The 72,089-nt window shown below is 42.3% G+C and overlaps 2 protein-coding genes across 2 annotated transcripts; one reads left to right on the top strand and one right to left on the bottom strand.

The window, feature by feature from the left end:
- Positions 1-14,032: 14,032 nt before the first annotated feature.
- LOC129729833 (tyrosine-protein phosphatase 69D) lies at positions 14,033-44,330 on the bottom strand. The gene is made up of 12 exons (XM_055688676.1): positions 43,884-44,330; positions 43,212-43,323; positions 32,983-34,871; positions 32,682-32,927; positions 32,354-32,615; positions 31,707-32,292; positions 31,323-31,643; positions 31,099-31,251; positions 30,734-31,024; positions 30,375-30,673; positions 15,669-15,804; positions 14,033-15,600 (listed from the first exon to the last, which is right to left on the bottom strand). Exons 1-12 carry the CDS (start codon positions 43,975-43,977, stop codon positions 15,517-15,519), a joined length of 4,473 nt encoding a protein of 1,490 aa, XP_055544651.1. The 5' UTR covers positions 43,978-44,330; the 3' UTR covers positions 14,033-15,516.
- Positions 44,331-54,529: 10,199 nt separating this feature from the next.
- Positions 54,530-58,621, top strand: LOC129729321 (uncharacterized). Its single transcript, XM_055687832.1, has 2 exons — positions 54,530-57,851; positions 57,897-58,621. Exons 1-2 carry the CDS (start codon positions 54,530-54,532, stop codon positions 58,619-58,621), a joined length of 4,047 nt encoding a protein of 1,348 aa, XP_055543807.1.
- Positions 58,622-72,089: the final 13,468 nt, after the last annotated feature.

The following is a 72,089-nucleotide window of genomic DNA, read 5'->3' as shown; positions in this document are numbered from 1 at the left end:
AATATGCGCGAAAACCCATTTTCCATCACCTATCAGTATTTTCAAACCTTTCTTATGCCCACAGGTTACTCAAAGATGCGTGAAAACCTATTTCTTATCACCTATCAGTATTTTTAAACCATTCTTATGCCCATTAGGACAATTTTCAACGAGCAAAAAAAAAATTTTTTTAATTGATGCAAGACTGTTGACGGTTAATCAAAGATGTGCGAAAACCTATTTCTCATCACCTATCAGTATTTTTAAACCTTTCTTATGCCCATTTAGAGAAAATTTCAACAAGCAAAAAAAATTTTTTTTTCTAATTGATGCAAGACTGTGAATTGTTACTGAAGGATGCGTGAAAACCTACTTTCCATCACCTATTAGTATTTTTAAACCTTTCTTATGCCCATTTGAAACAATTTTCGCATTAGTTTCATTAATTTTAAAACTTACTGCAAACATTTTTTTGAAGTAATTTATACCCCGAAAACAGTTGCTGCATCATTTATTTTCAATTTCAATACATTTTCAAAGTTACGTTATATAGAGGTAAAAGTTACGTTATATCGAGTTACGTTATATCGAGGTTGCCTTATATCGAGGTATGACTGTATTCACTGAAAATTACAAATTGACCTAGAATTTAATAAACATGTTAACATTCAATTCAGGTAAACTTAAACATTTTATCATTAAACAGAATCAGAAAAAAATGAATCAGTTTCAAAATACCACAAAACAACGAACATGCCATATTTGAAAGTCATATGTCTGTTATCTTCGAAAATAAACCGGGCTAGAAGGAAAAACAACAATAGCCTCAGCAATTAATGTTTGCATAGTGTTGTTCAATTACAAGTAAGGTTATGGAAAGTAATATTATCTTGAAGATGCTAATGTAAAAAAAAAATTAATCGAAAAATACATATACAAATGTGGGAACTCTAATATCAAGACGAAGTGAATTTGGTTTTCCTCTATACCGCCAAATCGGGATGCAACTAGGATTATTATATTGAACTAAATTCATTTTGCTAGCAGAATATAATTCATCAGTACAGCTCATTTAAATACCTTTTCAAGATCTGTATGAAGCATTTTGGTTCTCTATTGTCTGTTAAATACTCTATATTTAGTTATTTTAATAAATCTGAGAAAAAAAAGCAGAGTGTAGAGTTAAAAAATGAACAACGCATTTTATCTGTACAATGGACCAAATTTGGATGCTCTACCTCTACCGATCCGTACAAAATTTTGTTATCCCCGGTGGCGCAGCGTTTTTGCGGCGACCGAATAATTGAATACTGATATTTGCTACTATACGAAACAAGAAGAAGAAGAAGACAATTCAAACGGCAATCCGATTGTGTTCCAGATCGCAAAACGACACCTACGCGTTAACCCAACACGCCTCACTGTGCGTCGACAGCGGCAATGTAGTCTTTTGGCTTGGCTGCACACTTATGAATATCGAGTTCTTCTGCACTGCTGGATGACGTGTGACCAGCGCTCTATTTATACATTGCACGGTGCAGCACTGCCACCATGGTACCTGTGCCACCATGTTTTCCTTCAAGACATCAGTTTTAAAAACATTCTAACAGCAGAACGTAAAACTGTCTAATAGTGGAGGTGGTTAAGAACTTTCCGAAAAAGCTTCACCTTCAAGACATCAAAATAGTCTAGGCTCATGGAAGCAAACATTAGTTGACCTATTGGGACGGGGAGATTATGTCAAATTTTTTTTGCCACTGCTATGCAGGAAACACAGCAGGAAGTTGGTGTCTATTCATGAAGTCTGTGCCAGGCGTGCTTGCATGTGATTGCTACATTGTTCGTGAAAACTCGACCTTGAAACTTTTATGGAATTTTCACTGTTTAACAATGAAGTGATAAAAATAACTGAAAAATCACAAAATTGTCCATCATTTTATCAATCCAAAGACATATTTATTATTGTGATCCGTCCTGTGGTTACATCAGTATTACCGTTTAAAATCTTTCATTCCAACGTTACATCTTGGTTTCAGTTTCCGCAGAATGTATCTCAATATAGTGCGGTTAGACGTAGTCCTACGTCAAAATAGGAAAGTGGCTTGTGAGATTATCATGAATAATAATATTTTCATTATATTGTTATATTGTTGCACGAAACAATTGTCTTGTCGTCCTTATCGTCCTCACTTGTGCTTCCGTGTTGTTTTATTAAATTTTAAACCATTTTCACCAACAACAAGCACGATATAATTCACATCGCATGGATATTAGCCAAATTGCACTCCGATTTGTCAACTGACTATTCGTTTATAATTGAAAAAACGGCTACTGCGTTAAAAATACGTGGCGGATGAGACTTTCCTGCAGATTTCTCTGTATCAACTCAACGGCAAGGGTCCAGCATATATAAAGGGTGATATACTCATAAAAAGTTGTCATGGACAGTCAAAATATGTTGTACCGACAAAAAACTTTAAAATGCGTTTTTCTCGATTTGATGCCTATGGCATATTAGCCAATTTTTTAATTATGGGCAGCCAGAGTCTGGGGACTGCGTGTTTTACAGTTTAACTTTCATACAATTTAGAACTTAACATTTTTCAATGCTTACGAGACTTATACCGTTATTTCAGCAAATTTGTCACTAATTTCGTTATAAACTACGTTTGACGATAAAATCTGCAGAAAACATAAACAATATTCGTTAAGGGGGGACCCTACTCTAGAAGGTCGAAAAATCATGAAATTTCATACTTTTTTTTGGCTGTCTAGAGTAAAGTAAAGTGTTTGGCTATTTTGGCTATTGATTAAGGTATATTTGAAGATGTATTTTCCATGTCGTGAATGTAAATATAGTGAGTATTATACTGTTGGCAGCTAGGAACGTGGATGCTCTCTCTAAATCAGTACCTAACTGGTGGTAAGTTTTTCTCAGCTCCTAGTAGACCGATCGGGCTGAAATTTTTTTTCAGTATATAGTAACATATTATCTATTATAATTCCAAAAATTGCCAGAATGGCGGCCATTTTAGTGAAAAAATTGTTTTTTTTTCATGAAAGATCACTATTTAAAAAATCATAAAACATTGAAAAACTCAGATATCAAAAAACGGCTACGTAACAAGTTAGATAATCCATTTTTACATGTTAAAGAAAAATTCAGCGAAATCGGTTCAGTAGATGCTGAGAAAAATTTACCACCAGTTGAAAAAACATGGTTTCGAGAAAAACACTGCCAATAGCGTAATACTCACTATATTGGCACCCACGGTACACAAAATACATCTTCAAATATACCTTAATCCATAGCCGAAATGCCCGAACACCTCACCTTTCTCTAAACATCCGAAAAAAATATCACGAAAATTCATTATTTTTCAACTTTCCAGAGTAGGGTCCCCCCTTAACTTGACGTTTTTCAGGTCTTAGTGAAATGGTTTGACGAATGTAGGACGGTAAAAGGTTTTGCTTTATACTTTTTGATATTTCTAGCAATTAAAGATTGTTCCACCCGCTCTTTTGCCAAACAATGAAATAGTAATTTTGTTTATTGTTTAAATTGAGCTAGAAAATGAGTGAAAATCGCTTCTAAAGGCTAAAAAGGTAACAAATATCAGTAGTGTGAAATTACTGAAATTTTTTTACGTGGAACTACGTCTTTGTTTACTATACTGGGATGCATTCTGTAAAATTGGAAATGAAACTGGCAAATGTTACGTCAGATTTCAAACGATAATAACAGCATAACCACATGATGGATAACAATAACCAATATGTTGTTGGATAGATAAAATGTATAACAATTTTGTAATATGCTAGTTATCACTCTAATTTCATTGCTAAGCGGTAAAATTCATAAAAAGTTTCAATGACAAATTCACGAGAATAATGAACCATTTACATGCGTGCATTCCAAGCACAGACGACGTGAATGGACACCATCCGTTCCCTGTGATATTCTCTGTATAAATATCGAAATAAAAATTGACAGAGTCTCCCCGTCCCAATAGGTCAATTTATTTTTGCTTGAGCTTAGACTAATATGATGTCTCGAAGGTACAAGTTTTCCGAAAAGTTTGAAACAATCCCCATTCTTGAACAATTTCTAAACCTGCTCTTAGAACCAAAAAAAAAACTGATGTCTTGAAAGAAAACATGCCGATAGAAGCAACGGTACCAGTGGAGCAAAGAACCGCAGGTCTCTCGTCGTCTATGAATGTAGCGGTAATCTTCTATTCGTACATTTCAGCGGTACACTTCTATTCGTACTGCAGCGGTAATATTCGTAGTGCAGCGGTACTATTCGTACTGCAGTGGTACACTTTTGTTCGTACATTTCTATTCGTGTGCGATTGAGCAGAAACTGCAATGCTGCTGTTGATGGTGATTGAAAGTTTATCTCATAAATATGATTACCATATATTACTCAACAAGAATTGTACATTTTTGCAACGGATATCAATTTAGTTTTATCTTCGATATTCACTAAATAATCGTGACCGGATAGTATCAAAAGAGTAAATTCCCCAAATATACACATTCATAGAAGAGTAAGAGCCTGCGAATGCTTGTGAATTTTTGGTTTATTTACTAAGATAACATATCTTTTTATGTTTGCCAGTTAATGAACCTTTTAAGGGCTTCCATATTATTTTATAAAAGAAATTAAATTCCATATAAGACAAAACCATTCATTATGATAACGTAAGTATTATTGGATTTGGTCTTTGAGGGTATAGAGTTAATTCTGACTTTGATGCATTACGGGAAATTCTTGGTGCATCTTCAACAAGTACGATATGCTTACACAGGCATAGTATCGCCAAATATAAACGATATTCTTTTGAGTGTTGTTGAATATATTTCAAAAATAGATTTCCAGGGGAGGCTGAAAATAAAAATACGTACAAAATACATTGATTCTGTCGACAGACTCTGTATGTAAAAAATTCCCTAATTACAGTGTTTAGTCCCACGTCACCATTTCACATACCCTAGGGCTGTATAACTTGTAGTATTCAAATTACCAGCCGAAAACAAGAACTGATAATTGTAAACATGTAGCTTTGGAAATTATAGTAAACACAATTCACTCAGCTGTCGAGTTTTATTTACTTTTATTACGACTCCAAATTTATTTAACAATACAGTCGAAAATTGAATTTATTAACTCAACTTGTATGCTGCTCTTTTTTCGTTTCCTGAATTTCCAAAGTGCTCGCGAAAGCAATAAATACGAGAGGCGCTTCCCTCGGTTTCCCTTTCCACATCACAATCTGTCGAATGGCCAGCTGCCTTGAGTCGCCATTGGTCAAAGTTATTTTCATAATTATACCTGTAGTTGCCTACTGCGATGGCTCTCATGTTTTTATTTCTTTTTTCGCTCTGTTCCTACTGTTAAATGAACTAACGGACACTGATCAGTTGTTTTTGTTTCGTTTTAGTCCCAATTGTATAGAATGATCATACTACGAAGAGACTAGACTGCCGAGTGGTTGCACATCGATCGAATAACTTGCGCATGACATTTTTATTTTGGCTTATCGATACTTCTACATTCACTGACGAGGGGCGGAGCCTGTGAGTGCGTCAAATTTGGTCAGTTTCTTTTCATATTCTCTTCACTACCCTCTACACACACAGCAGCGGTAGTGTGGCGTGGGTTGTCTCAGTACAGTACAGGTACAGTTCGATGTAATCATTACTCATATGAGCAAAATTGATGGCAACCGCATCGGTACTTCCCTGTGGCCACTGTGATGTATTTCTTCAGTTTAATGGAGATTCAACGAAAAATTTATGCAGAAAACAAAAACCAATATAAGTTACCACACCAGCCTGGTGCGATCGCTGGAATTCGAACGGCCTGGTAGTTTTGGCCATCTTTTCCGTTAATGCAGAAAAAAATTAAAAGCATTGTTGAATAGAATACAGTCAAACCTGTTTTTGTGCGACGTTTTTTTTTGTGTGAATTTTATTTTGTGCGACTTTTTATATACTTTTTTTTATTTGTGCGAATTTTTTTTGCGGTACATGAAAAAGGACCACATCCGACGAGATTTGCAACAATTTAGTTTTTTCGATCCACGAAATGAATTTTAACGCATTACATAAGGGAACATCCATAAATGACGTAGCTTTTTTTTAGGTTTTTTTGACCCCCTCCTCCCCCATCGTAGCATTTCGTCACAAAGTCAGGACCCCCCTCTAGATAATTACGTAGCTTTATAACAACCCCTCCCCCCACATATTTTTTTTTGCAAATTTTATCATCCAAAACATACCTTGAGTCATTAATGAACAAGAAAAGACAAGGAAGAATAAAAATGACCCTAAGCAGACAAAACAGTGATAAAAAAGAACAATTAGAAATAATCCAAATGTTTTTCTTAGTTTCATGTTTGCTACGTAGCTTGGCTTGAACCCCCACCCCTGCTACGTCATTTATGAATGTTCCCTAAGGATTGCGTCAGCCAATTACTATTTGAGCCAGTTTACGTAGGATAAGTTACGTATTGCTAGCCTACGTAGGATAGCGGTTAAGAAGATTAGTATGTTTGAAAAAGTAACGTTTACCAATCAGATGTTCAAGGATGCTCTCATAGGTATCTTCTAAAATTCTCAAATGAGATTTTTTTTTATGCGGTCCGCATAAAAAAAAGATTTTTTCAATAATGTGGAAACATTGTTTTATAGCTACACTTGAAGTTTCAAATGATTTTTTTTTGTGTGCGATTTATTTTGTGCGGTCCCTATCCCTCGCACAAAAACAGGTTTGACTGTATTTGGGGAAGAGGTTTTGCTGCTGATGCAGCATTTTAAAATTGGAATATTTCACAGCTATAAATAAGTATTCGATCTAGTTTAAATCATTTACTGTAATCTGTCGTAAATTTTAATGAATATTAACGGAATTTTCTCCTCAAACGAATTCGAAGGTTGAATAAAATCCATTGAAAAGAAAAAACGAAAACCTCTTAAGTTTTCGAGAAATCGAAAAAAATAATGCATTATCTTAAAGTACAACTCTTGAGAATGTTTTCTCAAAATTTCATAAAGATCTGAGTAATAGGGAGAACGTTAGAGCAATTTGAATCGCGCCTCGTCACGACCGTAAAAGCTAAACTTTAAACTTTTTACGCTTTTACCACAAAAAATGAATTTGCCGTGGTTACGATTGCGGTAAAATTACTGAGCCGATTTTCTTCATCTTTTTATTTTAATGTTCCTCACTAAATGCCGAAAAAAAATTTTAAATGCAATTCTTAGCATTCAAAACATGCATTTTGCGGGAAAAACGTTCCCCTTTGCACTGAAAACAAAATAACCACCGCCTATGAATATTTTCGGAAACAGGATGCTGTCCAGAGACTTCGAAACAACACCAGACAAACCGAAAGTCACCACCTTAAATTTCAAAATGGCGTGTGAAATTAATTTCCGATCTTTAGGCTACAGGCAGAAATACCCATATTGGGACTAGGGATCGCAAATCTGCCGAAATAAAATTCAGTGTGTTACGTTCACTAATTTAATTCATTGAGGACAACTACTAAAACTGGTTAAATTCTGTTGGACTTACTGACTGCGGCTGAGTTGAATCCCACGGGTGGCAGATGGCAAGAGTTTGGAGGTAGCGGTGACGGTGGTGGAGAGCACGTGCGGTGGTGTGGGACACGTGGTTCTCTGGCACCAGCTTCACCAATCAACTATCGCAGGCGGAGTTACTCGGTACTATTGTGGCTATATTAGCAGTTTCAGGCCGAAAATCTAACAAGTAAGAATTCGTCGGTATAGCTTTTGTAAAATAGCAAAACTTGACCAATTGCCTTGATGGTAACGATCTCCCCGACTACACGTTGGGATCCTGCGTTTATAACCGTCGGAATGTTCTGGAATCTTATCCCGATCGGGTTCTCTCCAGTGCGGCCATCCGTCAGTTAACCGGAACAATCACAATGGCGGACGATAACATGTTTACGAGTTCTTTTTTCGTTTTATTCATCAAATACTTCCTTCTCAGTTTCCGCGACAAAATTGTTGGAATAGATCTTGCGCTTCAAGTTTGCCCAGAAATTCTCGATGGGACGCAGCTGGGGGACGTTGGGCGGATTCGCCGACTTCGGTACCACATCGATATTTAGCCGCTCCATCTCCTCCCACGATCGCTTCGAGTAGTGAGCCGACGCCAAATCTGGCCAGAACACCGTGTCTTCGCCCTTATGGTATTTCTTGATGAACGACGCAACTTCTGGCAGGCACTTTGTACTATAAATTTCCCCGTTCACAACCAGCCCGGAGCGAAAGAAGAGCAGCTTTGACCTTCTTCGCTGGTTGTCAGCCACAGCTGCACCTTCTTGGGGAACTTGGTCTGTGAAATAAACTTCACATCGGTGCTCACTTCCTTCGTGGGGGAGGTAAAATACGAAATGCCCTGCTAGTCGTTGCCATCCAGGGTGAGATAGGTTTCGTCTTCCATCACCACTGCCACGTCGCGATTCGCCGGGAAAATCGACTTGACCATCTTATTCAACCGCTGTCGCTGCGTCATTGCATGCAGCTCCAAGACCAGTGGATGGGACTGCCGCTTCCTGACATGTATGTCTATGTTCTCCAGATACTTTTTCACTGTTTTACCGCATGCACTAACCTTCCGGCCAAATGCACGCAGCGATTTAGATACTTTTCCCTCGGTCTTCCTTTTCAGCATCCTTTGAAGCTTCTTGTTGTAGATGCCGGAACGGGCATACCCGGCGTCCAAACAGTGCCGCACGATGTCCGTTTTCGTTTTTGACGCGGCGGGGTACCATTCTTTGAACGAGCACACTTCTGAACGAAATAGCTTCACTTTTTTCGCCATTACAGTTAGAGTTTGACTGATAGAGCTGTCAAATTTGTTTTGCTAACTCATGGGTTACTATGATTGATGATGCATGAGTAGTTTCGTCAGTGCGATTAAAAATAAACCCATGAAATACCGGCCATTTTTGTCCATTTTTTTACCGCAAACGTTAGCACTTATTTACAACTCAGAAAATGCAGAGAACTTTTCAGAATTCTTGGTTTGCTTTCGAACAACACGGAAGTTTTGAGTGCGTTGTCCGACAGTTCGGTTCCGTGCACTTCCGGAAAAACTTCGGATCGATATCGCACTAGATTTCCTAGGCTCACTGCCATCAGGAGAGTATTTACTGGTGGTGTCAGTCATCTCTAGTCCCTACCGCTGGAAGCATTCTACTTCGCGTGTTAGTTTTACTGTCATCCATTAAACGTTCTCACGATTTCCATCAGACAATTTCAATAACACTAAATCATTTCATCGAAAAACTGTGATTTAATTTGAAATCAACTCTGAATCTCTTGTACTTGCAGTGTGGTGTGACGAATTGAGTCAAGTGTACGAACACTCAATGTAAACAGTGACTGATTTAACAATGTGATGATGATTCATCTTGAACCTATCTATATATACTTGATTTTTTTCCTAAATCGAATAAATAATGCAATGAACAAGATAAATAAAGTGTGCAACGAAAAAAAATGAAGTGCTTTATCGCAATACGTAAACAGTCCGATTGAATGTTAAGTTTATTAGTTTTCGACCTGAGACTTGTTCAGTTGCAGCTCACAATGGGCTTAGCAGAAAAACTTATTTTCAAAGAGCACATTGAGAGTATACAAGCCAAGTGCATCAAATATACGAGATGTTTATATCCTCTCATTAACAGGAATTCTAAACTTTGTTTAAAGAACAAACTTTTGATTTACAAACAAATTTTTAGACCAGCAATGCTTTATGCTGTACCGATCTGGTCAAGTTGCTGTTCAACAAGGAAGAAAACGCTTCAAAGGATTCAGAATAAAATTCTGAAAATGATTTTGAAGCGTCCTCCTTGGTTTGGTACACTCGAATTACATAGACTTACTGGTGTTGAACCATTAGAAGCTATGTCAAATAAAATTATTAACAATTTTCGACAAAAATCGTTGCAATCCTCAATTGCTACGATAAGCTCTCTTTATAGCCAATAAGTTAGCAATTAAGTTAGTTGTAAGTTTACTTCCCCTTTTCTGACAAGTAGGTTTAAATCCCTACGAATGATAAGTCCTAATTGCGAAAGCAAACAAATCCTAACAATTAAAATTACAAATTTCTAACAGTGTTGAGAAGTCACCATTTGTGATTGGACACACATACTCATTATTTACTAATATTTATCATAAATACTTAAGCTACTAACAAATCCCCCTTAAAAAAAAAAAAAAAAAAATGGGCTTAGCAGAAGTCACGCGTCCGCTGTTTGTGGGATATTTATCATTAATAGTGTACCTGCTTTGGAAACGTTCCTCGTGGATGGTATATCAAATCACTGCATTGACCCTTTTAGTAGCTTGGATTTTACATCGTTTAGTTTCCTGTAACGATGAGTCTTCAGTGCTGAAGAGGTAATCTATGTATCGATTTTCAAGGATTATGTTTTATAATTTGACTTTGTTAAATCGAAATCAATTTAACAGAATAGAGGACCCGTCGCCGTTTCCATGCCTGTGTGCAGTTATTAGTGTGATCTATCTGATCAGGGAAAAACAGCGACAAATGCAATATCGAGTCATGGCATTGATCGCGATATTGAATTGGGGTTTGGTTTGCTTCGAAAGGGACAAGAGCGAGATCGTAATGCTAAATAGTAGAAGGGTGGTAACCAAGACACGACCGCATAGTTGACGTAGGACCACAATAATTTTATAATTTTATTTAGAAGCTATGTTTGATTTGAGCTCGTTTTACTTTTGTAGTTTGCTTGATTTGTTTTAACCAATTTAAGCTCAACATCTTCCAAAAGGAAGGTGTTTTGGTTCCGGTGGTAATATCAAGTATCTAGGTCGTCAGCCCAAATTCATCAAGCGACACCTCAAACGACTTGGAACTAAAACTAGTTCATTGGTGGCCGTTTCTACTGTTAGGGTCGTCTTTGACCATTTAAAAAGTCAAAAAAGTAATGAAAAAAACCGTTCATTATTGGCATGGTTCGATTTTGGCAACAGAAAAAATTCTGAGGTGTTGCCAAAATCGAACGGGGTCTGTATTTTGATTATTTATTTGCAGCACTCTATCTTAGAAGAAAAAATATTCTCTTTAACATTCAAAATGGTCCAGAAACCAAATTTAGGAGAAAATTTGAGTCTAGAGCTCTATAGCAATGTTTTAGAAAAAAACTTTATTTTACAAAGTTACTTAAAATTATTGGAGCTATAAAATTGTAAAACAAGGTTTTCTATCTACAAAAGTAAAAAAATTAGATACTTGGTTTTCCCCTAAATTTGGTTTCTGGACCATTGATGAATACCTTTCATTCTAATACAGCGAATTTTCTTCAATGCGCGAAAAGGCAACCTTCTATAAAATATTTAATTGATTACGATTTAGTAGAAATTAAACTTCCTTCTATATCTATTAGTCGTGTTGAAGTTGGCTCACTCACCGATCACAAAGCGGCAAAGATGTCACATAAATGTTTTTCCTGTAATTACAAGCTCGTGGAAAAAATATCGATAACGAATTACAGTTTTAGTAGAAAATGTATATTCACAGAAAATTTGAAATTGACATAGAATTTTATGAACATGTTAACATTCAATTCAGGTCAATTTAAACATTTTATCAGTATACAGAATCAATCAGAAAAAAATTTGATCAGTTTCAAGATACCAAAGAACAACGAAGATACCATATTTGAAAGTTATATGTCCGTTATCTTCGAAAATAAACTGGGCTAGAGTGATGCACAACATTAGCCTCAGCAATTAATGTTTGCATAGCGTTGTTCAATTAAAAGTAAGGTTATGGAAAGTAATATTTTCTTGCAAATGCTAATTCAAAAAAATTTCAATTGAAAAATACAAACACTAACGTCGGAACTCTAATATCAAGATGAAATGAATTTGGTTTTTCTCTAAACCGCCACCGCGTGATGCAACTAGTATTGTCATATTGGACTAAATTCATTTAGCTAGTAAAATATAATCATCAGTACAGCTCGTTTTACTACATATTCAAAGATCTGTACGGAGCATTTTGGTTTTCTATTGTCTTTTAAATACCTTATATTTAGTTATTTAAATAAATCTAAAAAAAGGCAGAGTGTAGAGTTCAAAAATAAACAACGCATTTTGTTGTCCCCGGCGGCGCAGCCTATTTTGCGACATCCGAAAAATCATATTGAATTCTGATATTTGCTGCTATACGAAACGAAGAAGAAGAAGAAGACAATTCAAACGGCAATTCGATTGTGTTCCACGCCCCACTGTGCGTCGTCAACAGCGGCAATGTAGTTTCCACTTGGCTTGACTGCACAAAAACGAATATCGAGTTTTTCTGCACTGATAGACGACGAGTAACCAGCGCTCTATTCATACATTGCTCGGTGCAGTACTGTTGCCTGTGCCATCATATTCTCCTTCAAGACATCAGTTTTATCAACATTAACATATTTGTTAATAGCAGAACGTAATACTGTCTGATAGTGGAGGTGGTTACGAACTCTCCGAAAAAGCTTCACCTTCAAGACATCAAAATAGTCTAGGCTCATGGAAGCTAACATTAGTTGACCTATTGGGACGGGGAGATTCTGTCAAATTTTTTTTGCCACTGCTATACGGATATCACAGCAGGCAGTTGGTGCCTGTTCATGAAGTCTGTGCTAGGCGTGCTCGCATATGATTGGTACATTGTTGGTGAACATTCGACCTTGAAACTTTTATTCAATTTTCACTGTTTAACAATGAAGTGATAATGAAAATTGAAGAATCACAAAATTGTCCATCATTTTATCAATCCAACGACATATCGATTATTGTGGTCCATCATGTGGTTACATCAGTATAACCGTTTGAAATCTTTCATTCCGTCGTTACATCTTGGTTTTAGTTTTCGCGGAATGTATCTCGGTATAGTGCGGTTAGACGTAGTCCTACGTCAAAAGGTATGCATGTTTTTGTTTGTTACACAGTTATTATACAAGTGGAAATTTCCACAATTGCTTTCACTAAATTAAAAGAAAACCGAATTTGGCATTTTGACGCTAATTTTAAAAATCAAGCGTGTAATACTCGTGATATTTCACAACTTTTACAAGTTCTCTTTAACAAAGAAGATCAAAAATTTGTTTCAATAATGTTTTTCTTATAGCTGTATTTCATTTCTCATTCTCAACAAATGCAAGGTGCTGCCAGATGCAATAGTTACTGTTCCCGAGCAGCAAGGAATCCCACATATTGTGTCAGCAGCAATGCGTGTCACACATTTCTTTAATTGAAGTAATAAACCATTATAGTAATAAATCATTCACCGAATGGTACAATAATCTATAATTTTGTTATTTTTCCATGTTAAATTGCAATTTTTGATTCGAAATCTAGCCTCCTACCCTTTTGAAACAGACTTCACAGCCAACCGTCGAAAAATCCACAAAAGAATAGGAGGCTAACATCACGATCCTGCTAACTCTTCAAACGTTCAATTTAATAATCCAATACATATATCGCATCACTGTTAAATAGTAGAGGAGGTTGTTTATAAGACACGACCGCAGATAACATCCCTGCTTAGCAATATGCTTTGATAGAGAAATTTAAATAGTCATTAGATTTGTTTCAGAACAACCTCATTTCAGGATTTGTAATCATATCTCATTCAGATTCATATTTTTGGACTCTTGTGTTTGAGTTTTTTAGAGCAAACCAAATGTCAATGTCTGCTTAATAAAGTGTTGAGTCACGAGTTAGTCTACAATAAGTGGTGAAGTATCACTTACCTCAGTTTGATTCAAATTAACTTGAAAATAGCTGCAGAAACCGAACTCGAGTAAATTTGAGTGCAGACGTCTCCTAATTTTAGCTAGTCCGGAAAATTTGTTCACTTCAATGACACACCAAAACGCAAAGCGTTTGTTTTTCTAGAAAATAAAATCAATACAATGTTGCCAATATGTCTAAAGAAACGAACCTACAAAATCGGCCGTCATCCAAAGAACGTTCACTCACAGCTCCGTTTCGGTTTTATACACAAGCTTTTATGCATCACTTATCAACTGTCTTGTAGTGTGTTTTTGTGTGTATATTTTCGTTTTAGCTGCTGCTGCTTTCTTGTTGTTGATAAATACAGACATTATGTTTAGTGTTAGTAAATTGTAGCGTTTCAGCATCCGGTTGGTTGGTTGTTTGTTGTTGATCTTTTGTTTCCTTTCGTTTTATTTGTTGTTTTGTTACTCATAGAAATATCATACTGGTACAGATACCTTAATAGTTATTGAATTTTACACACAGATAGAGGTATATTTTGCATCTTCTGCCTTAATGGTTTACGAGTGTCATATTGTTTCACTTCTCGTTCGCACGTTCGCTCGTTCATTCTTTTTTTTTTTTCATCTTTGAGATTGGGCTTGGCTTTCCTCTGGTTGCATTTTTCAACATGAAAAATAACTAGAATATTTTATTATTATTAATATTATTTTTTTTTTATTATATAGCTCCTAACATTCGCCACCGCTTTTTCTGCCCGTTTATTTTTCTCTTCCTACAATTTGATCACACGCTTTTGCTGTTGCTGTCGTCTGTTGTCTTGCTTTTCTAATTTTTTGCTAGGAGGATGTGGCGTTTTCCCATTCGCACTTCCTAGGGTAGTATAAAAAGTACCTGCTTTGACTTCCTAGTAGTGACTGTCGTTTTCAGTGTGTTTTTTGTTGCGAATGAAAATAACTATTTATCTGGTATGTTGTGGTAGTTTTGTTCATGTCTTCTTACGTTTCGTTTACAACTTTACAACTAAAAAATGGCAATTGTTCGTTACTTTGTCTGCGAAACAAGTTTGGGAGGAGGTATGTTATGCCATGTGCGGGCTAAAAGAATTTAGCGTTTTATAGTGGTGTGAATAGTTATAAAATTCATTATGGTTTAATATAACAAATCTCTCCATTTTGATGATTGCCCTCTCTCTCGCTTTCTATCTCTTTCTGCGTCCCTCGTTTCCGCTTTCACTATGTTAATAGAATAGACTAATCTCAGCGTCCTTTTCGACGTTTGATTTGTTTGTTTTGCGTAATGTCTTCTTACATTATTAGTCGCGGGGATCTAATATAACTCATGCACTAGAACTGTATTTCTTGTTTACTTAAAAAAAGCTAAAAATTATTACATATACATTGAAGCATACTTCGAAGCACAAGCGCGCTCTCGTCGCTTGTTTTGACCGCTCATCCTGCGTGGAGAGCGACACATTCGCTAGCAAAATTATCTGTGTGTAGAAGATGTAGTGTTTGTGTGTGTGTATGTGTGTGTATAATATGATAGGATTGAGTTTCTTCAGTTCTCCACATAAGAGGTGTGTCGATATTTTGTTTTTTTTTTGTTAGGATCACACAATTTACGTTTTTAGTTTTTTGTGTTTTTTTTCTGTTTTCGCTGTTCTACTGTTGATGATGTGGTGGTTGTTGCTGCGGTTTGTTGAGTTGATTTATCACTTTCAGTCGGAACTTATCAACAATCGGATGCTATGCCTAACGAGATTTTGTATAAGTCAGCAAAATTTACAATCGCCCTATGCAGAAACTCGTATTGTGCCTGCAGGAAAAAAAGAGGGGGTGAAATTAGGAAAAAAAATCGCTTACTATCACACGTAACACACTTACATATGTTTCAATCATTAAACTACGTTGTGCTCGAAGCTTTCTTACCACCGAGCAAATGTCGATGCGTTTCTCAGTTTTGAGTTGCATAACAAGTATGCACATGGCAACGAATAGGGAGCTTTTGTCCGTTCCCAAGCTGGAAGAAACAATAGGAATGGTAGTTAGAATGATGCGCGATTCTAAAAATTATAAAACCAAAATTTAATTTTTTTTTTCGCCAACATTTGTATCGTGTCGCAATACTCCGCAAATGCAGAATTGGAAGTGGAACCATAACCGGAGCTAGAAACTGACGACATATGATGCAAACAACTGCGAGTAGAAGTAACATCTACATATAACCCTAGAGTTTAAAATCATTCAGTTCTAATCATACAACCGTTGAATAAAGACACACTTTTAAATAGTTCTTCAAAATATTTTGAGTCCAGTCCAATTATTCCACTTGGCAGCCAATAGGTTATGGGCCCAAGGATTTCACTAACGTTATGGGACGGATTACGATGAAGCGTGGTTTCGTGAACCAGTGAGGATGAACGTCTTATTGATGCATTAGAGCGAAAACTTGCTACAAACTACCAAATCATCGAGTTTTACTTGGGCATTGAGCTCGAGCGAGATAATTGCGGAACTTTCCTTTCCAGTCAGCGAAAGTATATTCCTCTTTTTGATGCATTCTCCCGTTAACCACTTCTTCTCGACCAGAAAGACAAAATGTTGATTGAAAATTCCAATCCGAACAGTGCTGAATCATTTGAATATTTTCCTCAGTGTAGTTTGCCAATTCCTACCATTCTCTTATAATTTGGCAATCTCGTGTGGCTTGATTTTCTTGAAGAATACAATTTCCGGTTAGGCAAGCATTAGAAAAACCCTCATTGTTAAGAAGACATTGAATCGATACAGAATACAAAGGGATTATACCTACAGGCAATACAGTCCACATGTTTTTTATTGACCGCTTAAATTCCGAGAAACATTTTGGTCCTTTCGTTCCGGATAGAAATAGTACGGAAAAGTGGATAGATAAACCAATCGCGCGTTATTCGGGTGTGAAAATTGGGTTTTGCTCTGGAAGAAGCCGGGAAAAAACTGAAAAACCAATCAGTGGAAAGCAACTGGGACACGCGATTCCTGGTTTGAGTTCCACCGAATAGTGCGAAGAAAAAAGAAGAAGACGGCCTGTGCCGCTAGTGGAGTACAACTTGCAAACGGCTCCTCGGAGGAGATTATTTCGTGGTGTTCCGGTGCTTGAGTGCATTCGGCAGCCATTTTGAATAGGTCGATTGAAGATTTGGCATGCGTTGTCAAGAGAAGTGATTTTTCCGTGGGAAAAAGCAATCGAAAGCTTCAATTCGCGGTAAAACAATACGATTGTGATTGTGACGAGTGAGAAATATAAAAACTAGTGAGAAATTTTGAGGAGTTCTACGAATATGTCCGGATTTCGCTTTCGGAAATGATCCAGACGTACGAAGATGAGCAGAATTCGATTGCTAAGCTTGCAGCAGCGCAAGGACATGGCAAATTACTTGAGTTACCCTGCTTTACAACCCGGCACTAGTGTAAACACCGCACCGGTTCAAATATTGCCATCCCAGCTGCTCCAACAGACACCGTTGCCTACGTTTGATGTGAATTATGACAGTTGGTACAAATTCAGGGACCGGTTCAAAGACATCGTCGACAAATGTTCTGGAGACTCACCTGCCACAAAGCTACACTACCTTGATAAGGCCTTGGTGGGCAGAGCACAAGGTTCGATTGACCAACAAACGTTAAATGACAACAACTACGAGGGTGCATGGTGGATCTTAACGAAGAAGTACGAAAACCTTCGCATGGTAGTTCAAGGCCAAGGGTTCTCATGCTGAGCTGAGGTCGTTACTTGACGTTGTGGAAAAGCGCTTTGAATCCTTGGCGTTCCACAGTTCGAAGATGGAGGATAAGCTGTCAGAAGCTATTGTAGTGAACCTGATTACATCTAAACTAGACATCGATACTCGTAAGGCCTGGGAGACTACAGTCGAGCGCGGTAAGCTACCAGAGTTTAAAAAGACGGTGGAGTTTTTACGAGAACACCGCTACATGTTGGAGCGCTGTGAGCAGTCGATGTATGGAGGCAAACTGAAAAATGTTGCTCCAGTTACTCGAAGTGGCGGTTCAGCTCTTCCAAGCAAGATGCACACAGTTACCGTTCAGCAGCCTGACAGCTGCTCGATCTGTAGTAAAGAGCATAAGATCGAAAATTGCGATTCATTCAAGAAGATGAATATAACCAACCGATATAGAAAAGCAAGGAAATTCGGCCTCTGGAAACGTCGGAAGTGGCAACGGAGAAGACTGAGGCGAAACCGGTTGTTGAAGGTTCTGGATCGAAGAATGAGGCAACGAAGATAGTTGGCAAGTGTGAAGGAACAGTCATCCCCGTTTCAAACCGGGAGCAGGTACTGTTAGCGACTGCGGTCGTTGATGTGATCGACATACGTGGTATGGCGCACAAGTTTCGCGCTTTGCTGGACTCCGGCGCAATGACCAACTTTGTGTTGGAAAGCATGGGCGATCTCCTGACCTTGCCGAAGGAGTATGTGAATATTCCTATGGTAGGTGTGAATGGAGCTAAGTCTACAGTGAAGTTCAAAATCACTGCTACCGTGAAATCCAGGACGAGTGACTACTTCTTTGTTCAGGATTATTTGGTAGTGCCTCGAGTGACAGGTTCACTACCCTGCTGCAGGTTGGCCAATACCGACAAATTTACGACTGGCAGACCCGAAATTCTGTGATCCAAGTCGGGTTGATATGTTGATCGGCGCAGAAGTGTTCTACGACCTGATTCAAGCAAGGAAGATCCGCATGGCTGAAGACCTTACATTGTTGCAAGAGAGTTTGCTAGGGTGGTTGGTCGCTGGACCAGTGCACAATTCGGGGAAGGTTACTGAAGTTCAAGTTTGTCAAGCCACTGCCATAAAACGGAACGACGAAAGGCTTTACGATCTGATGAAACGTTTTTGGGATATGATGAGCAGACAAACGAGCCCTTGAAGAACAACGACTGCGAAAAATTCTTTAAGGCTACTTATGTCTGAGCTGAAGACGGGAGATACGTAGTGAGGCTACCGTTCCGTGAAGATGCCAGTCCTTTGAGAGGCCAGGCGGTGAAACAGTTCATGGCACTGGAGAAAAGGTTGAATAAGCACCCTGAGCAGAAGAAAATGTATAAGGATTCCGTACATAAGCTTCTGGACAGCGGCCACGCAAGAGTCTTGGACCCGACCGAGATTGACACCCACGGAGCTTATTATCTGCCGCACCACTGTGTAATGAAACCGGACAGCTCTACAACGAAATTACGAGTGGTGAATAACGCGTCGGCGAAGACGACTACGGACGTGATGTGTTAATGGAAGCACCAACTGTTCAATGCCCACTCTTCGACATAATCCTACGCTGGAGACTGCCCAGATACGTTTTCTCCGCAGATGGGCAACGGATGTATGAACAAGTGTTGGTCGATGGCGCCGACACCAAATACCAACAGATTGTGTGGAGAGACGATAGTTCGCAACAGTTAATTGATATTGAATTGCTTCGTGTAACGTACGGAATCGGTCCAGCAGGGTTTCTGGCGACTCGATCACTAGTACAGTTGGCGAACGATGAAAGAGATTCCTTTTCCGATGTTTCTAAGGAGGTACTCAGGTCGTTCAACGTCGATGACGCACTATCGGGAGCAGATACCATCGGAAAGGCTAAAGGGTTACGGAATGATCTACAAGGACTGCTGGAAAAGGGAGGATTCAAGCTGCACAAATGGTGAGCGAACGATCCGGAGATTCTTGAAGGTGTTCCGTCTCAAATCAAGAGATGCTGATGAGCTTTGAAGACAGTAAAGTAAACGGAGTCATAAAGGCCCTTGGGCTTTCGTGGGATCCAACCAACGATGACTTTCTCTTTCGCGTGAATCCGATAGCGGTTCTCTCGGGGCCGTTAACTAAACGGCAGGTGTTGTCCGAGATTGCAAAATTGTTCAACTCTTTGGGAGTCTTGGGTCCGATAGTAGTCTTGGCGAAGCTGGTTATGCAGCAGTTGCGGCGGAAGAAGATCGGTTGGGATGATGCGATCCCTGAAGAAGAGCTGCATTTATGGAAGAAACTAAGGTCCGAGTTGTGTAAGATGCTCCCCGCGGATCGTACGGGTGTTGCATATACATGAAAAAAGACACATATCTTATCGGGGAGCTGAGATATTGGCATTTATGTGATGGAAAACTACGCATTTAAACAAATATATTAAATAACTGATTCATTTCGGGAGATAAAAAATAATAATGTTCAGAAAACAAATGCATTTTTCATCGCTGATGACTTAGTAGAAGATTTAAAAATTCGGAAAAATATACGAAAAAGGTTAGAACGAAAATTGTGATTTTTAGTGCCCTCTAATAGAAAACTCAATGTTGCTCGGTATACGTAAGAGATAGAAACATGATGTCTTCGGTGAAGTTTCTTGTTTTGAGATAACCTAAAACTTTGTCGAAGATACCTTGCGTCTAGCTTATTCTGATTAAAAAGTAAATTTTTTATCTCACTCATTGGTGGATTGATCACCCATCTTTCTACATTAAAAAAAGCATTTTTGAATATCCTGAAATTTCTCCAAACATACCTTATGGCTATAATCAACATTTGAATCACATTCGTTATAGTACACTCGGAGAGTTCACACGTATAAATTTTCGCTCCTGCTTCTATATAGAACAAAGCAATTATTTCTTTATCCTTTGTTTGGCGCCTATATTGTTTTCTGTGAAAGTGGTTGAACATTGTCTACTGGATAATTGGATTTTGCCAAGATGAGTCCTCCTAAAGGGGGAGGAAACAAGAAGAAAAAAAGTGGTGACAAAGGCGGAGATGTCTTCCCACGGCTCGACGGCCACCGGGAGGGTCCCAAGTTCCTCGTTGTAAGGCGTATGGACATCAAAGATGCATCGTTCGAAAAAGTCAACCCCATCTTCATCCACAAGGGGATCAAGATTGCCTGCGGAGAACCTCTCAATACTGTGAAGCTTCGAGACGGAACCCTACTAGTGAAGACCAAGAACATTGCCCAAGCCAATCAACTGCTTCGCTGCAAAATGCTAGGCGATATGGCTGTACGAGTCGAAGAAAACGCGAAACTGAACCAGACCAGAGGAATAATTACAAATGCTGAACTTCGTTACGCTCTATGGAGGAGATCGCTGATGATCTATCCAACCAAGGTGTTTGCCACGTGGAACAGATGAAGCGAAAGCGGTCAGGTGTATTGGAGCCAACAAACAGTTTGATTCTTACATTCAACTCATCGGGGATTCCAGAGACGGTCAAGGTGGGTTACCTCGTGTTAACTGTGCGGATGTTCATCCCTAGGCCAATCCGGTGTTATAAGTGTCAATACTACGGTCATCCAGCAAAGTATTGCTCGAAGGAAGAAGTGTGCAGAAACTGCTGCGAAGAGGGACATAAATCCGATGTTTGCTCTGGACAAACCATCTGCCGAAACTGTAAATCATCTAGCCACTTTTCGTGGTCCACTGATTGTTCAGTTTTTAAGTCCGAACAGGAGATCGTACGCATTAAAGTAACTGAGGGTGTAAGTATGCGAGAGGCCAAAAACCGATACAAGGCTAGGAACTCATTGAACGTTAGCTACCGTGACGTGCTAAGGGGATCTCAAAGTAACTCAAATGTAGACAGACAAACTGTTACTGACAACAAAGAAAATGAACCATCAAACACGACACAGACAATACAGAAACACTCACTGTTAACGGGTACTCCTAATCCCGAAACATTCGACAGAACATTAGATACACTAAACACGACAACTACACATAACAAGATACCACAAACAAAATCTCAGAGGCCAGGTACAAGCTTTAACTCAGCACTCTATATGAACACGACTCTCAATTCGAACGACGATGATGAGAGCACAGATGATCACATGGAGGCTGAGCTACAAAAGCCGTATCGACCCCGCTCTGAAACAAGCGAGGAAGAAAAGCCCCCGAATCTCAAAAAAATCAAAAAGTAATTTAAAGCTATGAATAGAAAGGAAGCTAGCATTGAAATATTGAATTTCAAATGTTCTCCCCCTCTAAGTGATGGATTATAAAAATTCGATCATTCAATGGAATTGTAATGGATTTTTTAACAATTTCAATGAAATTAAGATGCTAGATTCCGATATGAAACCTATGATTATATGCTTGCAAGAGTCTCATTTGGAACTCCACCAAGCAGCAACTTTTAAAAACTACGAAGTCTATAGACATGACTTTTTAGCAGGTAACGACTATGCTCGTGGTGGTGTTGTCACCCTTGTCACAGCTCCAAGCAGTAGCTGTTCAAATACTTGTACCAACAAAATTTACAATCTGTAATATCTACTTACCACCGAATTGTTCGATTTCAAGTAATGATCTCACTGATTTAGTAAGCCAGTTACCGAAGCCTTTTATGATAGTTGGGGATTTCAATGCACACAATATTGTATGGGGATCTAAAACAGTCAATCCTTGAGGAAGAGTCATAGCCGATTTGATTGATAACTTAGAACTGATCTTACTGAATGATGGAACTGGAACTCATTTGAATTCAAACGGTACCGAATCTTGTATTGATTTGACAGTATGCTCACCTATGCTCTCTCAAATATTTTCTTGGAAAGTTCATAATCATACATGTAATAGCGACCACTATCCTATTATAATTACTCCACTAAGTGCTCGAACTACAGATGAACAGCGTCCACATTGGATTCTCAAATCTGCAGATTGGCTAAGGTATAACAATCTAGTTAATTTCCAAGAAAAGTATTTCCGAAACTCTATAAATGATCAAAACTCTCATATTGTCGATACAATAATTACAGCAGCGTTAAAAAACAATTAAAAAATCTTCGTCTAAAGTTGGTGATAAATCTGTTCCATGGTGGAACAACTCAATAGCAAACGCAATTAAGCTAAGGCAGAAACGCCTAAATGTATTCAAAAAACAACCAACAGAGGAAAATGAACAAAAGTACAAAATTGCAAAATCAAAAGCTCGAGCGTTGATCACATTTTATAAAACAAAGTGCTGGAGAGAAATGGTTTCATCCATTAACTCATCCGTTCCCCAATCCCAAGTTTGGAAAAAAGTCAGAAGTATAAATGGAAAACATTTGCATTTTTGCAAGGTTTTTTTCCGCTAGCAACAGCAATTGTAAAACATAAAATTCAACTAACCGCTTCTATTATAAAACTGCGAGGCACCAAAAGGTGCCAGTTGCCGATTTCTTGTTTACTGGTTTCCGTCCAGAATTCCAGCCATTTTAGTATTTTGCAGTAGCCACCAGCATCACGGGTCAAACCGGCACGAGATGACCGGTACTATTTTGTTTTTCCTCCTTTTAGCTGCTAACACCGAGTGTCCGTATGTATCCGGTACGGTTTAATAATGAAACTGATGGGGTGAAATGTTCGAACGATACATTTTATACCAAGGCTTCGTCAGATAATTAGAAAGAGGGAGGGGCTACATAGATGATGGAATGGTAGAGACAAATGTTTCTTGAAAGCTGCGCCGGCCGCTGTCATAATATTAACACCAACACAAACATGCATTTTTGCAAGGTTTTTTCCGCTAGCAGCAGCATTTGGTAAAACAGAAAATTCAAATTGCCGCTTCTGTAACAAAATTTAGAGGCACCAAAAGGTGCCAGTTGCCGATTACATTGTTGTTTTCTGGTTAATCTACTAAAAGCCACCAGCATAACGGGTGAAACCGGCACGAGATGACCGGTACTATTTTGTCTTTCCTCCTTTCAGCTGCTAACATCCTGGCGCTGTCGTGAAATTAACATCAACATAAACATGCATTTTTGCAAGGTTTTTTTTTCCGCTAGCAACAGCAATTGTAACACATAAAATTCAACGAACCGCTTCTATTATAAAACTGCGAGGCACCAAAAGGTGCCAGTTGCCGATTTCTTGTTTACTGGTTTCCGTCCAGAATTCCAGCCATTTTAGTACTTTGCAGTAGCCACCAGCATCACGGGTCAAACCGGCACGAGATGACCGGTACTATTTTGTTTTTCCTCCTTTTAGCTGCTTACACTGAGCGTCCGTATGTATCCGGTACGGTTTAATAATGAAACTGATGGGGTGAAATGTTCGAACGATACGTTTTATACCAAGGCTTCGTCAGATAAATAGAAAGAGGGAGGGGCTACATAGATGATGGAATGGTAGAGACAAATGTTTCTTGAAAGCTGCGCCGGCCGCTGTCATAATATTAACACCAACACAAACATGCATTTTTGCAAGGTTTTTTCCGCTAGCAGCAGCATTTGGTAAAACAGAAAATTCAATTTGCCGCTTCTGTAACAAAATTTAGAGGCACCAAAAGGTGCCAGTTGCCGATTATAGTTTCCTGGTTAGTCCGTCCAGAATTCCAGCCATTTAAGTGTTTTGCAGTAGCCATTTACTACTAAAGCCACCAGCATTACGGGTGAAACCGGCACGAGATGACCGGTACTATTTTGTATTTCCTCCTTTCAGCTGCTATCACCTAGCGTCCACATGTCACTGGTGCGGTTTTGGAATCAGAATGATGGGGCGCCGGCCGCTGTCGTAAAATTAACACCAACAAAAAGATGCATATTTGCAAGGTTTTTTCCGCTAGCAGCAGCATAAACATCGGAAACAGAAAGTGACAACAACAATAACAACAAAGTCAGATCGATTGTATCCGTTAGTGTCGACTGTGCTTGGGAAGAGAGGTAGTGATTGGCTGCGCGATATGATTTAGACAATCGATATTAATTAATTTTTCAATAGTGTATCTCAAACAATAGTTTGTTTTTGTTACATAAATTTAACCGTAAAAGAATTTCTGATCGATTGATGCCAAAACCTCGAAAACCTGATTATAGATGACTGCAAAATAAGCGCTCAAAACCTGATCACTTTTCTCTGGTTTTCCCTGGTTGAATTACTAGATTTTCAAATTCAGGGGCCTAACTTCGATATAGACGTTAGTCAACGTCAATAACATTATCTTTCAATTTAGGGCTGAGCACCTTGACTTTTTGGTTGGTAAATGGTTGGACACGTGTCACCTGAGACCCTATTGTGGTCATTCACCTCTGTCCAGCAACTCCTATCCCAACATCCACGTGGTGCCGACCGGAATACGAATAACCTTACCGGAGATCGGGTAACCAACCCCCGGTGGAAACTTTGGTCGTATGCTGACTGGGAAGGGGGAACGTACGCGGCTGTTTCCCCATGTTAGGGGCGGCGTACAACTGCGTACGACCCGGAGCGGGCGGCTGAATCATGAAACGCGGTGTCTCGCCAGCTAAATCTAAGACGGCAACCCCGTCGCGAGACTAGCCATCGCCACCCTAGTAAGGTAGCATGGCAAAAACACTTTACTACGAATAATCAAGAAGAAGAAACGGACCGGATCAATCGGCAACGACCTAGGCGACGAAAAAAGGACACTGATTGGAAACTCGGAACATGGAACTGTAGATCGCTGAGCATCCGGGACAGGATGGCGACAGGATCCTACTGGATCAGTTGGAACCCCGTCACTTCGACATCGTAGCGCTGCAGGAACTTTGTCGGAAAAGAGAAACTGTATGGAGGATGTGTGGCCGCAGGGCCGAGTACTACCAAAGCGGCGGCACAACAAATGAGCGGGGTACCGGCTTTATTGTGTTGGGCAAGATGCAGAGTCGTGTGATCAAGCGGCAGGCGATCAGCGACAGAATGTGTGTATTGAGAATTAAGGGCCGGTTCTACAATTACTCAATTCAATTCAATTTATTTATCACCTGGTAGTGTAAGGTTAAACCTTTTAAATTACTACCTCCGAGTTGCATAACGTTAAATGCATATACATAACTATCTAATTAATAATTTATAATCCTATTTACTACTTTAACTTTACAACAATAATATATAATTATGTTTGTCTAGAGTTCCAAGAGGCAGCCCCTCTTGAAATTTGCTTCCGAAGTCGAACGCTTAATCGTAGAAGGCATCAAATTCCAATTTACCACACCTCTGACGAACATCGTGTTAGCGTAGCCAGCCGTACTGTTTCGTGGAATTATGTAGTTTTGAGAACGGCGACTTTGGGTTGGGATCAGTTTTTGAAAAAGCACTGGGGGTGATTGTGTCTTAAAAAGTTTCCATAGAAGGATCGGTATGCGTATAAGTTCTGAATCGAGCATCCGACTAAATTGTGCTGGAGATGACTTACTCTTGCGTAGCGGTCCAGACCATAGACAAAACGGACGAGTGCAACTCGTAACCTGCGCATGGAGCTTGCGTTAGGCCGTACGTGCAGAAGGTCTCCGAACAAGAAATGCGGTAGTATCAGAGCCTTGAACAACTTCAGTCGAATATTCATAGGTGCGGAAGACGCAGTACTGAAGAGCGATCGCAAACAAGAATAAATGTTGCCGCATTGCTGGTTAATTAATCCGCCCCACTCCAAATCAGCTTGAAACACGTAACCAAGGTTCACAGCTTTTTCAACCCATTCGATAGTTTGTCCCTTCATAACGATAGCAGGCAGTGAACTACTAGAAATCGTGTTAAGTCGGCAGCCTTTAACAAAAATTGCCTTACTCTTTGTTTGGTTTATGTGCAGTTCAATACGGTCAGACCATTCGGCAACTCGTGTCAGATCTTCATTCACCATTCTTACTAACTCGTGAGCAGAAGGTCCAAAACGCCTAATGTATAGTTGCACATCATCTGCGTAGATTTGCATCGAGCACCATCTTAGCACCGTTGGGAGATCGTTGATGTAACAGCAAAATAATAAAGGACCAATCACGGAACCCTGTGGCACGCCAGAAGTTACCTCTCCAATTTCAGAGCAATGCTCACCGCAGAAAACTGTCTGTGTCCTTCCTAGGAGATACGACTCTATGAGATAAACTGCACTAGGCGAGAAGTTAAAGTTAGTTACCAGTTTTGAGCATAGCTTATGGTGCGAAATTGTATCGAAAGCCTTGGAGAAATCCAGAAGAAGCAGTATGACGGTGCCCTTTTTGTCGATTGCTGCTGCTAAATCATCATATACACGTAGGGTCGCTGTTTTGATGCTGTGACCTTTACGAAAGCCAGCTTGACAATCCGACAGTAAACGATTCGCAGTAATAAACGTTGTCATTTGCTTCTTCAATAGTTTTTCAAAAACTTTAGACATCGCGCACAAAATACTTATCGGTCTCAGATTTGCTAGAGCATGAACATGAGGTTTTTTTCCGAAGTGGAAGTATCTTTGCTTGCTTCCAGACTTCAGGAAAAGTTGCAGACTCAATGATAGCATTAAAAATATAGGTGAATTGTTGCAGGAGTAAAGGAAGGACGACCTGTTGCATTTGATTTAATGTCCCATATTGCGTTGACAATTTCCCAATCTTCGAATGCTCGGAACGAAAAACTGTGAGGGGAAGCGTTTTCAAAATAGCGTGGTCGCCGAGGCGAGTTATCCGTGTAGCTGGCAAAAAACATCCGGTGAATTTCATTGGGATCAAAATCACAGTCAACTGGCACCTGCTCCTTGCCTACACCAAGTTGCTTAATTCGCTTCCTCCATCATCAATGTGCCCTGCCCGCATGAAGGAAGACCCGATGGCGAAAAGGAAGCCTTCTACGCACAGCTGGAGGACGTCTACGACCGCTGCTCGCAGCGGAACATCAAGATCGGAATCAAATCGGAAGGGAAGACTTATATAAACCGGTGATCGGACACGAAAGTCTTCCACCGAAACGAACAACAACGGCCAAAGATGTATCAACTTTGCAGCTTCCCGAGGAATGGTAGTCCGAAGTACATTCTTCCCCCGCAAGGACATCCACAAAGCCACTTGGAAATCACCTGATCAACAAACAACGAACCAAATTGACCATGTGCTCATCGAAGGACGATTTTTCTCGGACATCACCCACATACGCACCTACCGAGGTGCGTACATTGACTCGGACCACTACTTAGTGGCGGTTTGTATGCGCTCAAAACTGTCGACTGTCTACCAGTCACGACAGAGCCGATCCCCGCGGCTCAACATCAAGCAGCTACGGGACCCGCAAGCTGCCGAAGTCTACGCACAACAGCTTGAAGCGGCACTACCCACGGCAGAGGAGCTCGGCGCAGGTTCCTCGAGGATGGCTGGACCATGATTCGCACGGCCATTAGGGAATCCGCGACAACGACACTAGGAACAGAGGCGCCGAGTGGCAGAAACGACTGGTATGATGGGGAATGCCAGGCAGCGGTGTCAGAGAAAAACCGGACCTGGGTGAATTACCTGAGGGTAAGGACGAGAGAGAACCTAGTCAAATACAGACGGGCAAGGAACGACATGACCACGATCCTGAGACGTAAAAAGCGCCAGCAAGAGGATCGTGACCATGAAGAGCTAGAAGAGCTGTTCACTGCCAATGAGACGCGAAAGTTCTACGAAAAGGTTAACCAATCCCGTAAAGGCTATGTGCCGCGAGCCGACTTTTGCAAGGATATGGAAGGTAACCTCATCACGAACGACAGCGAGGTAGTCGACAGGTGGAAGCAGCACTTCGATGAACATCTGAATGGCGATGCAACAAACGGAAGCGGAACTGGAACTGACCTGGGAGTGCCAGCAGTAGATGACCGGGTATAAGCCCCCGATCTCCACGAAATTCAGCGAGAGATTGGGAAACTGAAGAACAACAAAGCCACCGGCAAAGACGGCCTGCCGGGCGAGCTCAACAAACATGGTAAAGTAACGCTTGCTAGAGCACTACACTGGGTCATTTCCAAGATCTGGGAGGAGGAAAAACTGCCGGGAGAGTGGATGGAGGGAGTCGTCTGCCCCATCTATAAGAAGGCCGACAAGCTGGAGTGCTGCAATTATCGTGGCATTACGCTTGTCAACGCTGCATATAAAATACTCTCCCAAGTTCTATTCCAACGTCTAACACCTTTAACAAGGAGGTTCGTGGGGCAGTACCAGGCGGGTTTCATGGGAGCCCGCGCAACCACGGACCAAATTTTTTCAATCCGACAGATTTCGCAAAAATGGCGTGAGTACAACGTGTCCACGCATCACATTTTTATCGACTTCAAGGCAGCCTATGATACAGTTGATCGAGAACAGCTATGGCAGATCATGCACGACAACGAGGATATCTTCCCGGATAAACTGACGCGGCTGATCAAGGCTGCCATGAACCGTGTGATGTGTTACGTGCGTGTCTCGGGGATGCTCTCGAGTCCCTTCGAGTCATGCCGAGGATTGAGACAAGGTAATGGACTCTCTTGTTTGCTTTTTAACATCGCCCTCGAAGGTGTTACACGAAGAGCGGGCATCGACACGAGTGGTACGATTTTTACGAAACGGGTTCAGCTTAACGGCTTCGCTGATGACTTCGACATAATAGCACGAAACTTTGCGACGGTGGAGGAAGCCTACACCAGACTGAAAGCGGAAGCTAAGCGCATTGGACTGCTGATCAATGCGTCGAAAACTAAGTATATGAAGGGAAGAGGCTCCAAGGAGAGCAATGTCAGCCTCCCACCCCGGATCACCGTAGACGGCGATGAGCTTGAGGTCGTAGACGAGTTCGTGTACTTAGGATCGCTGGTGACTGCTGACAACAACACTAGCAAGGAGATCCGGAGACGCATTCAAGCGGGAAATCGTGCCTACTTTGCACTTCGTAAGACAATGAGATCCAATCGAGTGCGCCGCCGTACAAAGTTGAAACTGTACAAAACACTAGTTAGACCGGTAGTTCTCTATGGGCTAGAGACGACAACACTGCTCTCAGAGGACCTCAACGCCCTTGGAGTTTTCAAACGGAAGGTGCTGCGAACCATCTACGGTGGAGTACAGACTGAAGACGGAGAATGGCGTAGACGCATGAACCATGAGCTGCACGCGCTGCTAGAAGAGATCCCCATTGCACATCTGATCAAAGTTATGGGCCGGACACGTCGCAAGAATGCCGGACGACAACCCGGTTAAAACGACCCTTTTCAGTAACCCCTTCGGCACCAGAAACAGAGGAGCACAGCGTACACGATGGCTTGATCAAATTGAAAGTGACCTACGAGTGATAAGACGCCTGGGAGCATGGCGCCATACAGCCCAGAACCGAGTTGAATGGATACGACTTCTTGATACAGCACGAGCCACCCCGGCTCTAGCCTGCTAGGTAAGGTAAGTAACCTTGACTTTTTCAACATCGATTTTTTTTGGGACAGCCTAATGTAGAGCTTACTAATGTAGAAACATTAGAAGATTACAAGAAGATAAAATTACCAATGGGTTCCGACAAAAATCGTTCAATTACTACAAATAAGCTTACTCTGTAGTCAGTATGACAGTCTCTAGGTTTAGTTTTTCTTCAGCATGAAAAGTTAGTACGAACTTTTCGAAAAAGCTTCACCTTCAAGACATCAAATTAGTGTAGGCTCAAAACAGCAAACATTAGTTGATCAACTTCTTTTCGACACTAATATACGGGATATTGCAGTGGTTGGTGTCTACTCAAGGCAAGCGTCCTTGTATCCGATTGCGACCGATTTCATTTTCAGTTTTACAGAATGTACCCCAGTATAGAAAACAAAGACGTAGTCCTACATCGAAAAAACAACAGTCACTCACCTGCAGTGAACAGCAATCGTGAACATATCCTCCTGCTGGGAGCTGTGCTTCTGCGCCTGGTTGACTATCTCGATCATACCCCGAGTAACCTCGGGTACCTCGCCTTCCACCGTAGGCCATCCATTATACTGGAATTGTGTCACCTGAATGGTGTCCTTCGATTTACAATTCATCACCGTAAACTCTCGCTTCGTATAGTACGGCCCACTTTCGCTCTGGATGTACGTCACCAGCAGGTTCTCATACTGCATCTCCTCGTCCGCCCAGTACCGGGGACACTTGTTAGCCCCGTCACCGATCTACGAAGCAGATGGATAAATATATGTCTCTTAAATGCCAGTCCGTTTTCTTTCGCTCACCTCGGAAAACATCACAATCGTCTTTATCCGCTGCTCGAATATCATCCGCCAAAAGTCGAAAATGGTGTTCTCCATCGGATCTTGGGTGATGATGAAGTTATTCTCGTCGTCGTACCCATCGATGAACGACGCGTTGATGTAGGTGCAATTGTCATGGCCTGGAATCGGGGCCAGAATGACCCGGTTCTTGTCATACGGGACGCACGTTTCGGAGCGATTCTTTGCTCGGTTGTCTTCGCTACCCCCGATGGCGGTCGTCTTTCGTGTGTCCTCTTGGAAGGATTTTATTCGCTTGCGAAAAAAGAAAAAAAATAACAAGACAGTAAGTAGAAAGCTCAATTTTGTTTTAGTTCATAGAATCTCACCTGGAACTGTGCTTCCAGCTTACATATTTCCGCATTTTCGCTAGATGGCTGTTTCAGACTTTCCACCGTAGTGGCTAATGATTTTTGGTCAATTTCCGTATCGCCAAAGTACGCTAGTTCGGTGAGGGCTCGATATAAAAAGATATATTGTTTCTGGAAATCGCACAGACAGATTGTAGAAATTAATTCCAACATGTTTTGAATACTTAGAAATAAAAACGCACCAATGACTGCACGAGAAAATTTCTTTGATATCGCATATCACAAATCGTATTGAAGATGGACACTTGACCCTCCTCGTTCAGCTGCTGCGATAGTGAGTCCAGTGCCACAAAGGTCCCTGTTCGACCGACACCAGCGCTGCAGTGAACCAGAATCGGGCCACGCTGTAGTGAGTATTCGGAGTTGATGCGTTTGATGAATTTGGTGATCCCCTGCGGATGCTCCGGTGCCATGAAGTCCTTCCAGGTGAGATAGTGGTACTGGGAGATGTACCGCGTCTCTTCAGCCTCCTCGCCGGACGAATTGACGATACGTTTAGTAACCTGTTACAGGGAAAGTAGGCGGTTGTTCATTGTCTAACGTGTACAATCACGAAAGAAACTTACTTTTAAATTTCTTATAATATAATCGGCGTAATAATTGTCCGAAGCGAATGTAATCAGTAGATCCCCGTATTGTGTGGAATCGTTAATATTTTCCGGCCAATATTTAGCGCATTTTGTTTTATTGTACTCCTCTAAATTGGTCAACATGACGATGATTTCCAAATGCTGCTCCCAAATCATTCGCCAGAAGTCCACAATAGTGCTATCCATTGGTCCCTGTGCGCAGATAAATTTTTTCCGTTCCTTGTAGCCGATAACAAAGTTTGCGTTTATGTAATCCGACCCGGAGAGACCATTCAGCGTGGATAGTTTTACTCGTGTCTGATCGTACGATTTGATATCCGGATAACGATTTTTGTGAATATTTTCCTTCAGGTCAGAGTTCTTCGTCGTCCGATCGGCAAACTTATCCGGCAGTAGTTCGAACTCATGCTGAAAGCCATAATCGGAATCCTTGTGCTTATCAAAATATGACTTTGACAGGTCTTCCCGGGAGATTGGTGGAATCACCGGTGGTTTTGCGGTATTCGATCCCAGCAGATGCCGGTGGTGAGCATTATTGTTTCGGCTGTGACATAGAGCTCGACTGCAATGTATAAATGTATGATTATCATATAAAATGTTTATTTCGAACGATTGAAACTTACCGCAGTGAATCTCCCAAGCTGATAACTTCGCCCTCCTGGGCGATGTTCTTGCTGAAATGTTTGTGCAACAGGCACAGTGTGAGCAGCACTAGCAAAACAATCAAAATCAGTCCGCACAGAATTTGAATAACAATGTTAAGTATAAAGGACAGATCTCTTCCACTCAGATCACTCGCCAGCGGGGCGCCGGCATTCATTTCCTGAAAGTATTCGCTAAACGTTGAGATGTACTGAGCCTCACCCGGATCGCTGTCACTTTTTACTGTGAAAGAAAAAGAATGGCAATTAGAATTGTGTGACGAACTTGAGTAACCACACCAGATCGTACCTACGACTTCCACAAAACCCGTATAGTTGCTTGACGGGTCGAGAATTCCATCGTAAACTGTTTCGAACTGATTCGGGCCGCCACCCTCGTAGTAGTTGTACACATTTGTTTCCCGCTTATCGTGGCTGGATACTTTCAGCTGATCTGCAGCGGGGACGGCTTCGTTACCAGTCCGGGTTGGGTTTGGCGTTGTGACGGTTACGTTCTGCGCCGTTAAACTGTTATCATGCCCATCTTTGGCAATGGCTGAAATAAATATTTTTTTCAAAAAATGATTTTGTTATAGAATAAAAAAACTCACCACTGGGTGGCTTCTCATTATGAAGAAACTTCGTCCGCTGCAGGCACTGCGGACAGAAGGCGAGATCGCGGTATTCGTTGTTCTTTCCATCGCCCAGAAACACTTCCGAGCTGTAGTTCAGGCTGGAGAAAATCTCCGCCAGGTAAGTTCCTCCACGGGTGTTGTTAATTGCGTGCACATCAGCATAATTCGTCACCAGCAGATTCTCCGGCTCCGGAAGAGACTCGTTCCTGTGCGCTAGCCGTGTCAGATAGATTTTGTAGCAACAGATGGGACCGTTTCTCTCCGAAATCCGTGGCAGGAAAAGCTTAAAAATCCACTGGTTATCTTCGGTGCGCAGTTTGCCCCACATCAGACGTCCGATGTTGTCCGGAGTTGTAACCGGCATGGTACAGGTGGCACTGGCAACCACACCGGATCGCTTGGTGCGTGTTACGGCTGCAACTTTTACGGTATAATTTGTGTTTGGCGGAATTCCATCGTACTCGGTTTTAGTGAACTGCGGCTGGACATTTTTTATCTTCGGTCCCCAGGTTTCATTCTTCAAACTGCCATGTTCGCTGCGGTACTGCGAGAGACCTTCGAGGGTGACCTGGTAGGAAACAACCTTTCCATTCGGTTTCTTCGGTGGATCCCAGTGGATGCGAACCGTATTTCGACGGGATATGTTGAAATGTGAGCAAGTTATATTTAGATTCAAAGGTGCAGAGGATAGACCATCACTAGTAGTACCGTTCACTTCTTCCGACCAGTTTCCGCAAACTTTGGCCAGTTCGCTGCAGGCACGCACTCGAAAGCTATACTCGGTGGCAGTGTCCAGATTGTCAAACATGTACGGAAGATTGCGACTGTTTTGTGGATAGTAAGTTTCCCACTTGGAAGAATTTTCACCGGCCACCGAAACCGTCAAGTCATAGTACTGAATGTACTCGAGTAAATCTGCCGGAGGTGCGGCCCATCCGATCGTAATCGTTGAATGTGTATTGCCTTTTACTTCCACTACCGGTGTGAAGCTGGGATCACTATCCAGGGTACGAACCTTTACAGCCGGCGATGTTGGGCCACTACCCTGCCCATTCTGGGCAGTCAGTTTTATCTCATAATCCGTAGCAGGATCGAAATTTTCCAACACAAAAGAACTATTCCGGCCGTCAATTCGATTCGCATAGTACGTAAAAGTGGAATCACCTTTCTTCATGAATTGCGCCATGTAGTGCTTGACCGCATCGTTTCCATCGTTGACAGTCCAGTTTAGATAAATTTTATTGGCACCAACGGCCTTCACATAGTCAATCGTTACTTGGGGCTTATCGAGCACTAGCAGTGCCATCGACTCCCGATCGATAGCGGAATTCTCATCCAGCATTGCCGAAGGTCCAACATTACAGGAGTAGGTTCCGTTGTGTGTTTTGCTTACCCCAGCAATTGTGAGCGTTACGTTCACGTGTGTTCCATTCAACGCCCGCACAGTCGTGTTTCGCATAAAATTATTCTCGGTGGTATCGTCCTCTTTGAACCATTGTATCGAATTGTTAAAGTACTCCAGGGGGTACATTTGTATCACACAGTACAGTTGAACCCGTTGCCCTTGTTTGATTTTTGTGCGCTTCGGGCTCGAGGCGGTTATCTTTGGTAGGGTCACTTCCCGCACTGAGAAGCTTGCCAGCGGAGGGGCGCTCTTCGACTGACCATGGCAGGTGTAGTCACCGGTGTCTGTTTTCGTAAAATTGTGTATAGTCAGGGTGGAGATCGCCGTCGTTCCCACGTCGTCGGTTGTCGGAACCGTCGTCGTCGGCGGTGGATACTCTTCCAGCGGTTTGCCGTCGTCGCCATCTGCTAGCTTCACCACGTCAGCCTCGCTGTCGACAATCATGAAGGTGATTCGGGCGCTGGAAGAGGAATGGAATGAATGGTGAGCAAGATTGTTTAAGATGAGTTTTTTAGTGCTACAACGGGGATACCACAAGGAAGTCACTTGCGATCATGGAGCTGCGTAATGTAAAGGCAAATGATAATAAAATTTTCCCAATATAAAAATTTGATGATCCAAAAATTTTACCCAAAACAAGTACGATGTCCTGGCATATGTATTCCTACGGTTTGTTAATGATGATGTTTTGAGCCACAAAATAACTTGTTGCAAGGGGGTGGGGAAATCTGTTCACAGATATTCGTGAAGAGAACTCATGGAATGGGAATGAAGCTAAAATAACCGACGAACACAACTCCTATAGTGAACGTTATCTTCAACACTCCGTCATATATGACATTCCACATCACCGGGCCGGCGATGGAACCTTGTGGTACTCCTGCGGTGATTGGAACGCACTTCTGACTCTCTTCTGTGTTGTAAATTAGTACTCGATTCTGGAAGTCATTTTCCAAAATCTTGTACAATGACACCGGCACATGGATGCTTTGAAGCGCAAGCGCTATGGAGTCCTAGCTGACAAAATAAACGCATTCTTCACCCTAAGCGTGACGATAGCGCAATAGCTAATGGCGCTTCTTGTACGCTGGAATGATACCTCAGCCGTCTCGGTGACGGAGAGAATAACATCTAGCAACTCTTATAGACCTGCGTTATCGAGACCTGTGTTTCGCCAGTTCCCCAGGCGTCTTATCACCCGCAAGTCTCCTTCGATCTGAACGAGCCATCGTGAACGCTGCGCCCCTCTATTTCTAGTGCCGGCGGGGTTGCTGAAGAGAAGTGATTTCGCAGGATTGTCATCCGGCATCCTTACGACGTGACCGGCCCACCGCAACCTATTGACTTTCGCCAGGTGTGCAATGGGGTTCTCTCATGCGCCGTCGCCATTTTCCGTCGTCCGTCTGTACTCCACCGTAGATAGTCCGCCGCACCTTCTGTTCGAAAACTCCAAAGCCGTTAAGGTCCTCCGCGAGAAGCGTTGTTGTCTCGATTCCGTAGAGAACTACCGGTCTTGTCAAGGTTTGGTACAGCGTCAACTTGGCGATCGAAGTGTCTTCCGAAGTGAAAAGTAGACACGATTTCCAGCCTGGATCTCTTTGTTGGTGTTATTGTCGGCGGTCACCAGTGACCCCAAATACCCGAGCTCGTCGACCACCTCAAGCTTATCGCTGTCTACAGAGACTTGAGTTGGGAGCCTCTCGCTCGATGTATTTCGTTTTCGACGCATTTATTCGCAGCCCGAATCGTCCGGCTTCGGCTTTTAGTCGAGCGTAAGTTTCCTCCGTCAAAGTCATCCACGAAGCCCAGAAGCTGAACAGACCTTGTGAAAATCGTGCTCCTCGAGTCGATGCCCGCTCTTCTGATCACACCCTCAAGGGCGATGTTAAACAGCAAACAGGAAAGTCCATCACCTTGTCTTAACCCTCTGCGAGATTCAAAAGGACTCTAGAGTATCCACGAAACATGCACGTAGCACATCACTTGCGACATGGTGGCCTTGATCAGTTGAGTCAGTTTATCCGAAAATCCGTTGTCGTGCATGATGTGCCATAGCTGTTCTCGACCGACTGTATCATAGGCCGCCGTGAAGTCGATGAAGATGTGATGGGTAGGCACGTTGTATTCGCGACATTTCTGTAAGATCTTTCGGATCGGATTTCCATGAAACCCGCTTGGTACTGGGCCACGAACCTTCTCAGTAAAAAGTGATAGACGACGAAACAGGATCTGTGAGAGTAAAATTTCTCCAGCTGTAAGTAGAACGCTCTTTTTTCTACATCGGATCTTCCTTCGTGAGGGCAGTGTACATAGTGTACATTAACCCTCTAGTGCCCATGTTAATTTTCAGACGAGCTTCGGTAAAATCACTATGAATCTCTATAAACAATTTTAAGTATTTATTGAAGTTTTTTAGAAGTTTGACTGAAGCCCGCCTAAAGGCGGCACTGGGCACTAGAGGGTTAAGGATAGTGTAGTTGTAGAACTGGTCTTTTATTCTCAACAAACACAACCTGTCGATGGTCGCCTGCCACTTGATTACACGACTCTGTATTCTGCGCAACACTATAAAGCCGGTACCCAGTTCATTGATTGTGTCACCGCTCTGGTAGTACTGTGCCCTGAGGCCACAAATCACCCTACCTTCTTTCCTTTCCGGCAAAGCTCGTGGAGCGCAACGATGTCGAAGTGGCGGGGTTCTAGCGCTCTACAGTCCCATGTACTGAGCTTCCAATCGTCGTCCTTATTTCGTCACCTAGGTCGTGGTCGATTGTTCCGGTCCATATTCAATTCTTGATTGTTCGTAATATTTTTATTTCGGCATGCGGGGGCTGCCGTCTTGGGTGTCAACCGTCCGCTTCGGATCAGACGTTGTTTGAGCCGCCCCTAACATGGAGAACAGACGCTCAGGCAAGATTGCAAACAGTGGTCGAGTGTTCATGACTGTTCATTTAGAACAGTAGCCAATTCTTCGAATGATAACTTCACATTTCCTGCGACATGTTGCAGATAATTTTTACATTATTTAACGGCAGTCACCCATAGGCCTCCACGTGTAGTTTATGGTTGGAACCTCGGAAATTAGAAGCGGTCAATGCCAGTTACAGCAAATGGAGGTAAAGGTACAACTTTTGATATCGGCAGGTTACCTATTAACTGACTGGTGGCTATTGGATTAATCCGGAAACATCTTACACAGCGACGTGCTATCAGTCGAATAGTAGATCAAACATTCAGAGACCAACATCTTCGTCTCATGGCATTCATCAGATCAGTCTGTCCTACATGGAGCATCATGTTGCGCATTTGCCGAACGAACAATTGCACAATCAGCCTCCTACTAGAAGAAGTCCATTGATAAACACAACTACAACCCTGCAGAAAACTGAACGTCGTGGCCTTGAGTTCAGGCAGCTCGTCATCTGATATTCCTCCTGGAGAGTCCGCATCATAATTCTCTACTTGTAAGAACTTCGAGCCATTACACCAGAGTCTGCTATTCTTGAGGAAGTTGACCTCAGCAGACAACGTCGGCTAGGTTTTGCTGAGATCGAACGTGTTGCCACTGATGTTCGCCGGTTTGTTTTTGGATTACAGCAATTTTGGTTCACACAAATAGCTGTAACTGGTTGAGTGTCAAAAAAGTTCCTGAATGTATGACTCGTTTTATAGATGGTCGCGAAGCTGGTTGATTTGAATGTGCATCAATGCATAAAATATCGTTAGTTGGATTCCAAAGTAATCCCAACACTTTGATAGCTTCATCCACACCACCCTCTTTCAGGGTTATCCTTTTCTCTTGCTCTTCCACAGGGAAGGGTTCGAGAAACTCCTAGTAATTGGAGCACTACTTGGGTATGGGAAATCCTCCTTGCGAAAGTTTTTTACCCGCTGCTTCAGTTGTTGTGCGGTAATGGCCTCCTCTACTGCCGGGTCAGTATGAGAGGATATCATCCATGTGTGTATGTAATGATGCGAGCGGCAGCTTTACCAAGCGTCGAGGATGACGTGGGCTATCCAAAACAGCTTTCATCACTACCTTCATCGATTTTACCATGCATTCCCACGATCCCTCCATATGCATTGGTAAATGTGGCAACGCAGTATTGAACCATTTCCATCGCCATCACGTCATCTTCCTGGTCCAAGGCTTGCCATCGACTTTCTCTCTCTAGAGTTTGCCTTCAGATCCTGGCTGCCGGTGTACATGAGCCATTGTTCTAAGCAAATAATCCCAATTGGAAAAACGCTCGACACGAATTATTTCCTCGGCCGCTTGATGTACGCCCACTAAACGTAGTTCTTCGCATGCTACATCCCCTTCGTCCTCCACCGCTGACCGTCCAGGCTACCGCTCTTTTGGGTTTCGTAGGAACGGTGGTCCCTGGGTCAAACGATAGCCCCGAGTTCCACTTTGGGGCATCGTCCCCAACATTGAGCTTCGATAATACATAGCGCTATTCGTCCACGCTGGTGAGCGAAAAAATTCGCCAACCCGGTAAGAAATAGTTGGTGATATCGGCGTTGAGCGGAGCCATGCGAGCACAGTCGCCGAATTCGTCCACAGGAAGTGCCTCAAAATGTTGATGGCGCGGATTTGTTGGGCTTCCTGGGATTCGTTACCGCTCCTAACGGCAGGTACCACACACGCTCGTCACTTGCCCCAGTTCCTCCGGAGACACCTGACGAACGTAGTTTCTGCTCGTAGCTCCTAATCTGCTCATTAACTCTTCTACGAAGCACCGCACACTGTTTCCAAAGCTGCAAAAACGTGATCGAAATTGCTTCGAGCCAAAAAACTTGATTTTAGAGCCGCCGTGTCTTCTGTAAAGTTGTTTCATTTATTATTCTCCATGTTATAGAAGTTACAGTTTTGGGATTAATCCACTTAACAGTGAAAAGCGAATTTTGCTTTTTTCATTTTTGCATATAAAAATTCATCGTGTTCGGCAAAGTTGTAGCACATGTCATAAGAAACAACTTTGTCATTCTGCCTATTTAAATGGACTTATGTGGAGTTTTCTACAGATTGCCACTAAAAATCAGTTTTTTCAATATAACTTTTAGTAGTGATTTTCTACAATTTTTCAATGTTACTATATTAATTTTCTTGTGCCAACGTAAGAACAATCACATACCGCGACGCGAGACAGGACATAACACTTATTATTCTTACAAAACATGAAAAGGAGTAAATTTACCTTTTTCGTCGACCGGTTTCGGGCTACGATCTTGCCCATCAGCTGGACGATGTCCGACTAGTTACTTGTAGCAGTAGTTTCCAATCTTGATACGCAGAGAGTTGTACTGTATTGACAGCTTCGTAAGATGGAAGAGAGGGGACGGGTGGGTGGTCAGTGGTAGTGATGTACATGGATTCCCATGCATTGAAGTGTGAGGTTTTTCGTACGTTTTTTATTAGTTTAGCCTTTTCCCAATCAACAGAATGTTTTTGGGATGTAGTGTGTGCTGCCACACTTGAGTCATTGACTCGATCGTTGTCTACTGCAGTTTTATGTTCTCGCAGTCTAGGTTTGAGTTTTCACCGAGTTTGGCCAATGTAGCGCAGCAGTCCTCGCAGGGGATTTTGTATATGCCTGATTTTTCCTCCGGGGGCACTTTGTCTTTAAGATTAACCAGCAGATCGTTTAAATTATTATCGCTTTTATATGCAGCGTGGAAACCATGTTTTTGAAGTACGGATTGGATGGAATTTGTCATTTTTGGATAAAACGAGAGGCTAATCCAACGCTTTTCTTCTTTCTCTGGCTGTAGTGTTGTGCAGTTCTGTTTGTGTTCTCTCCTTTCGTCTTTCCGGAGGATTTTGTCGACGAAGGTTTTATCGTATCCATTCAGTTCAGCAGCTTCATGTATTCTATTCCTTTCGACTATAAAGTTTTCGCTCTCCATCGGAATGCTGAAGAGACGGTGGGCCATCGAATGGAAGGCTGCTTGTTTTTGAGCACCGTGATGGTTGGAATCTGAGGTAATGTATCTGTCTGTGGATGTCGGTTTTCTGTATATTTCGTACTTTAGTCTATTATTTTCTTATCTGTTAATTATAAGATCCGGGAATGGTAGCTTTTCGTCGGATTCTTTTTCTACCGTAAATTTAATTGTACTATAGCGGGAGTTTATTAAATCTAGCGTTTGTGAAGGATATCGTTCTTTTACCACTGAAAAGATGTCGTCGACTTAGCGCCTCCAAACCCGCGGGAAATATTTTTCTTTGAGCAATCCCATTTGAAAGTCGCTCATACAAGCTTCTGCCAAAAGTGGTGACAATTTTTTGCCCATACTGAGCCCAAATGTCTGCCTGAAAAACCTACCCCTAAATGAAAAATAGTTCTGTTCCATACAGGTTTTCGTGATCAAGAGATATGCTTCGATGTGATTGGGGAGTACACGTTTCCGTTCTAGATGTCTGCGCAGACGCACTGTCACTGCGTATCAAGATTGGAAACTACTACTACAAGTAACTAGTCAGACATCGTCCAGCTGATGGGCAAGATCGTAGCCCGAAACCGGTCGACGAAAAAGGTAAATTTACTCCTTTTTATGTTTTGTAAGAATAATAAGTGTTATGTCCTGTCTCGCGTCGCGGTTCAATGTTGCATAATATTGTTTGATATAACAAAACAAAAAATTTCTTCGAAGAAAGTTTATTTTTATCTCACATATTTCTCTGGTTATTGAGGGTTTTTTTATTAAAACAAAGCATTAATTTACCAACAGATATCTTCAAATTCTGCAAATATTTAGATATATCAACCTACTGACCGTCAACGAAAAACTACATAATAACCCCACTTTCACACCGGTTCTTTTTCGCACCGTTGTTGCTTGCGTTGCGTTGCGTGCCTGTTTGTCTTCCTCGGCTTAAAGCTGCTTTGTCACTACGGCCTCTACCATGGCAGAAAACTTTCGCATGAAGTCATGGACGTCGGTATTGCTCATACTCTCTCGAGCATAGAGATGAAGCTGTTCCATGAAGCCTTTGTCTCCTCCACATTTTCTTTATACACGCACCACCCCAACCTAGTTTTAGTGGCGATTTAAGCCGACGCGGATAGCAACGGACGACTTCTAACTGTCTCCAAGCCCGAGCCCCTATACTGCCTGCAGTCTGGCAAGATTCTCTTCTTCCGTTTACCTGCAGACTTCAGTCGTGTTTTTGAAGGAACTATAAAATATAGGCCACTATTCATGATACCCGACGAACTTCGGTGAGTCTCGTGGCATTAGCGACTGGAGAGTGTTTTCGGCACCATGGTCCCGCGTGGTATTGAATTCCCGGAAAAACATTAGCCGATGTTGACCTCAATAGAGCAACTGAAGGGGTTATCCTAGCTCCATCGATTGGCATTGCCGTTGGTATTAGAGATGGTCCAGTATACGAAAATATTATAACTCCCTCCTTCAATTCCACTGGTACCTGTTCAGAAAGCTAACCAATCAGGGCCCAATTCGATAAGCTGTACTGTGATGCCTTCCTTTCCAGCTGATTTGTTGCTCTTGAGCTGCTTAACAGCATCATTAACTTCACTTATCGTGGGGGGCGGTATGCCTTCCTAATCCACTGTGCTGATGAAGTCGTTCCTTCTACGGTCTTGGTCCTCTGCCTTTGCGCCATTCAGGTGTTCATTGTACTGCTGCTTCCATCTGTCGATCCCCTCACGTTCATCCGTCAAGATTCCTCCATATTTATGCCGACACATTTCAGCTCGCGGCATGCGTTTAATTTCTCGTAGAATCTACGTTTTTCTTAAGAAGAGTACAGCTGCTTCATATCCTTATACTCCATATCTTCCAGACAGCACTTTTTGTCCCTTGAAAGATGGGTCTGCTGTCTTCGTTTCTGTTTGTATCGACTCACGTTATGACGGTCCTTTTTTGCAGATCAATGCCCGCGCTGCATTCTACTCGTCTAGAATCGTTTGACGCTCTTCATCGAACCAGCCGTTACGTCGATTCCTCTCGACGTATTCAACAGCACCTTTCGCTGCGTTGTTAATGGCTGCTTTCACAGTCCATCAGAGGGGCTTCGGTAAGCTCATCCGGAAATTTTACCTCGAGGCTTTGCGCGTACTCAGTAGCGACTTCGGGGAGTCTAAGTATAGCCAACTATATATTTTTTTCAATTTTTTGTGTTATGCTTTATGGTACAATAGAAAAAATTATTGTACTATTATTACCGTTTAAAATCTAAACTAACATCTTCGAATTCTACTAAGGCATGATTTCCTCGTAGGAAAACCCTGCTGACTGTCGGCAATGACCGGTGAGCCTTACGCATATTTCTTACATTTACTTAACAGTTCGTACCCAATGTCGATGTCAAAACTTAAAGATTGTGTCTTTTGTCGTTCCTTGCTCTTCTTATTACATAGATAGTTATCTTGTTACGGATAGTTTTAAGCATTTTGGGTATTTGTGGCTATCTATGTTCACACAGAGAAAAAAGTCTTCCTCATAAATTATTGTAGTCTACATCGAATCTATCTAATCGTCACCAAGTCACCAGAATAAAAAATCTCAAAAAGGTTAACCCCCTTGCAGTCGCTCATCAAATATTAAACGATTCTAAACAAAACTTTGACATCGTTTATTTTCGACTCCTCACACACAAAAGAGGCCCCCCCTTCCGGCGAAGATTAGCCCGCATAGAGCTGGGGGAAAGGGTTAAATATCGATTTCCGCTTTCGATGGGGTGGGCGATGGGAATGCGTAGCATTTCCCACTTTCATGTGTACACTTAAAGGAAAACCGTAGCTACTATTCCGGGCGATGAGTCACTCACCTGCTGCCATCGGTAAGGTTTTTCCCATTCCTGCGCCAGCCGGGATTCTCGGCACCACTGAACTTGCACGCCAACGTACCATTTCTGCCGGCAAGAAAGTACCGCGGTTCAGCTGAAAACAAAACAGAAACGCGTTAGACACAGTTGATGAACCGCAATCGAAAGTGATAGCGGCGCTTAGTATATGCTAATTCGTTTGTGCGTAGGACGGGTCATAATTTAAATTAATCCAAATGGTAATGTCCGGCAGACAGTAGAGATGTTGCTTCGGCTTCGGTCAAAAGGGAAAATTGCTGCCATCATTAGGACTGCATTACACGAGTTAGTGCACATCTTTCAGTCCAGTACAATACGCGAGAACAGGAGAGCCTCTGCCCTCGTCTCGACTAGTCAGAGTCGCCAGCAGCGACGTCGCCACCTTCTTTGCGATGCACTTTAAAAAGCATTTTACTAAACACAGAAGACTATGCCAATGTTGTACACAGCATAACAGAACAGCAGGCTGTGATTGAACGTGTGAAGGAGAGAGAAGAAGCGCAGCCGATATCGATGTTATGTTGGTATTGCAACGGGAGAAGGAGGCGGTGAAAAATGGGATTCCGATGGCAGGCCACAGATCTGCGTTTTTCACCACTGGTTCCTACGGGGAATCATCGTTCCAGATTACCGTACCTTTACTGCCAGCAGCGTCAATTTCCAGGATCAGATAACCCAACAAGTATACACTAGCAATCAGCAAACACAAGTGGGCTTGGTTCTTCCACATCGCTTGCCCTCTTCTGTCACAAGTGTGTAGGTCCTGTCCGTTCCGTCTTTTTCACGGAGAGCCGCTGCCCTTTTCTTTCGCCGATTATTGGGCTGCGTTTTGCACCGATTGCCAATCGAACTCGAGCCGGTTTCGCCAGCTTACACCATGCCTGCACTTGTACCGCACCGAAAATGCACACTTTCACTCATACCGGACCGATAGTAGACAAATTATTTGCGCGACAAAATAATGGAAAACAAAAACGAAGGCAGTTTTGTCGTCGCGTAAAAGAATAATGGACACACACTCTCTTTGCGTTGCGGCTGGCTGCTGCTGCTGCCTTTTTCCGTCTTTCTCGGCTTACTTCCTCGCGCCAGGGTTGCCAGGTGCTTTTGTATGACGAACTATAATTTGAAACATTTTATTCCGCTTAGACCTACGATTTTCGACTTGTCGGTAACTGCTTATTAAAAAAATACCATTGATAATTATAACATTCTAAAATTATTTTTACATTATTAAAGCTACCACATGCACCATATAGTATATGGTTATTTTATCGCAATGCATTACAAACAATCACCATTATGGAAGGTCTTCGATGAAGCAAGAAGCATTTCTAGCATCACGGGATATTTTCTCGGCGTCGAATTGACTGATGTCCGCGACGCTGTCAAACAAAAAGTGTAAAATGGAAAATGAGAGGAGAGAGAGAGAACGCGATTGAAAAAGCCTTTTCGGTAGGGTGCTTTTGCTGTCAGGGTCAGGGCTGAGCAAACGAAGTCGCAGAATTTAACTACAACCAGAATGTTGATGTTAATTTTGCTGAACGACGAGGGGTTTGAATCGGTTGTATGTTTTACGCAAACACAGTTTTTATAATTTGCTTGTTTCAGTATATGTGACAAAGTTGCATATTCAATTTTGGGGTGCTTTTTCGCCGCTTGCCGATAGCTCGTTCCACAAGTGCAGTTTTGAGAAACAATGTATGACAAACTTGTAGTCCCTAAGAAGTACTACAAGTTTGTTGAATAGTGCAATGCTATAGCTCTTAAACCTGAAGTGTGAGAGCCCATATTCAGCGCAATATTCGCGGTGAATATTATGATATTCATCGCGAATATTGGCTGAATGGCTCACTGAATATTTTTTTTTTGTTTTTAAATAGTTTATTTGACACGGCACGATACAATTTATGTTTAACTGAGCCAAGTACATTTTTTTTAAATTCTAAATTAGCAGGGAAAAGAGGGAGGCCTTTTCTTTATTCTCGCGGCCGACTACGAGCTAGTGGGGATTTAAGGTGAGAGGAGGGGAGTTACAATTTTGATTTCAACTATATTGAGTTATACGATTTATTTATTTGTACATGGCTAAGCAGTGATGTTCTATTTGAGTTTGGACTGAGGTGTCTGCGTGAACATGAAGATGCCGAGTCTTCGTTTGGGTGTCTCCAGCTTAGTGTATCATCTTCTTTCAGCGTGTAGCGGGAATGGTAATCTAACAAATAGATAGAAGAGTTTCATATTTTAATACCAGCGTGTTTTATGAACACGTATAGCTGTGTCATGTACTGGAGATCACCGCTTCCCAGAATGTCTCTAACGGGTACGTTCGGTTGTTTTCCTCGGGCCCGAAGGGAATCTATAAGCTCAGACCTAACACCACAGTATTCGGTACACGACCAAACAACATGCTCGATGTCATGGTAGCCATCGCCACAAACGCAGTGATTACTGTCTACAAGCCCTATACGAAAGAGATGCGTGTTTAACGTGTAGTGATTGGACATAAGTCGGGACATCACGCGAATGAAGTCCCGACCTACATCCAACCCCTTGAACCATGCTTTCGTCGATACCTTAGGAAAAATGGAATGTAGCCACCGTCCCAGTTCATCTGAGTTCCATGATGATTGCCAACTGTTGAGTGTTCTCTGACGCAAAATGCTATAAAATTCATCAAAAGCAATTGGTCTTTCATAAATATCGCCGTCAATAGCACCCACCTTAGCTAAAGAGTCAGCCTTTTCGTTACCCGGAATCGAGCAATGAGAAGGGACCCACGCTAAGGTAACCCGGTAATTTTTATCTGTTAAAGCACTTAAAAACCGCCGTATTTTCCCCAGGAAATACGGGGTGTGCTTCACAGGCTTCATTGATCGCAGAGCCTCAATGGCACTGAGACTATCTGTGAAGATGAAGTAGTGGTCTATGGGTAGGGTTTCGATGATCCCAAGGGAGTACTGAATAGCAGCAAGTTCTGCGACGTACACAGAAGCAGGAGCATCGAGTTTGTAGGAGGCGGTAAAATTTTCGTGGAAAACACCGAAGCCAGTGGACTCATCTAGATTAGTTCCGTCAGTGTAAAACCTTTTATCATAACTAACATGTTTAAACTTATTGGAAAAAATCTTAGGGATCTCTTGGGGTCGCAATTGATCCGGGATACCAGAAATGTCTTGTTTCATGGTGGTGTCGAAGAATATAGCATTATTAGAAGTATCTAAAAGTGCGACATTGGAGGAATCGTATGAAGAAGGATTAATATCTTGAGCCATATAGTCAAAATATAAAGTCATAAATCTGGATTGAGATTGAAGGTCGACCAACCTCTCGAAATTTTCAATTACTAATGGGTTCATAACTGTGCATCGAATTAGCAACCGGTAAGAGAGATTCCAAAAACGATGTTTTAACGGAAGAATACCCGCTAACACTTCAAGACTCATCGTATGGGTCGACTGCATGCAACCCAAGGCAATACGCAAACAACAATATTGTATTCTCTCTAATTTTATAATGTGTGTGTTCGCGGCGGAGCGAAAGCAGAAACAGCCGTACTCAAGAACTGACAATATCGTTGTTTGGTATAACCTTAGAAGGTCTCCTGGGTGAGCACCCCACCAAGTTCCGGTAATCGTACGAAGAAAATTAATCCTCTGTTGGCATTTTTGTGTCAGATACCTAATATGACAAGCCCAGGTGCATTTGGAGTCGAACCAGACCCCGAGATATTTAGCGACTAAAACCTGAGAGATCGTTTTACCCGTTAGTAGGAGCTGCAGCTGAGCTGGGTTATGCTTCCTAGAAAAAACGACCAGCTCAGTTTTCTCCGGAGAGAATTCGATACCCAGCTTAAGAGCCCATTCAGACAAATTGTCTAAGGTATCTTGCAATGGTCCTTGCAGGTCGCTAGCCTTGCCACCAGTAATGGATACAACGCTATCGTCTGCAAGTTGCCTTAGCGTGCATGAATTTGCAAGACATTCATCGATGTCATTGACGTAAAAATTATATAAGAGAGGACTTAAACATGAGCCCTGGGGGAGGCCCATGTAACTAATTCGGGAAGTTGTCGAATCGCCATGTGAGAAACACATATGCTTTTCTGACAACAAATTGAGCAAAAAGTTATTCAAATATGGTGAAAGTCCCTGCGAATGAAGTTTCGCGCTTAAAACTTCTACAGAGACAGAGTCAAAAGCCCCCTTAATATCCATGAACGCAGAAGCCATTTGCTCTTTTCGAGCAAAGGCTAGTTGAATTTCAGTAGAAAGCAACGCTAGGCAATCGTTCGTCCCTTTGCCCCGGCGAAAGCCAAATTGAGTATCTGAAAGTAAACCGTTTGTTTCGACCCATTTGTCTAACCGTAAGAGGATCATTTTCTCCATTAATTTCCGGAGGCAAGAGAGCATCGCAATCGGCCTATATGAATTGTGATCAGAGGCAGGTTTCCCGGGTTTCCGAATAGCAATGACTTTTACCTCCCTCCAGTCATGCGGAACAATATTTAGCTCAAGAAACTTGTTGAATAAATTCAACAAGCGTCTTTTTGCAGAGTCGGGTAGGTTCTTCAACAGGTTGAATTTTATTCTATCTAACCCTGGAGCCTTATTGTTGCACGACAGGAGAGCCATTGAAAATTCCAACATCGAAAATGGAGGCTCTTCCGTAGTTACTAATAACGCGTCGCGAAAGGTTTTCTGTTCCGGTACAGAGTCTGGACAGACCTTTTTGGCAAAATCGAGTATCCAGCGATCTGAATACTCCTCGCTTTCATTCGAAACGTCACGGTTCCGCATGCGCCTGGCGGTATCCCAAAGAGTGCTCATCGCTGTTTCCCTGGACAACGCGTTTACGAACCGCCGCCAGTACCCGCGTTTTTTCGCCTTTACTAAGCTCTTCATCTGCCTGCCCAGTGCCTCGTACTTTCGAAGCAGGTTGACAGTGTCGTACTCCCGGTAGTCCTTATACGCCGCGGACCTTCGCGCGTACAGCTCAGAGCACTCTTTGTCCCACCATTTGTTGGGAGGGCGCTGTCTAATCGTTACCCCGGGTATCGGTTTCGTCTGAGCTTGAGTCGCGGCGTCGATTATCAAGCCAGCTAAGAACGCGTATTCTTCCTCCGGAGGAAGTTCCTCGTGAGTCTCGATAGATTGCGCTATAATAGACTCATAACACTTCCAATCAATATTACGTGTAAGGTCGTAGGAAATATTGATTGGGTTCGGGGGAGTTGAACCATTAGCAATTGATATAACGATTGGAAGATGATCACTACCGTGGGGATCGTTGATTACTTTCCACCGGCAATCTAGCGCTAGTGATGTCGAGCAGAGGGATAGGTCAAGCACGCTTTCACGTGCTGGAGGATTAGGTACACGTGTCGCTTCCCCAGTATTCAAAACTGTCATATTGAAGTCGTCGATCAAGTTACAGATTAAAGAAGATCGGTTGTCGTCGTACAGCGACCCCCATAGCGAACAGTGAGAATTAAAATCTCCCAATATCAAAAAAGGCGCGGGAAGCAACTCTGCTATATCAGTGAGATGCTTCTGTTCAATCCGCGCGGATGGAGGCATATATAACGAAACAAGGCATAGGTCTTTTCCATCCATATTCGTTTGAATGGCAACGACTTCAATATTCGAGATCGAGGGGAGGTCGATTCGGAAGAAGGAATAGCACTTTTTAATCCCTAAAAGTACCCCTCCACCGTGTGAGTCTCGATCTCGACGAATAATGTTAAAATCGTGGAAATTGAGTTGATCGTTTGAATTGAGAAAGGTTTCACAGAGCGCAAATGCGTCACAATTGTATGTATTTATTAAATGAGAAAATAGATCGAATTTGGGGATGATACTTCTGCAATTCCACTGTAGTACAGTGATAAAATTCCTAACCTCTTTCGCCGTATTAGTCATCGAAAGATATGATAGCTGAAATGAGGGGCCAAGTTGCTGCTAGTTGCATCAAAAAGGTTTTCACTGTAGGAAGAAGGGCAAGAAGAATATTTTGTAGGGGATCTGGTATGTTGAATGTTTTAAATATCCAGTCCACAATATCAGAAAATTTTATGAACCCTGTTTCTATTTTATCTTCTGATCGAGAAATGGGTGCCCGAGGGGTTTTTGGTGCCCCAGGAAGCGGTGGGTACTCCTGGTTTGATTTAAAATTAAAACCGGGAGGTACTTGCTTCGGTTTTTCTTCACCGCTTCCTTTTTGTGTTGGCTTATTGGTCATTCCGCTAGGGGTTATCTTGCGACCTTTGCGAGAAAGATTAGGAGAGTTGATCATTCTCCTCTTCCTAGATCCTTCTGGCATGGCATAAGAACACCCTTCGACGGGATCGTCAGATGTACCCTCATCGGTTGGCAAAAAGGAAAAGATGTTTCCTGTCGAGGGTGGCTCAGCACTCTTCAGCATTTCTGCGAAAGAGCGCTTTGATCGTTCCTTGAGGGAACGCTTTATTTTTTCCTCGCGCTGTTTGTACGCGGGACACGCCGAAAGGTCATGCCGAGTTCCCTCGCAGTAAAGACACTTTTCAGTATCCTCACTGCAAGCGGTCTCAGCATGATTGCCTCCGCACTTGCTGCAGCGTGCCTTGTTGCAGCAGTAGGTGGCTGTATGACCTAACTGCTTGCAGTTTTGGCAATGCATGACCCGCGGTACGAACAGGCGTACAGGCAGACGAACCCTGTCCAAAGAGATGTAGTTCGGCAGTGCGGATCCGGCGAATGTTACACGGAAGGAATCCGAAGGGAAGAATTTCTTCTTCCCTTCTTCGATGGATACTGAATACAATTGCTTGACATCCAGTATCTTTACATCTTGAATCAGGGGGTTTTTGAAGCAGCCAACCCCGTGACGCAAAATGTCATCGACCGTGAGGCTTCCTTCGGTAACCACACCGTCGATCTCCACGTCCTTGGCAGGGATGTACACGCGGTACTCTCTCGTGAAGAGCTCGTAGCTAGCAATTGCGTTTGCTTGCTTCAAGCTACTCACAACAACTCGCAGTTTGTTCGGTCTAACCTTTGTAATTTCGGTTACGTCCGAAAACTGTTTTGCCAGGTCCTTGCCGATTTGAATTATATTTAGAGGCTTCTTTATGGGCCTGAAGTAACTACGAACGGACCTTTCGAAGCATCTGGGTAAGCTTTCACCCGTGTTGCCGGTACCCTTGGTACGGGGCTAGGTAGCGGGGAAGGTAGAGGGGAATTGATGGGGGAGATCTCAATCTCTTCCCCAGTTGTTTCCACATCCAGGAATAGTTGCACCTGCATGTCGTCCATTTTGCGGGAGCGTTACGCTCTACCGCACACAAACGATAAATATTCGAATGTGGGGGGCCCCCCCGGTCAAATAGTTGCTATTAAATTTTAAAAACAATTTTTCAAACTACAATGGATCAAAATTAAAAAAAAAGGCAGTAATACTAATACTAATAACAATAGTAATAATAATAATAATAATAATAATAATAATAATAATAATAATAATAATAATAATAATAATAGTAATAATAATAATAATAATAATAGTAATAATAATTATAATAATAACAATAATAATACTATTAATAATAATGATAAAAATTCTAAAGTGAATACTTCACCGAACGTCTAAGTCACGACCTCACGGCTGATAGTAGGATTAATCGAGCGTCTCCGCAGAACAAACAATGACGATCCAGCTTCGTGTTGTGACACAGTGGCCGTATCCTACACGCGACCTTGTAGATGCCACTTGTAGTTGACTTCCACTCGCTCGATTTTATGGTGGTCCGTGCTGCTAGCGGGGTAACAGCGGTGCGGGAGAATTATTCTTGCTGATATATCAGCTGCGTATCGGATCACTGGCGGGGTAGCCTGCCCCTACCAGTGTGCAGAAGATGTTTCTGCCGATAAACTACCGGCTATTGTTATCGCGCAGCACAAGAAATAATCGACAAAAAAAACACCCGTACGATAACTCGTGTATTGTTATTTTGCAAACTCAAACGGAGATGAACAATTTGCGTCTAATCGAGACGAAAGCAAAACAACGAATGGCTCACTGAATATGGGCTCTCACACTTTAAGCATAAGCAAGCATGGAAATTTTCACTCACTAGCTGAAGACAAAGCAGGCATCGATCACTACAGTCAATTGAGACAACCAGAGAAAAGTTTTTTTTTCTAGTCACTTCCTAACAACCGCTTGAAGCGAACGGTCACATAAGTTAATTTGTTCTACCAATAAAACTATTGTTCAAGTTTTTCGTGAGTTCCAGTTGTCCATTCCTTTACTAGCAATATTTCATGCAAATGTTTTCTTTGATTCATCAGGTATCGTTCAATCGTTTCCACTCACGTACAAGTTTCCCATAGAAACGCTGCTGATTGTTTTTCGCTTCTAAGAGTTCCGAATACCATAGAAGGAGACTTAATGATTCAAACACGATAGTATTTATTGTATCCAAGTTCACTTGCATTCAACGCTATCGCGAGAATCTTTCAGATATTATCGCCAGTGATACAAAATTAGGAATCCAAATGAACGTTAGATTGCGTTCAACTGTTTGCTTACCGGAGCTAGTAGGTATCATCAATGCTTAGGGATCATTCAAATAATACATAACGCTCTAGGGGGTGGAAGGTATTCAGCGGAGCGTTATATTGCTTGTGGCAAACATGTAAAATTGCGTTACATGGGGGTGGGTGGGTATTGAAAATTGCCAAATCTGCGTTATGTAATATTTGATTGGTTCCTTACGAAAATGGTACCATGGTGCATAAGCGTGTGCTATTTGAAATCACTAAGAATCATCGTGGTATATCACGGTGAAAGCACGACGTGGAGTAGCCGAATTACGCCTGCAAGCAACCAACATTTGAAAGAATCATTGCGATCGCTTGAGTGCAATCGTTCACGATTATTTCGTGAAACACTCGCTATATGTTGCTTTCTACTAGAGCAGGCAATATTGAAACAAAATCATCAAAGAAAGCTACCATATATTTCTTTGCTATAAGTTGTCTCTTGCATGCGTGAGAATGTGTAGCTTTTAATAGTAATGGTTTGCTGGGATTGAAAGCTTATGAATAGCAAGGTTAGAAATGATACCCGAATGATTGTTATGCGACACGATTTTTTCATAAAGCACTGCTTTCTTTGACAAACTTGTAGCATTATTTAAAAACTACAAGTTTGTCGTACAGCATATTCCAAAATTGTACTTGTGGAGCGAATTATCGGCACACGACCAATTGAATGGAAATGACACCTCAAAATTGAATAAGCAAAATGTGATGTACATTAAAATCCATCTGTTCGCATACGAATAAACCAGCGCGGCCTGGCTGTCAAACTTATAAACAACCTTGTGCGAAGATCCCTCGGTCATCGAATTTTCGAAGTCATCCCATCAAACTGTCATCGATGCAGAATGCCGATTGTCATTTGTTGACTTCCTTGTTCCGCCAGCTAGAATATTCACCGAGGTATAAATAGCGTTCCAGCACGTGAAATACCCCTCTTCTACTCCGACACGGATGGGATTCAGTACTGTAAATGAGCCCCTGATAGTGCGTTTCCAATCAATACATAAGTTAAAGTTGAATATAAGATTTAAAAATGTAGTTGTAAACTGAAATATATTTAAATTAAGTGAAATTAACCTTCAAAATCAAGAGAAAATTAATGAAGTGAAAAGCTAAATAAAACGTGTTACATGAACTGAAATAAAACAAACTTAAAAGTGATCTGTGAAGAAACCAACGCAGCCACATCTGTTGTTATCCGCTGAGATATCGACATCTGGTCCTTCGAGCCGGATCGGCCGCGCACTCCGGTCATCTGGAACACCCCTTAATTGCTATCCGTGGATTTGGCCACTACCTGAAGTAGTCCGGCATAAGTTCGAGTTGCTGCTAAAATTTCTAATACAAGGCATATAAATTGCCTTGAGAAGGTGATTATATTTCCAAATCTTCACAACCTGTCACGTTTGTGCTCCGCGTTGCTTTCGATTTCACAGATCGATCTACGTTCTCGCTTACGTTCCGGCCTTCGTCTTACCTCCCGCCATCATGTCTAACGAGCGACGAGTGAAGGCCCTTAAAAATCGAATGAAGAGTCTGCAGACGTCCTTCTCGCTCATCAAAACGTTTGCAGATAACTACCAAGAGGATCAACACGCTCCAGAAGTACCGGTTCGCCTGGAGAACCTGAACAAAGTGTGGACTGACTTCTCTACTGTTCAGTCGGAACTAGAAGCTCTAGATGAAGCCGGTATGGAACAGCATCTGAAGGATCGAGCCACCTACGAATCGGCGTACTACAGGGTTAAAGGCTTTCTCCTGTCCGTGAATAAATCGCCACAGTCGTCTCCGACACCTCCCGCCTCGACTTCTACTTCAAACCAGCAAGGCCCTACGTCATCCCACGTTCGTCTACCAGACATAAAACTTCCGGTTTTCAATGGGAGTCTGGATAATTGGCTGAATTTCAATGACCTCTATATCTCTCTGGTGCACTCATCTAACGATCTGTCCAATATTCAGAAATTTTACTATCTTCGCTCTTCGCTCTCCGGTGATGCTCTTAAACTTGTTCAAACGATTCCCATCACAGCTTTAAATTACCCCGTTGCATGGAATTTATTGGAAGAGCATTATAAGAACAAGCCACGGTTAAAACAGTCGTATCTTAACGCCCGCTTCGAGTTCGCTCCCCTTAAACGCGAGTCGGCAGCAGATTTACACGCCCTGGTCGAAAAGTTCGAGTCAAACGTAAAAGTGCTACAGCAACTAGGAGAGAAAACGGAGTTCTGGGATCTTATTCTCATTAGAATGCTCAGCGTCCGTCTAGATGCCACTACCCGTCGCGATTGGGAAGAATACTCTTCGTCCAAGGACGGTATCTCGTTTAAAGATTTAACAAGCTTTATTCAGCGAAGAGTATCTGTTCTTCAAACACTAAAAGAAAAAAGCGTGGAAACTCCGCCCTCCGTACCGTCGTTAAACCAGCCGAAAAGGTTTCCCCAACGTCCGACTGCCTGTCACACTGTCAGCCAGTTCTCCACTGATCGGAAATGCTGCATCTGCTATGAGCATCACCCGCTCTACAAGTGTCCTACGTTTTCGAAAATGAGCGTTGAGGACAAAGAAAAGGAGATTCGTCGTCTACAACTCTGAAGAAACTGCCTGCGTAAAGGACACGTCGTTCGGGACTGCCAGTCTTCCAGCTCGTGTCGCAAATGCAAAAACCGTCACCATACTCAACTTTGTTCCACTGAACCCGCTATGGCTGCAAGCCAACATCATACAGCGTCGTCGAAGTCAACAGTGAATCTCACTTCTGAAACCCAACCACGAACATCAGCCACAGTGACTGTTAACGAGATTCCCAGCTGCGCCGTTACTGAAACTAAACATACTAGTGTACTTCTCGCCACCGCCGTGGTCCTTTTCGTCGATGATAATGGAACTGAGCATGTAGTTAGAGCACTCCTCGATTCTGGCAGTGAGTGCTGTTTCGTGTCGGAAAAATTTCTCCAAACAGTAAAAATCAAACGCAGAAAGGTTTCCGTCCCTATTTCTGGAATCGGTCAAGCTACCGTCAACGCTAAGTTTGCAGTTCTCCCACAAATCCAATCACGAGTCTGCAATTACTCTACTACAGTTGAATGTTTAGTTTTACCCCGGTTGACATTGGACTTGCCCTCCACCTCCATCGATGCTTCTACTTGGAACATTCCGCCCGAGATCCAGCTTGCAGATCCAGCTTTCTTCAGTCGCAAAGTAATCGATCTAGTTCTAGGGGCAGATGTCTTTTTCGAGGTCTTTAACGTCACGGGTCGAATTCGAATTGGCGATGATCTTCCGCCTCTCATTAACTCTACGTTCGGTTGGGTAGTTTCAGGAAGAATTTCCAGCCCAAAATCTAACAGACCGTTCGTCGCAAATGTTGCCACCATCGGCGATTTGACGCAAATGATGGAACGATTCTGGACTATTGAAGAGGGAAATCCGTCGTCATGCCACTCTGTCGAAGAAGCCGCCTGTGAAACTCACTTCAAAGAAACCATCTCTCGTAACGAACAAAGACGATACATTGTTCGCTTACCCGTAAAACCTGATGTCTTAGCCCGGCTTGGCGACAACCGTCGCGCCGCATTCCGAATGTTTCGAGCCATGGAAACGCGAATGGCTCAGAATCCGCACCTTCGTGAACAATACGTCGACTTTATGACCGAATACGCCACCTTGGGACATATGAAAAAAGTCGACGACTACGAAACACCGCCCAACCCTTGCTACCATCTTCCGCACCAGGCTGTTATCAGAGAAGAAAGCACGACCACCAAAGTTCGCGTCGTTTATAATGCGTCGTGGAAAACGAGCCAAGGCCCTTCCCTGAACGATGCACTTATGGTGGGGCCCATCGTCCAAGATGATATGAGATCCATCATCATTCGCGGCAGAACTCATCGCGTTATGCTAGTTGCTGATGCTAAACAAATGTTCCGCCAGGTCTTGGTTGATGACCGCGACACCGCTTTGCTGAGAATCCTATGGAGAAACTCACCTGATTTACCACTAGACACGTACGAGCTGAAAACGGTTACCTATGGGACAGCCTGTGCACCTTTTCAAGCTACAAGAGTTTTAATACAGCTGGCCGACGACGAACAACACGACTTTCCAGAAGCTGCTCAAGTCCTGCGCAAGGATTTTTATGTGGATGACCTTTTCTCCGGAGCAGAAAGCATAGAGAAGGCCATCGAACTTCGAGAGCAACTTACCTCACTTCTTGAAAGAGGAGGATTCGTCCTACGTAAATGGGCATCTAACAAACCTGCAGTTCTTCGTGACGTCTCTACTGATAAGCTGGCTCTAGAACCATCAGTAGATCTCTCTCGTGACCAATGCATAAGGACACTCGGATTAAATTGGGAACCTGCCACCGACCACTATCGCTACCGTATCTCAATAACATCTGATCCTGCAGAAATAACTAGCACCAAAATAAATGTTCTTTCGAAAATTGCCCGACTTTTCGACCCCATTGGACTAGTGGGGCCCGTAATCACGACTGCAAAACTATTCATGCAAGAGCTGTGGACTTTAAAAAATTACGCTGGAGAAATGTGGGGCTGGGATGATCAATTACCAAGGGCCATCAAGGAGCGATGGCTGGCTTACTGCAATCAACTTCCGCGACTGAACGATTTGAAAATCGAGCGATGGGTTCTATGCGAAACTTCGTCGTCGATTGAACTCCATTTCTTCTCAGACGCTTCACAGCATGCATACGGCGCATGTTGCTATTTTCGCTCTGTCGACGCTTACGGCACAATCAAAGTTGCACTACTAACAGCTAAATCTCGCGTTGCCCCTCTTCAGCAGCAGACCATTCCCCGCTTAGAATTGTGTGGCGCCCGCCTAGCTACGGAGCTGTTCCAACAGGTTCATAAATCTCTGAATCATTCTGGCGAAGTCTACTTCCGGGTGGACTCAACAATTGTCCTCAACTGGTTGAAAGCACCTCCTACCACATGGGTCACCTTCGTTGCCAACCGCGTATCAAAAATTCAACAGGTAACATCACACTGCACTTGGAATCACGTTGCTGGCCAAGTCAACCCCGCGGATCGCATCTCCCGCGGAACAGAAGCAGGAAAAATTCTGAACGACGACCTGTGGTGGCACGGGCCACCATGGTTGCAGCTCGACCCTTGTTTCTGGCCAAACCAATCGACATCTACACAAAACGAGGATGTTTTTCTTGAAGCACGCCAGGTACCAGTGAATGCAACAGCAGCCGTCACCCCACCTTCATTTATCGATTCGCTAGTGAGCAAGTTTTCGAACTACAATAAACTACTACGCATCATCGCATATTGTCGCCGTTTCGTTCGAAGATACAAACCAACTTCCGAACCGTCTACATTACCAGCACATCCGTTCCTCAGCTCAAAAGAGCTACAAGAAGCCGAAGCCGTCGTCATTCGTCTGGTACAACAACAGTCGTACAATGAGGAATGGATTGCACTGCAAAACTCACGACCAATGCAATCTAAATCCAAACTTCGTTGGTTTCAACCCTTTATTGGCAGTGATCAGCTGATGAGAATCGGGGGCCGTCTAACTCAAGCGCCCCAACCTTACGATAGTAAACATCAAATTATTTTACCAGGAAAACACCCACTATCCTCTCTTTTGCTTCGTTCACTACATCACAACCATTTGCACGCCGCCCCTCAGCTACTGGTGAATGTTCTCCGCCTGCGATACTGGATCACAGGGGCCAGAAACTTGGCGAAAATCGTCGTCCGAAACTGCATTACCTGTGTGAAAGCTCGTCCCAAACTGCTGGAGCAATTTATGTCGGAGTTACCGTCCTCCCGAGTCACAGCAAGCAGACCGTTCTCCACCACCGGTATAGATTACTGGGGCCCTATTTTGCTAAAACCATCCCACCGCCGCGCCGGTCCCAAAAAAGCTTTTGTTGCAGTGTTCGTCTGCTTCGCTACCCGTGCTGTTCATCTAGAGCTGGTTACCGACTTAACTACAGCCAAGTTCCTGCAAGCTTTGAGAAGATTTGTGGCACGGAGAGGACTATGCAACACAATCTACTCAGACAACGGATGAAATTTCATCGGTGCAGCGAACGAGCTGCGCAACCTAATCAAAGACAAGCAACACCACCAAGCACTAGCCACCGAATGTGCAGCCAACAACATACGATGGATTTTCAACCCTCCCAAGGCCTCACACTTTGGCGGCCTGTGGGAGGCAGCCATCCACTCCGCCCAGAAGCATTTTGTGCGGGTTCTCGGTACTACTCTACTCGCCCACGACGATATGGAAACACTATTGACGCAGATCGAACGCTGCTTGAATTCACGTCCTCTTACACCCCTAAACGATGACCCAACTGACGACGAGGTCCTTACTCCTGGTCATTTTTTGGTTGGGTCCGCACTCAAATCCGTTCCTGATTTTGACCTTGCGGAAGTTCCTTGTAATCGACTAACCAATTGGCAGCTAGTTCAAAAGAAATTCCAGATAATATGGAAGCGATGGCATCTGGAATATTTAGCCACTTTACAGCCAAGAACAAAGTGGTGCGACCCACCTATCAACCTACATACGGGTCAACTGGTCCTGCTTATGGACGAAAGATCGCCACCAATGCTCTGGCCGACCGCCAGGATCGAACAATTACATCCAGGAGCCGATGGAATCATACGAGTGGTCACACTCCGCACCGCCCAAGGTAATTACACTCGTCCTGTAAGCAAAATTTGCCTGCTGCCAATCGCACCGTCTAATGAATCACCAACACCAACCGAAAGTCGACCAGAAACCGAAGCAAAACAACAGCAATGAGTCATCTCATCTACCAATTTCGTCGCTAATTACATCCCGATGCAATTTCAACATTTGAATCACCTGAAATGAGAAAAAACAATGCAAAAATGATACAGCTGGAAGAACCATGTTCGATCGCCGATAACAATAACCACTTCGAGCAGAAGCGGAAACGTCAACAGTCAACGTCTGTCATCACGGGAACAGCAACCAATAGTCATCAGAAATGATGATTTCTGAAGGGGCCAGGATGTTCGCATACGAATAAACCAGCGCGGCCTGGCTGCCAAACTTATAAACAACCTTGTGCGAAGATCCCTCGGTCATCGAATTTTCGAAGTCATCCCATCAAACTGTCATCGATGCAGAATGCCGATTGTCATTTGTTGACTTCCTTGTTCCGCCAGCTAGAATATTCACCGAGGTATAAATAGCGTTCCAGCACGTGAAATACCCCTCTTCTACTCCGACACGGATGGGATTCAGTACTGTAAATGAGCCCCTGATAGTGCGTTTCCAATCAATACATAAGTTAAAGTTGAATATAAGATTTAAAAATGTAGTTGTAAACTGAAATATATTTAAATTAAGTGAAATTAACCTTCAAAATCAAGAGAAAATTAATGAAGTGAAAAGCTAAATAAAACGTGTTACATGAACTGAAATAAAACAAACTTAAAAGTGATCTGTGAAGAAACCAACGCAGCCACATCTGTTGTTATCCGCTGAGATATCGACACCATCTATTCCAACCTAGATTCCAACCGGTTTGATATTCATGATTGTAATCAAACTCGTGTTTTTGGATCTGTTGCCAAACAATACCATCGTCTGTTTAGAACACGAAAAATCACAGTTACTCAGAAGGACTCAGAATGCAAATTAAAATATACTCGAAATTAAAGAACGTATTTTCTACTCTTTATAACATCCTCTTTTTTCTTAACCTCTCCTAAACAACAAACCTGATCCCGGATTCCTGGACTTCCAATTAATTGCTCTAATTGAATCGTAGTGCAGGTACTTGTGGTTTCGATGATAACTTCGCCATTTGCTGTAAATTATTAGTCCCTGTCGTTTAGTACTTCTGTTATCCTCCCTCGAGTCTACTCGAATGTTTTCTTGAGCTTCCCTGTAAGTACCATCGGCAACTCTTGAGCCTTGCGGACGTGGTAAAACTTCAACTTGTAGCTCAATATCTTTCCTGATCTTCTTCATGTCCACAGCTTGCAGTTGAAGTTGGTTTGCTGCTAACACATAACCTGTCCAAAGATGTATTGATCGGAACGTTGGCAAGAAAAGAGTATCGTAAGTGTTTCCCTCTCAATCTTCGCATATCTACGCTCCGTCACTGTTGGCGTCCTCGAAGCAGTAGTACCGCGCCGATCGTGTAACTACTGGTGTCGAATTGGTTCGATGTTTCTAGCTTCATTACTGTTACTTCACTGCCAGAGCCCATCCAGAATTCTCAGGGGCGAAAATATTTTAACATCATGTAGTACAGGCAGAGCCGGATTTACGATTGTGGGGGCCCGGGGCCCAGTTTACAGTGGGGGCTCCAAAATAAAACAAAACCGTTTTTTCATCGTACGAGTTAAAAACATTTATTTGTTATTGAAAAGTTACCAAAAATTTGCTAGAATTTATTCTTACGAATTTTTTTGCAGAGAACTTATTGATTGAATAATCAACATTCAACTCCTTCAGAATATTGTACTCTCAACTTAACAATGCTATGTTTGACAGCCTTTCATTCTTCATAGTCGTACGCAACCTATTTTCAATCAGTTTCATCTTCGAAAAAGACCTTTCCCCAGTTGCGTTCGAGATCATTAGGCTCAAATAAATCCTTAAATAAAATAATTTTTGCAAGGCACTAACGAGTTTTTGATTTTTTTTTCTTCATGTAATCTTCTTTTTTGAGCTCCACTTTGATATACGCGGGGTTTTGTGGCGATCGCTTATTTTGAATAAATGAAATAATAAATTCAGTTCTTGCTCACTGTTTACAGCCAGATCTGTCGAATGATTTGGACCAAAAGTGCCAGATGTTTTCGAAAGATGTCTGCAACTGCTCGAAATCCGAAAATTTTTACTTGATACCTGAAAAAAAGCTACCGCAATTTAAAAAAAATGCGATCCACAGGCAAAAATTTGCACACAATTTGAGGAAGACTGCGCAAATATAAGGCTACGCTGGCAATGATCTACAGAAACTAGGAAAAAAAACAAATAGTAGGAGGGTGGTATTCAAGACACGACCGCATAGTTGACGTAGGACTACAATAATTTTATATTTTTATTTTAAAGCTATGTTTGATTTGAGCTCGTTTTACTTTTGTAGTTTGCTTGATTTATTTTAACCAATTTAAACTCAACATCTTCCAAAAGGAAGGTATTTTGGTTCGGGTGGTAATATCAAGTATCTAGGTCGTCAGCCCGAATTCATCAAGCGACACCTTAAACGACTTGGAACTAAAACTAGTTCATTGGTGGCCATTTCTACTGTTAAGGTCGTCTTTGACCACTTAAAAAGTCAAAAAAGTCATGAAAAAAGAACCGTTCATTTTTGGCATGGTTCGATTTTGGCAACAGAAAATATTCTGACGTGTTGCCAAAATCGAACGGGGTCTGTATTTTGATAATTTTTTTGTACCACTCTACCTTAGAAGAAAAAATATTCTCTTCAACATTCACAATGGTCCAGGAACCAAAATTAGGGGAAAATTTGGGTCTAGAGCTATATAGCAATGTTTTAGAGAAAATCTTTTTTTTTACAAAGTTACTTAAAATTATTCGAGTTAGATACTCGATAGCATTGAAAATTTTGGTCACCCCAATTTTTGATACTTTTTCAATAAGCGCTTTATCATATGTAACAACTTTGTTGAAGAAAGTTTTTCTCTAAAATATTGCTATAGAGCTCTAGACCCAAATTTCCCCCTTAATTTGGTTTCCAGACTATTGATGAACACCTTTCATTCTAATACAGCGAATTTTCTTTAATACGCGAAAAGGCAACCTTCTATAAAATATTTAATTGAGTACGATTTAGTAGAAATTAAACTTCTTCCCTCTATATCTATTTGTCTTGTTAAAGTTGGCTCACTCACCGATCACAAAGCGGCAAAGATGTCCCATTAATTTTTTTCCTGCAGTTACAAGCTCGTGGAAAAAATATAGATAATGAATGACAGTTTTAGTAGAAAATGTATATTCACAGAAAATTTGAAATTGACATAGAATTTTATGAACATGTTGACATTCAATTCAGGTCAATTTAAACATTTTATCAGTATACAGAATCAATCAGAAAAAATTTGATTAGTTTCAAGATACCAAAGAACAACGAAGATATCATATTTGAAGGTTATATGTCTGTTATTTTCGAAAATAAACAGGGCAAGAGTGATGCACATCATTAGCCACGGCAATCAATGTTTGCATAGCGTCGTTCAATTATAAGTAAGGTTATGGAAAGTAATATTTTCTTGTAAATGCACATTCAAAAAAAAAAATTTAATTGAAAAACACAAATACTAATGTCGGAACTCTAATATCAAGATGAAATGAATTTGGTTTTCCTCTATACCGCCACCGCAGGATGCAACTAATATTGTCATATTGGACTAAATTCATTTAGCTAGTAAAATATAATCATCAGTACAGCTCGTTTAACTAACTATTCAAAGATATGTACGGAGCATTTTTGTTTTCTATTGTCTTTTAAATACCCTATGTTCAGTTATTTAAATAAATCTGAAAAAAGCAGAGTGTAGAGTTAAAAAATAAACAACGCATTTTGTTGTCCCCGGCGGCGCAGTGTATTTTGCGGCACCCGAAAAATTATATTGAATTCTGATATTTGCTGCTATACGAAACAAAAAGAAGAAGAAGACAATTCAAACGGCAATTCGATTGTGTTCCACGCCCCACCGTGCGTCAACAGCGGCAATGTAGTTTTCACTTGGCTTGGCTGCACACAAATGAATATCGAGTTTTTCTGCACTGATAGACGACGAATGACCAGCGCTCTATTCATACAATGCTCGGTGCAGTACTGTTGCCTGTGCCAGCATGTTTTCCTTCAAGACATCAGTTTTATTAACATTAACATATTTATTAACAGCAGAACGTCATACTGTCTAATAGTGGAGGCGGTTACGAACTTTCCGAGAAAGCTTCACCTTCAAGACATCAAAATAGTCTAGGCTCATGGAAACTAACATTAGTTGACCTATTGGGACGGGGAGATTCTGTCAAAAATTTTTTTGCCACTGCTATACAGGATATCACAGCATGCAGTTGGTGTCTATTCATGAAGTCTGTGCTAGGCGTGCTCGCATATGATTGGTACATTGTTGGTGAAAATTTGACCTTGAAACTTTTATTCAATTTTCACTGTTTAACAATGAAGTGATAATGAAAATTGAAGAATCACAAAATTGTCCATCATTTTATCAATCCAACGACATATTGATTATTGTGATCCATCATGTGGTTACATCAGTATAACCGTTTGAAAACTTTCATTCCGGCGTTACATCTTGGTTTTAGTTTTCGCGGAATGTATCTCGATATAGTGCGGTTAGACGTAGTCCTACGTCAAAACTACACACATCTGCAAGTCAATAAAATCTGCACACGGACTCTGAAAATCTGCATATTGCAATGCGAATCTGGTGTCCCTGATTCGGACAAGTAAACTTATTTTTGGAATCAACAGCAATGCATTAAAAAACTTTTCTTTTTTTATTTTCTTTCCTGCTTGACTCCAATGCGCGCTGGTTTCCCAACAAACAATTTTATTTGTCTACAGCTTAATAAGCTATTATTCAGTGGATTTCGACTGAACTATAGCTTAACAAGCCGTTTTCCAACAAAGTTGTTTGTTGGGTTGATTCGAATGGTGTGTTATTGTGTGTCATTCCAAGAGAATCGAAGGTGAACTCTTATGGATGTAGTGGTGATCATGATGTATAAAGACATGATGTAACGATATGTCAAAAGCAGAATCAGCCATATTGGAAAAAAAAATTGCCAGCGAGTGGGTTTGTTTATAAACAACTAGGGCATAAAAATTATCGCATCTCATAATATATCATTTGGATGCGTTTAAATTATAAATATGGCAATGCTACATACCTTGCTACCAATACTCATTTAAGAAACAATTTCAAACTTAAAACACCTGAATTTGCGGTCTTTAATTGCCTAGTTAGTGAGGATATATCAACAAACACGAAAAAGTTATTCGCTGTTGCATAGTGATGCTTCGTTTCCAACCCTCCAAAGTGAAAAAAACGCTTCCTCACCCCGCGCCTAGTTTTTGGTCAAACCGTTACACCATGTTCTACTCATCATGGTTGTGATATTGGCGCTCGCGAAAAAATAACACTGAAGGAAAGTTTTAGATTAAAATGGTCTGTTCAAATTTTCTTGCTGTAAATTGAACTTTTGATTGAATCTCATTTTTGATAGAGAGAAGAACTTTTTCTCGTTTTGTGGGGGCCTCAAAAATCCGGCTCTGAGTACAGGTGAAATCTCTTCGACTGTTGTCATTTGGAATCGTGACCGCTTAGTTGCCCGATTTAAAAACACTGGGTCCAATCGCAAGAACACTGGGCACAATCGCTATGTTGCTCGTCCAGCCTGTTGGCTCGTCGATCTTCTCTACTAAGCCTCTCTTTTCTAAATTGTTCCAGTTTTTCAGGTGATTTCGTGCAGCCACCGGAACTCTTCTTGGCTCTTGCTGTTACGGTACGCACTGTTCCAACTCAATGTTCACTTTTCCGACCAATTGTCCATCTTTTCTTTACCGTTTTGCTCACTTCCGGCCTACCTTGGTCTTTGCATTTCTTCATATCTTAGACTTTTTCAATCCCCATAGCCATATAGGTTTTTTACTCCAGTAGTGGTATCCTGAGCACGCCTTGCCCCAGATCGACCACCTAAAATACTTGAAATGTTTACCAGAAGCCTTCCGTGTTCTCTTCATTGGTACTTCTGCAGAAGTAGGATCCTCAGTGGCTTCGTTTCCTCAAACCTACGGACCAACCGACAGGCCCATCTGGCGAATCATCCATATGATTATTTCCAACTCCGTCTAACACCTTCTTCAAAAGAGCTGAGTTGCGTCTAAACTCTTTACCAGATCTTGTAAATTTGATAATTGTATCACTATCCTCTATTTTTCCGCTTACTCACACTACTTTCCCGCGTACGTTTCACCAGTACCGTATCGCCTTCATTTATTTTGGAGCTTTTGGCCTTTCGTTTGCCATCTCCATATTTATTCCCTTTCTGTTCATCTACTACAATACGCTCACATTGTAAGTTACGGCTTACTCCCCAGCTTTTACCGGGCCAATCAACCCAGCGGGGTACTTCTTCACAATTAGATTGGGTGGAAGAAATTAAAAAAAAAACGCAACAATTAAAAGACAAATAGTACAATAAATTAATAAAATATTTTCATTGTTTGTAATAATAATAATAGAGTTAAAACAGCATTATCATAACCATAGGGCTGTCACAAGTGTACAACATAAACTAGACAGGTGACAGGTGTGTCTGACCAGTCAGTCTTATTCGATGTAATGTAAAAAATCACTCGTTAATAGATCGCTTAGCAGTACACAAGTCTTTGTGTTTTGTCATTGACGGAGTGAAATATTACATGGTGTCAGAAGTGAAAAACCGGAAAACTTTTTTCGGAAAGTTGTTTCACGGGTTTGCGTTGAACTGCTGGATAGTGAACAAGGTGGAAAATCGGTGAATTCTTCACCTCATTGGAATAAATAGTTTGTTCACACGTGCGAGGAAGAAAAGTAAAATGGCGTCGTCTCTAGAACAAAGACTTCCGCAGCCGCTTGACTGTACAAACTTGGCAGCGGAATGGCCGAAGTGGAAGCAAACATTTACTATCTACATGATTGCTAACAACAAGGTAAATGATTCGGAGCAAAGTAAGATAGCCACATTCCTGTGGTTGATTGGTCAGCGTGGAGTTGAAATATTCAACACATTGTTCCTGAACGACGGAAGTTTCGACGGTATGTTCGGTGGTATTGGTGATGTTGCTGATATGGAAGCTGCTGCGGGTGATGGTGCTGGAGTTGCTGCTGTTGTCGCGGATGGTGGTGCACCTGCAGTCGATCTTCAAGCGGATGTAGGAGGTGGAAATGAACATGCTGCTGTACGAGACGGTATTGCTGGAGCTGGTGCGAATGTTGCTGGTCATCGGACACTTGCTGTCGTTATCAAGGCATTCGATGACTACTGTCTGCCGAGAAAAAACGTAGCTATGGAAGCATTTAAATTTAACATGATTACCCAAAAGGAAAAACAGACGTTCGGGAATTTTGAAACCGAATTGCGAACACAGTTGCAGTATTGCGAGTTCGAGTGTATGAACTGCCATACATCTTATGCGGATCGAATGCTTAGAGATCGTATCATAATAGGAGTTCAGGATAAGAAGTTGCAACTCAAGTTGTTGGATGGAAAAGATGATCCGTTGTCCAAGGTTGTGGATATTTGCAAGGTGTTTGAAGCTGCGGCAACAAACAAACTGTTGTTGGATCGGAAGTATTTGGGTCAAGCTGAGGTTAAGACACTTATAGAGGAAGTCTCAAAAAATGATTCAGCGGAGGTGGCTGTTGTCAAGCGCCACTGTTATAATTGTGGTCACGTCTTCAACAATCAGCATTTGCGTTTTTGCCCGGCAACGAAGATCAAGTGTAATAAGTGTGGAAGAATCGGTCATTTTCAAAAATTTTGCAGAGCTGGAGGAAATGAATCGACTGGCGATCGCCGTGCAGTAAAGGAGGAAGACAAGAAGAAAACAACAGTTAAAACAATCAGATCAATTGACTGGCGTGACTCAGGTAATTGTGTTGTGCACGAGCAAGAACAGCATGACAGTACTGAACAGGTAGGCTTATCAGATACATTCTATTGCAGAGACGATGTAAATGGACGAAGTGTCAATCGGATTAGATGGATGAAAACATTCTTTATTCATGGCAGGCCAGTTTCCTTTAAACTCGATACGGGTTCAGTTATTAACTGTATTCCATTTGATCTTGTTAAGAGGATAAAAGTTAAGATAACAAGTGTTGATAAGTTTAAAATACTGGATTATAGCGCCAACGAAATCAAGGTCCATGGTCAAGTGACTCTGACCTTAGTGGATATGAACAAAGGTGAAAATCATATTGTCTCATTTATTGTTGTTGATAGCAATTTTGAACCACCGATGGGCCTGGAATCATGTGTGGCTTTGGGATTGATTAAGCGTATTTTGTTAGAACCGTGTACCGTTTGGTCTTAATAGTGCACCGGAAATGTTTCAGAAGAAAATGGTTCAGATTTTTGGTGATATTCCTGGCGTGTATTTCGATGATATCGTTATCACGGGCGAGAATTATGAAGAACACGATCGTGTGTTGAAGATGGTGATTGAACGAGCAATGAAAAACAATATTCGCTTCAATGCAGATAAAATCCAGTACCGATGCAGTGAAATCAGGTTTATGGTGCATGTAATTAAGGATGGAACAATTCGACCAGATAACAAATACATTCGCGCTATTACTGAGTTTCCGACTCCCACAACAAAAACAGAAGTAATGCGGCTGCTGGGATTGTTTAAATACTTAGCAAAATTCATACCGAATCTGTCAAAGAAGACCGCTCTCTTGCGTAAGCTGACCAGGAAGGATAAAAAATGGGAATGGACTGAAGCACATGGTGGTGAACTCAAAGAGTTGCTGGAAATAATATCGAGTTCTCCTGTGTTGGGTATTTACGACCCGATAAAGGAAGTTGTCATTCAGACTGATAGTTCGAAGGATGGAATCGGCAGTGTGCTACTGCAGAATGGACGACCCGTGGCATACGCATCTCGTTGTTTGACTAAAAGTGAGCAAAGATGGGCTCAAATAGAGAAGGAACTGTTAGCTATCGTGTTCGCGTGTGAACGCTTTCATTATTTTTTATACGGTCGGGAATTCGTGGTGCAGTCTGATCACAAGCCATTGTCTACGCTGATTACTCGTGATATTGATGCTGTTTCACCTAGGCTGCAACGAATGTTTATGTTCTTACTTAAATATGCTGGTATGTCTCTTATTTATACTCCTGGTAAAGACATGCTGATGGCCGATTGTCTTTCCAGAGCTCCACTTGGTGATCCAGTAACACTTGAATTTAGACGGCTTGATCCACTCAGTAACCCGTCGGATATGTATGTCGGAGGATAACTTCAAGATCTGTGTTGAGGCGTTGAAGAATGATGAGAAATACCAGCGTGTTTGCAAATATGTGCGAGAAGGCTGGCCATCGTTTCATCAGCTTGATGACCTAGCATAGCTGTTCCATAAGGTCAGAAATGAGTTGCATTATGAACAAGGGTTGTTATTCAAGGACCATAGGTTGGTTATTCCTACAGAATTACAAGATGCGATTTGCAAGTGGTTGCACGCACCTCATATGGGGATCGAAAAGACGTTGGCTCGTGCGCGGTTGCATGTTTTTTGGCCTGGGATGACCAAGGATATTTCAGAGACTGTCAAAGATTGCATGGTTTGTGAAAAATTTAAGCGCAACAATCAAAAAGAGCATTCTGTGCCGAACACGCATCAGTACTGGACGTGTTTGGTGATCGGTCCGATAGAGTATAAAACAAAAGACGTGTGAACAAGTGTTGGCATTGTTTGCCTGGTCGAGTGAAATAAATCCGGGTTCAAGGTCGTTCCTTTGTGCAACTGTTTCGCATCGTGACTGCCAGCTGGTGCGTAAGCCGATTTGGCTGCTGGCTGGATTGTGCTACAGCAGTGGACGAGACACAAACGAGGAAAAAGAAGAAGCCATCAGTGTCAGCTAGTCGTATCGCTGTGTGGAGTGATCTCACACCTGGCTCGCTGCTGGTGGCTGTTTAGTGCTGCTGTATTGGTGCTGCTGGCTGTAACGGCTGCTACTTCGAACGATCGGACAACCAACCTTACTGGAAGGGAGAAATAAAAAGGTACGTGTTCTTGTCAGCGCTAGTGCGCTAGACTTAAGATGGATGTAGATCCCTCGCCTCCCGCGCCACCATCCCCGAACCCCTCTGACCCTGACCCTTCTGTTACCCCCTCCCCTGTTCATTCTTCAGTCCCCCCTCGCCCCAGGCTTTACCCAGACGGAGCCCAGGGCAGCTATACTGTTTATTTTCGGCCAAAGGCAGGACCGAAATCGAAAAAGTTGAACCTCTTGCAGATTTCTAAAGACCTGACGAAGGAGTACAAGGGCGTGACCGAAATTTCCAAGGTCCGGCCTAACAAGCTCCGTGTCGTGGTCGGTAACCTGAAAGAGGCCAACGATATAGCTTGCTCTGAGCTCTTCACACGCGAGTATCGCGTTTACATACCCGCACGAGACGTGGAGATCGACGGTGTCATAACCGATTCGAGTCTGTCCGTCGAGTGTATACTGCAAAGTGCCAAAGGGTGCTTTAAGAACAAAACGTGTCCCGAAGTAAAGGTGCTCGACTGCAAGCAATTGCGGTCAGCATCGATCATCGGTGGCAAAACAGTATACACTCCGTCAGACTCGTTTCGAGTTACGTTCGCCGGGTCTGCACTACCAAGCCACGTCTCGATCCACCGGGTTCGTCTCCCTGTGAGGCTCTACGTGCCCCGCGTCATGAACTGCCTGAATTGCAAGCAGTTAGGCCATACAGCCGCCTACTGCTGCAATAAGGCACGTTGTGGCAAGTGTGGGGAGTCTCATGCGGAAGATTCTTGCAGTGTTAACGCTGAAAAGTGTATTCACTGCGGAGAAAATCTGCATGAGCTCTCGACATGTGCGGTGTACATGCAGCGCAGGGATAAAATAAAACGGTCTCTCAAAGAGCGTTCAAAGCGTTCCTACGCTGACATGCTGAAGAAGACCGTTACCACTTCTCCCGTTACTTCGAACCCCTTCGATCTGTTGCCCTCTGAGGAAACCGATTCTGACGATTCACCAGCGGGAGCATCTTACGCCAATCCTGGGGAGTCTAGAAAGAGGAAAAGTGTTTCCTCTCCTAAACTTCCCAGAAAAGGTCCTAAGATTTCTCAAAGTGAAATGAAGGTTACAAACAAACCAAACAGTGCTGCGGAAAAACCGAAGCAAACTCCTCCTGGGCTGGCAAATTTAAAGTCCCAGAAGGAGTTCCCAGCACTGCCAGGAACATCTAAAACCCCAGTTGCTCCTTTTACACTCCCAGTTGATGAAACAAACTCTGGATTAGTGAAATTTTCTGACATTGTGGACTGGATTTTTGAAACTTTCAATGTACCCGATCCAATTAAAATTTTTCTTACAGCATTCCTCCCAACAGTTAGATCATTTTTGAAGCAGTTGACTGCCCAATGGCCTCTCCTTGCAGCGATTGTATCCTTCGATGCCTAATTCAACTGCGTATATGAAGGATTCTATCTCTGTCTTACAGTGGAATTGTAGAAGTATTTTACCAAAAATTGATTCGTTTAAAGTTTTGATAAATAAAAACAAATGCGATGCATTTTCCCTTTGTGAAACTTGGCTTACTTCAAATATTGATCTCAACTTCCATGATTTTAATATTATTCGCCTTGATCGAGACACCCCATATGGAGGAGTACTTTTAGGGATTAAAAAGTGCTATTCTTTCTATCGTATTAACCTCCCCTCGATTCCAGGCATCGAAGTTGTCGCATGTCAAATGACAATACAAGGTAAAGAGCTTTGTATTGCCTCAATATATATTCCCCCCAGAGCACAGGTTGGGCAACGGCTGCTCTTTGATTTAATAGAACTTCTTCCCTCGCCACGTTTGATTTTGGGAGACTTCAACTCTCATGGCGTGGCTTGGGGTTCCCCATACAATGATAACCGCTCCTCTTTAATCTATAACCTTTGCGATGACTTCGACATGACTATTTTAAACAACGGTGAAATGACACGTATCCCGAAACCTCCAGCGCGCCCAAGCGCTTTGGATCTATCCTTATGTTCGACGTCGCTACGGTTGGATTGCACATGGAAGGTAATCCTCGATCCTCACGGTAGCGACCATCTGCCTATTCTTATTTCAATTACTAACGGGTCAACTCGCATGCGACCAATTGACATTCCGTATGACCTCACACGAAATGTCGATTGGAAGTTATACGAGGAAATGATTTCAAAAGCGGTCGAGTCGATTCAACATCATTCACCACTTGAAGAATACAACCTCCTCGCGGGCTTGATTCTCGACGCCGCGTTGCAAGCCCAAACGAAGAAATATCCCGGCGTAACGATCAAAGAACGGCCTCCCACTCCGTGGTGGGACCAAGAGTGCTCCGATGTCTACACGCAAAGATCCGACGCGTTTAAGGCCTACCAGACGGGAGGTATACCTGGCGACTATTTACGGTATTCGGAGCTTGATACCAAGCTTAAAAGCTTGGCTAAAGCAAAGAAACGTGGATATTGGCGTCGGTTCGTGAACGAGACGTCGAGGGAGACATCGATGAGCACTCTTTGGAACACAGCCCGAAGAATGCGGAATCGCGTAACGGTCAACGAAAGCGAGGAGTCTTCAAGTAGGTGGATATTTGATTTTGCCAGGAAAGTATGTCCGGACTCTGTTCCTGAGCAAAATATTGTTCGCGATGCGTCTCCGGGCCACGACGCGATAGAATCACCTTTTACGATGGCAGAACTTTCAGTTGCCCTCCTGTCCTGTAACAATAACGCGCCTGGATTAGATAGAATCAAATTCAACTTGTTGAAGAATCTACCCGGCAATGCCAAGAGGCGCTTGTTGAACTTGTTCAATAAGTTCCTGGAGCACAACATTGTACCGCAGGATTGGAGGCAAGTGAAGGTGATCGCCATCCAAAAACCAGGGAAACCAGCTTCTAATCACAACTCTTATAGGCCGATTGCAATGCTATCCTGTATCCGGAAATTGATGGAAAAAATGATACTCCGTCGTTTAGACCACTGGGTCGAATCAAATGGTCTACTATCAGAAACTCAATTTGGCTTCCGCCGTGCCAAAGGGACGAATGATTGTCTTGCGTTGCTTTCAACAGATATTCAGCTGGCGTATGCTCGTAAAGAACAAATGGCGTCTGCGTTCTTGGACATTAAGGGGGCTTTTGATTCCGTTTCTATTGACATTCTTTCGGGTAAACTTCACCGACAAGGATTTTCTCCAATTTTGAACAATTTTTTGCACAACTTGTTGTCCGAAAAGCACATGCATTTTACGCATGGCGATTTGGCAACTTTTCGCATTAGCTACATGGGTCTTCCCCAGGGCTCATGTTTAAGCCCCCTTCTTTACAACTTTTATGTAAATGACATCGACGAATGTCTGGCAAATTCATGCACGATAAGACAACTTGCAGACGACAGTGTAATCTCTGTTACAGGAGCCAAAGCTGCCGATTTGCAAGGACCATTGCAAGATACCTTGGACAATTTG

This window comes from Wyeomyia smithii, chromosome 3, assembly GCF_029784165.1.
Source record: "Wyeomyia smithii strain HCP4-BCI-WySm-NY-G18 chromosome 3, ASM2978416v1, whole genome shotgun sequence".
NCBI lineage: Eukaryota > Metazoa > Arthropoda > Insecta > Diptera > Culicidae > Wyeomyia > Wyeomyia smithii.
This window is presented reverse-complemented; position numbering and strand designations above follow the sequence as displayed.

Excerpts from the sequence above, each read along its gene's own strand:
- LOC129729321 (XM_055687832.1), top strand. The coding sequence starts at position 54,530 with ATGGCTGCAAGCCAACATCATACAGCGTCGTCGAAGTCAACAGTGAAT. Across the intron at positions 57,852-57,896 it reads TGTGGCACGGAGAGGACTAT|CGAACGAGCTGCGCAACCTA; the intron begins GCAACACAATCT and ends TCATCGGTGCAG.
- LOC129729833 (XM_055688676.1), bottom strand. The coding sequence starts at position 43,977 with ATGTGGAAGAACCAAGCCCACTTGTGTTTGCTGATTGCTAGTGTATAC. Across the intron at positions 34,872-43,211 it reads AACCTTACCGATGGCAGCAG|CGCCCGAATCACCTTCATGA; the intron begins GTGAGTGACTCA and ends TTCCTCTTCCAG. Across the intron at positions 32,616-32,681 it reads GGGTTTTGTGGAAGTCGTAG|TAAAAAGTGACAGCGATCCG; the intron begins GTACGATCTGGT and ends TTTCTTTCACAG.